Below are 72,089 nucleotides of genomic sequence, written 5' to 3'. Positions count from 1 at the left end.
TAGGGTGATTGTAAAGGAGGAAAGAGACGCTTAATTCTGCAGCCCTGCATGGAGCACGGCGCAGAATGCGCGTTTGATCTTCGCACTGCGTTCGCTCTCCGTGAAAGCGCGCATCCCTCGCGCCCTTTCACTTTTGCACCTACAGCATACGGCGCGGGGTGACGATTTCATCGCCGTTGACATCATACCTAACCTCACGGCAATGGCAACGCCGACGGCAGAAATTGGCTTTGGAGTGTCCATATAATTGCTATCGCAATAAAAGAACACCCAGGTACTTAACAACTGGTTTGTACCTTAAAACCAGGCATTTACACGTGGAACATGTTGAACCATGCAGATATAAGGGCAGCTGTACAGAAATACTCTTATGCGGCTTTCTGAAACATAATACCTTTGTTTTTTCAGCCCTTTAACTGGTAGCTCAACAATATTGTTGACTTAACAAAAGCATCTGCAAAAACTAGAAAAATCCAAATGTTAGTCTGTGCCTTTCAATTTACCTTTACTTAAAGTTAAGCCTGGATATAACGAAATTGACAAATTCCCGAAAAACTTCATTATAAAGAGGATTTTGTTATATACAGGTTTGGCACGAAAATTCGAAAAAGAAATGCCTACCGTATTTACTCGATTCTAACGCGGCCTCGATCGTAGTGCGCACCCGTTTTCCGTTTTCGTCGAAGCACTCATCCTTGGAATGTCACACCAGGTACTGGATGCGTGGACGCGTGTCGTTTCGCACAAGCGCGAGGCATCGGAAACCAAGAGCGAGCGTCACGATGGCGTCATATAGTGTTACAGTAGAACCCCGCTGTTACGTTCTCGGGTGCTGCGTTTTCCCAGCTGTTACGTCGTTTTCGGCCGGTCCCGGCACAGCTCCCATAGAACCCAATGCATTGGTAACCCCGCTGTTGCGTCGCAACTGTGGGACCGTTCCCGCATTGTACGTTGCGAACTGCCACCCCGCGCTGGCCCCAGTGGCAATTTTGACTTTTCATGTCGCTTGGCTTGGTGGCTTGACGGTGGCATTGGCCGCCCAAAATGCTGGAGGCGACAAAAATGACGTATTTTCGGTTTCCTCCAGCAAAAGTATGGCCCTTGAGATCCATATTTGCTATCTAAAGATGGCGTCTATGACGCGTGGTGGCCCTAAAATTGGTTTCGGCTCATAGATATTCTCTATACAGTCCAAGGGCGATAACGCAGTCGCCGCGCGCCGTATGCTGTATGTGCGAGTGAACACGTGCGAGGGGAGCCGACGACCGCGTTTAAATCTCGCGCGCGCACGTAAGAAAAGCAGGAAGGAAGCGCGCCTTCTTCCGTTGCGCTCGAGGCACCGGCGAGGGGGGGGGGGCGCCGGCGGTGTGCTGTACTCTGGCATCAACTGCGTACTGCGCGGTTGAGAGCGATCTGCATTGGGGCAGAGTCTAGGCAGTGTAGGTGCGTCAGCGGCTTGTAGCTTTGTGCGTGCTGTGTGTTCTTGGCGCTCAGTTTGCGTTGAAGCGATACAAAACAGCATGAAGGTCACTTCGCACGCTTCTGTAGCAGCGCTTCCACACGCCGCCAGCGTTCGGCAGCGCGTGTCCGTGCTCATCGAGTGTGATGTGTCACAGCGTCTGGCAGCACGTTGGCAACCTCAACTGGAAAAGGAGAGCGCTGGCTTGGGCAGGCTAGGCCAGCTGTAGCAAGCGGCAGGATCAGGTTTGAATGAAGGGAGGGGGAAAGGTCACTCCCGCGGCGGCAAGATCGCCAGGTCGAGGGATGCAGGCCCGCCTCGCACACGCACGCACGCACACGTGCGCTCGCTTCGCATTCCGTCGCGGCGGAGAAGGTGCTTCCGGTTGCTGCTCGCGCAAAAATGACAATGTGGGGCGAAATTTCTAGGTTGTCGGCGGGGAAAATTCATTATATCGAGGGGGTGTCCCGCTGCCACTTCGTTACGTAGAGGTCTCAAATACATGTGCTTCTTTGGAGTAATGGTGGGGAATAGAAAAACTTCGTTATATCCAGGAATTCGTTATATGGAGGTTCGTTATAAGCAGGTTTAACTGTATTTATGTACCTTCTCAGCAGTGGTATTCACTAAAATGTCGAGCGTGAGCAGGAGCAGATGTATGGGTCATTGTGACGATCATGTGACGTCACCCCCGCCATATTCTTCATTGGGCCACTAGGCTCAGTGGCCTGCCAAAGCTCGGGGGGCAACATTGTTTCACCGCATCGAATAAACACCGACGAGCACAGGTGCTCGCGGTCTGTCATCGTTCACCACCAGCACGCTGCGTGTCGTCTCTGGGACAGGGGTTGCCTCGATCCCCCTTCGTTCACGAGTCCGGGGCGGATCGTGACACTGGCGACGAGGGAAGGCCACGTGTCGACCCAAGCCACCGACAGCGCTGAAACACCGCCCCCCGTTCCTGCCGCCATGCCGCTGTACGACAGGCTCGAGCTGTTCGAGGGTGATGGGTGCGCCTGGCCAGTCTACGAGGAACAAGTTCACGTGTTTTTCCAGGCGAACGACACACCCGAGGCAAAACAGCGGGACATTTTCCTGGCCAGCTGCGGGACCCGCATCTTTAGTCTTCTGCTCAACCTCCTCAAGCCGACCACACCGCATGTCAAGACGCTGAGTGAGCTGCTGACCACACTGCGGTCCCATTTCAGCCCGGCACCGTCCACATTAATGGAGCATTTTCGCTTCAACAACTGGAGCCGCCGCAAAGGAGAGACCCTCGGGCAGTTCGTCGCTGCGTTACGAGGATTAGTGAGTGCCTGCGCCTTCGGGGACCAGCTCGACTCGCTACTCCGGGACCGTTTCGTCTGCAGGATAAACAACCCTGCTATGCAGACACGACTCCTGGAGCTTCCTGACCCCTCGCTGGATGACATCGGGAAGGCAGCGCAGGCGATGGACGCTGCTGCGGCCAAGGATGCCGGCGAGATTGCATGCGCGACCGGCTCACCGTCGACGAAAGCAACGGTCAACAAGATGGCGACTGAGGGTGGTACGTGCAGTCGCTGTGGTGGTGACCACTCTCCCTCACAGTGCCAGTTCTTCCAAGCACAATGCTTCACGTGCAGGAAAACTGGGCACCTTGCATGGGTTTGCCGAGGGGGGAGGATAAACAGCGGACAGCAGCAGCAGCCTGGATGAAGCCCAGGTTCCACACAAGCCCGCGGTCAGGGTAGCCATCGCAAGTGTTCGCGACGGGGACGTGCGGCAGCAGGCTCGGGTCCTTCTGCGGCCAGGCTCCACGTCGTGGCCGAGAACCCGCCAATCTTCATCATGTGGCACACAGGCCTTGTTCTGTCGTCTGTACCATCGTATATGCTGACCGTCGAAGTCTGCGGGCTCCCCATTTCCATGGAGCTGGACACGGGCCAGTGTGTCGGTCATGGCCGGGAAACTGTTCAAGCGTACCTTCCCCGGCGTGTCCGTCAAGGCTTCGAGCGTGATGCTGCGCAGCTACTCCGGACAGCTCTCCCAGGTCCAGGGGCAGGCCCAGGTCAGCATTCGCTTTGGTGACAGGCAGGCAACCCTTCCCCTTTATTTAACCAAGGGGTCGTCACCGACGCTGCTGGGCCGAAACTGGATTCACGCACTGGGTGTTCGGTTGCCGGAGTACCAGGAGGCCGTCCTACATGTAATTAAAGATGTCCCAAGTCTCCTGACCAATTTCAAGTCCCTGTTCCAACCGGGGGTGGGCACATTTGCTGGCACGATGGCTAGCATCTACGTTCCTCAGGGAGCCCGGCATTGTTTTTTCAAGCCTCACCCACTGCCGTTCGCCCTGAAGGATGGGGTACCCCCACCCAGGAGCTGCAGCGGTTACAGCGAGAGGGCACCCTGGTGCCCGTCAAGACGTCTTGAGTGGGCCGCTCCCATGGTTCCAGTCCTCAAGCGAGATAGCAGTGTCAGGATCTGCGGGGATTTCAAGGTTACCATCAACCCCGTTGTTACCGTCGAGAAGTACCCGCTGCCCCGGATTGAAGATCTTTGGTCAACATTGTCCAAGGGACAGAAGTTCACAAAGCTCGACCTCGGAGACACTTACCTGCAGCTGGTGCTCCAGGATGCCTCCTGGAAGTATGTCACGATATCGACAACCATGGGGCTCTTCCAGTACACACGCTTACCGTTTGGCGTGGCCTCGGCCCTGGCCATTTTACAGAGGGAGATGGACAACCTCTTCAGGCGCATGAGGCATGTGGCGGTGCACTTGGAAGACATCCTGTTTACTGGCACCGACGATGGGGAGCATCTGCAGAACCTGCACAATGTCCTGGCACAATTGCAGGATGCCGGTCTTAAGCTCAAGCTGGAAAAGTGCATTTTCCTGGCCCCCAGTGTTGAGTACCTGGGACACATCATTTCCCAGGCTGGCCTGTCCCCGGCCCCCCGCAAAGTTAATCCTGTGCTCAAGGCACCAAAGTCCCACAACAAGAAGGAGCTTCAGAGCTACCTCGGCCTCATCAACTTCTACAGGAGTTTCCTGCCGAACCTGTTGGTGCATCTACAGCCCCTCCATCTTCTGCATTGAGATGGTCAGCAGTGGTCCTGGAAGAAGGGAGCAGGACGTGGCATTCCAGCGCAGCGTGGAGCTAATCACCAAGGCTCCAGTGCTGGTACACTTTGAACCGGACAAGCCTGTCGTCCTTATAGTAGATGCGTCACTGTACGGCGTGGGAGCCGTCTTTGTGCACCAGGACAAGGATCGCCAGGAACACCCTGTGTCGTTTGCTTCCCATCGGCTTCTTGCTGCAGAGCAACGTTACAGCCAGCTGGATAAGGAAGGCTTGGCCCTCATGTTCGGGGTCGAGCGCTTTCACCAGTACCTGCGGGGCTGGAAATTTGAGGTAGTCACGGACCACAAGCCACTGCTGGGTCTGCTGGTGTCGGACAAGTCGATTCCCGTGCAGGCATCACCTCGAGTGGTACGCTGGGCCTTGAGGCTTGCGGCCTACAGCTACCGGCTGGTCTACCGTCCGGAAAAGGACCTAGGACCCGCTGATGCCCTGAGCTGCCTGCCCCTGCCGAAGGTGCCAGCTACTGTTCCAAAGCCTGCTGGACTGTTCATGCTGGAGCACGCGTACCTGGAGGTCCTCTCCAGATCTGCGGTGTCACAGGCGACCAGCTGGAACCCAGTCCTGTCCCAGGTGGTCAAGGCGGTTTCCCGAGGGGAGGAGTTGGTGCAGCAGGCTTACAGCCACAAGGCTGCCAAGCTGAGCCTGCAGCAGGGCTGCCTACTGTGGGGTTCCAGGGTGGTGATCCCACAAAGTCTCTGGTCCAGGGTCCTGCAGTTGCTGCATGTGGGTCATCCTGGTGGTGTGGAAAAGACGAAGATGGTGGCCCGGTCCACGGCTGCCTGGATCGGCGCATGCGGCAGGGTTGCTCCTGCCGTCCCATTCGGACGGAGAGGGTGTGATTGCGGAAAGGGGCGTGGCCGCTGCTTTCGCCGCACCGCGGCGCGCGCCTCCCACCCCTCAACTCCCTTGCTACGGCTGCGCGCGAGACGATTTGCGCTATAATTCGCGCTATAATGAAAATATCGCTTTATAAGAAACCGCGAGAAGTTGTGCCGAACAAAAAGGTACACAAAAGCACCTTTGTCTCTTGATGCTATTTTTTTTTCTTCTTTGCACTCCAGCCTCTGTCAGGATGATGCTGCCCGAAACGTGTACACTCGTAAGCCAAAGCTTTATGGGAAAATTATTTCTGCGCGCTCAGCGCAGCATGCCAATGGAAAGCCTGCACGTCAGAGAAGGCATTCGAACTCTATCTGTGTCACATGTAAGAGGTCACCCGTGGCGAGAGAAGAGGACGAAGAAGTTGGCGGAGCGTTCCGAACGACGCGAGCATGCGAGGCGCACGAACCGAGGCATAGTCGAGGGATGAACGGTGCTGTCCGTTGAGTTTCAACGTGGCATCGGGTCAGGAAGGTCGCATCTCCAGCTATGCTCTGGCGACGGGAGACTTGGGGGTCTGGTTGAGTCCGCGACGCTGGCCGTCCAAAGTGTGGCCGTCGACCTCGGCAAGTTCGGGCGAGGCTCCTGGACGGGCTGCAGCTTCTCACGGCAGGACCAGGCACCCCAGTGAGGATCCCCCTTCTGTGGCAGACCGGCACATTCTAATCTCCTCGGGACGACACGTCGGCACTCCTGAAGAAGTTGCGACGCATCCCGACACCAGGCCTAGGCAGGTGGGCCTAAGCTACGACGAACGCCATTGCTGACGAGCTCATCACCAACAAAGTACCGACGAGCTCACCACCGACAAAAGAGAATGCGAGTCGTCGGCATCTACGGCAGCATCGACACCCGAAGGAATACGACTTGGACCCGACGTAAGGAACTTCAAGTCAGCGGTCCGTAAGAGCCCATGTTTTTGTTTGCGACGCAGTTAGGCCGAATGTAGGGTGGCTAGACTCTGACGAATCCGCGCTAAGACTGACCGAGAGACTAAGGCGGAGCGGGGCTCCGAAACTGAGATAGTTTTGTTTAAGTAGTTTCTAGTTAATCTGAGTTTGCTGTTTGAGTTCCAGTGCAGACTTTTGTTGAATCAATTTTAGTTTCGCGTGCCTTTAGTTTTGAGTTACGGTTTTAGTGTTGTGTGCCGCGTGCTTCTACCTCTCCTGTATATATTAAATCTTCGTTTGCTGTGCCGCCAGTCGTGTCTCTTCCATCGAGAGTAGCGCATGCTCGCAACTCTCCGCACTCCCAAGTAAAGGTGACAAATATTGGCGAGCCTGCCAGGATTGATACGGCCCAGTCACCGATACTCGGGAGTTGTAAAGATGGAATGGGAACGTTTGGCGGCGGTAGCGAAGGATTTAAATATGTCGAAGGAGGAGACGATGGCGTTTTTTGAATACACGCAGCAAGAAAAAGAAAAAGAACACGAACGAGAGCGCGAGAAGCACGAACGAGCACGCGCAGAGCAGGAACAACAGCGCAAAAGTGAAAAAGAAATTTTAGAGTTGAAGATTAGACTGGCGGAGATGAACGCCAGGTCTCGCGAGGGGTCGATTTCCCCCAGGTCGGCGTCATCCGACTCTACTTCGCCCAGACCAAAGCAGATTTGCCCCAGGAAGTTAATGGCTCCATTTGACGAGCGTAGAGACGATTTAGATGCGTACTTGCATCGCTTTGAAAGAATAGCGGTCGGGCAAGGCTGGGCAAGGAACGAGTGGGCTAGCGCCTTAAGCCTGTGTCTAGTTGGTGAGGCTTTAAGTGTGTTTGGATGGATGCCCGCCGAAGAGAGCTTAGACTATGACAAGGTGAAAAACACTTTATTACAAAGATTCCGGCTAACTGCTGAGGGTTTCCGCGAAAAGTTCAGGTCATGCAAGCCGGAAGACGCGGAAACTGGAAAACAGTTTGCATGTAGACTGACAAACTACTTTGAAAGATGGATGGAGTTGTCAGAGGCCAACAAGACATATGAAGGGGTGCGAGACAAGGTCGTAGGAGAACAATTTCTCGCCAGGTGCAGCGACAGTCTGGCGATATTCCTCAAGGAGAGGAAATTAAAAACAGTAGAGGAAATGGCGGCGCATTCAGATCAGTTCGTAGAGGCACAGGGTCTAAGAAATTTAGGAAAGAGTGGCAAGGACGCGCCGATGGCAGCTGCAGGTGAGACGAGGAATCGGGGTCCAATGAACAGGCAAGGGACGCCCCAAAGATGTTTTCTTTGTAACCGGCTGGGACATATAGCAATGAACTGTCGGGCGAAGGATAGTAGACGTGGTCCACCAGTGGTTTGCCAGCTATGTCAAAAGAGAGGGCATGGAGCGCACGAATGCAGATCAGGATACGCAGACAAAGCTGCATGTATGATGAAAGGAAAAGAGGGTGAGCCGAGAGAAAAGAACATGCCCGTGGTGGAGGGAGAAGTTCAAGGACGCAGGGCCACAGTTTTGAGAGACACGGGGGCGAACACAGTATTGGTTAGGGAAAGTCTGGTGCCGTCAGAGAACATGACCGGCTATTTCAAACCAGTCATGTTGGCAGACAGGTCTGTTAAGTATTTACCAGAGGTGCGAGTTCAAGTATCAACACCATTTTTTACGGGATTGGTCACAGCTAGGTGTGTAAAAGATCCTCTGTTTGATTTGATTTTGGGGAATGTATCAGGGGTGAGAAGGGCGGATGACCCAGACCATAACTGGAAGAGGACAGAAGATTTAGAGAAGAGAGAAAAGCCAGAAACGCTAGAAGAGGGGTCGCCTGAGGTAGAGGTAGCAGCGGCAGTACAAACGCGAGCCAGGAGTAAGAGTACTAAGCCCTTAAAACCATTACCGGTCACGAACATTAAAGGGTTGAACATAACGGTCGCTGAGTTCAAGAATTACAGGAGAAAGACGAGTCGTTACAGAAGTGCATACAGAAGATAGGAGAAGTAGTACGAAGGAAAGGGAGTCGAAACCTGGTGGAGTTTTTCAAGAAGAACGATTTATTATACCGGAGGTGTGTGTTCAACTCGGGAAGAGAGGTTCAGCAGTTGATGGTCCCCAAAGAACTGAGAGAGAAAGTACTGAAGTTAGGGCACGATAACGTAACGGCAGGCCACCAGGGAATAAAAGACACTTTAGAAAAAATAACAGAAGATTTCTTTTGGATCGGGGTACAGAGCGATGTGAGGAGATATGTCAGGTCATGCGATGTATCTCAGAAGTCTATGGCTAAGGGGAAAAACGAGAGGAAGATTAGTGTTTGCATGATTGCTGAAGGGCAGGACGCAGACATACTAGATAGTGCCCATGATGCCGTAAAGAAGCTCACGACTGGAGAGCCCTTGATTCAGGCTAACCGGGATAAGAGTATGGACGACGTCCCGATCGAGGTCTGTATACCCGAAGAGCAGAAGAGAGTAAAGAAAGTAGTAGTTTCACCTCGGAAAGATAGGAGATCGATAAGAGACGTTGAGTCCAGGGAGTACCAGGCGCTAGACATGATGGGACATTTGGACTCTGAGAAAAAGGACGAAGGAGATATATACCCGAATGGCCCTAGACGTGTAACGCGTAAGCGTACAAAGAAGATTCGCAAGAGATGGAAAAAATTAGGGCAGACGCAATGGTCAGAATCAAAAGGAAAAACATTTAGGAATGGCACGCGGAAGATTGCAGGACTTAGAAATGTGTATAGAGAGGAAAGAATTGAAACAGTACCTATGTAGATATAGAGTAGATAGAGTATTGTAAAACATGCTTTGATGTAAAGTTTATTCATGTAGAGTGTTTCGAAACATTAACTAGTGAACGTTGCGAACAGTTGAGTGAAGTGCATTATTTGGTGAAAAGTGCAGAAAGTGAACTCTTAAACACGGTGAACAGGGCGTCTGGTGAATTGTGCGCAATAGTGTGGTGTTGTGTAGTGTATCGAGTCTTCACACGAACCAGCACCAATGTCACTACGAGGAGTCACAGTCATCACCTGAAGGCCAAGAGTGAGCAGTTTTTTGAGAAAAAACTCTTGAAGAGGGGGCCTGTGTCACATGTAAGAGGCCGCCTGTGGCGCGAAAAAGAAGAGGAGCACGCGATGCCCGGTGTTCGGAACGGCGCGAGCGCACGAGGCGCACGAACCGAGGCATAGTCGAGGGATGAACGGCGCTGTCCGTGGAGTTTCAACGTGGCACCGGGTCAGGAAGGTCGCATCTCCAGCTATGCTCTGGTGACGGGAGACTTGGGGGTCTGGTTGAGTCCGCGACGCTGGCCGTCCAAGGTTTGGCCGTCGACCTCGGCAAGTTCGGGCGAGGCTCCTGGACGGGCTGCAGCTTCTCACGGCAGGACCAGGCACCCCAGAGAGGATCCCCCTTCTGTGGCAGACCGGCACGTTCTAATCTCCTTGGGACGACACGTCGGCACTTCTGAAGAAGTTGCGACGCATCCCGACGCTAGGCCTAGGCAGGTGGGCCTAAGTAACGCCGAGCGCCATCGCTGACGAGCGCATCACCGACGGGATACCGACGAGCTCACCACCGACAAAGGAGGCAACGCGAGTCGTCGGCATCTACTGCAGTAACGACGCCCCGAATGAATGCGACTTGGACCCAACGAGAGGAGCTTCAAGTCGGCGGTCAGTAAGAGCCCACGTTTTGTTTGCGACGCAGTTAGACTGGGGCCAAGGTGGCCAGACTTTGGCGAGTAAAAGCTAAGACTGACCGAGAGACTTTAAGGCGGAACGAGGCTCCGAAACTGAGATAGTTTTGTTTAAGTAGTTTGTAGTTAATGTGAGTTTGCTGTTTGAGTTCCAGTGAAGACTTTTGTTGAATCAATTTTAGTTGGAAGTTCTCTCTGGAAGTTCTCTGGCTAGCAGACGACAAAAAGAGGCGATGCGCGCTCGCCGCCATCTTTGTGGGGACTTGACAGATTGCGGCGCGGGCGCTTGAGGACTTTTACCTTGCTCAGCCAACTGGCTTGCGTTGACGCTAGTGCACGCCTCCCCGGCTGTTGTGGTTTTGGACTTCGTCTCGCGTACTCGTTGGCGCAGTGCGTGGATCACTGATTACATTGCTTCTAGCGTTATCTTATTAGGGTTCTAACGCACCGTTCCGCCTTGCGAGGCGGTGCCATACGAATGGCGGCGAACCATTTGAAGCTTCCTTTCGTGTGTGTGTGTGTGTGTGTTTATGCCGTCACCGTGGGCGCTCTCGATTATGCTTGCATGGTATTTTCATCGTGTTCCGCGCAAGTTGTTAGCGAAGTTGTAGACGCTCGATTCCCCACATCGCGGTGCCTTTTCAGTCCATCTTTTTCGCGATTATTTACGTGCGACTTTCCGTCTTGGCATCGGACGCGTCGCAGGCCGTTTGTTACGCTGTGCCAGTCACGCAAAATCTCGTAAAAGTGATCGTTTTCCTGAATACAGCTGATTATTTTCAAGGTGGCAACGCAGAAATGGGCCGACTACGCCTCGCGCGCAACGCCCACGCTGGTAGCATGTTTACATTTATTCCACGGCCAGCGCTGTACCGGCGTTCGATTTTGCAAACTTCGGGCAGCTCCGGGTTGTCTTGGAATCCCAGCCCACGTGACTTCCTATCAGAACCGGAACTAGCTGGCTGCCGTCTGACTGCCAGCGGGCTGCAAGAACTCTCAAAATCGAAGAAGCCCAGTAGAGGCCGCCGGACCGTTACTCGCCTGGTTAACAGGCACTTTTATTGCGATAGCAATTATATGGACACGTAAAGCGGATTTCTGCCGTCGGCGTCGGCAAAGCCATATGACGGCAACGGCGATGAAATCGTCGCCGCGAGCTGTATCCTGTATGTGCGAGTGAAAGCGCACGAGGGACGCGCGCTTTCACAGGGAGTGAACGCATGGCGGAGAGCAAACGCATGTTCTGTACCGTGCTCCCTGAACGGCTGCAGAATTAAGTGTCTTTACAATCACTATATATATAGAGCAAATGCAACTTTTCCGTTGCGCGAAAGGCCTTGGGGGGACGGGACGGGACGGGACGGGACGGGACGGACGGACGGACGGACGGACGGACGGACGGAGGGAGGGGAGGCGACGTTTAGCTGCTGCACCAAATGCGTAATTATATAAAAATGCTGCAAGGCGAGAAGGTGGTAAAGACTTCTGACGCTGCTCGACAAGCATCCTCTTCTGATCTCGTCGAAAACCTCCGAGACGCCCCCAGAGGCACCGGCAACAGTCACCAACGCCGCGCGCATTCGTGGTGCGAACGCGGTCAAAGCGCCAACAGTCAGATGCAGATGGCACCGAGAAGCTGCCTCTTCTAGTAATTGGGAAGGCAAAAAACCCGCGTTGCTTTAAGGGCGCGAAGAACCTGTCTGTGTGGTAGATCAGCAATACAAAGGCCTGGATAACTGAAAGCTTGTTTGAGGATTATTTCCGCTGTCTGGACCGGATGTTCGAGTGCCAGAAGCGACAAGTCGTGATCTTTGTCAACAACTGCGGGGCGCACGGCGCCATTAACAACCAGCAAGCTGTTCGACTAGAGTTCCAACCACCGAATACTACTAGTGTGCTCCAGCCGATGGGCCAAGGGGTCATTAAAAATCTCAAGGTGCGCTACCGGGCCCGTTTACTTGGCCGCACACTCGTGTTTAGACAATGGGAAGAGCTACTCCATGAACCTGTTCTTGGCATGCTGGCAGATGCCTGGAAGGCTGTTCAGCCTTCCACTATTGCGAATTGTTTTAGGCATGCTGGATTTTGCAACTGTGAAGAGTCCGGGGCTGGGGACGCAATCGGCACTGCTGAAAAAAAATCGACAACTCAGTCGACAATGGTGAGCAGCTGATTGCAGATTTGCGCAGCTGTGGAATGAACCTTTCCGCTGCTGTTACTTTCCACGAGTTTGCCGCAATCGACAACAACATAGAGTTGGGTGCGGAGCTGGCGGACGACGAGATCGTGCAGCAAGTGACCGCGCCGCCGCAAAGCAACTCTGACTCCGACGATGAGGATGACACATCCGGCCGCCCGCAACCATCAATGCAAGACGTTGCCAACGCTCTAGCATTGTTGTCCAGTGTTTATGACGAGAACATGACGCTTGCTCAGATGCAAGCAGACGTCATTGCAAGCAGAAGGAATTTTAAGCAAGGGACCATCCGCGACTTCTTCAGTCCAGTTCAGCTGGAATAAAGTTCGGTTTTGCAACTCACTGATTTTTCGGACTGTTCTTTTATTCAGACTATTTTTTGGTCCCCTCCAGGTCCGAAAAATTGGTCGGCTACTGTATTCATACATGAAGCAAAAATACAATGTGTGGTGTGAAATTCGGGAAAAAAGCTGCGATATAAACGCAGCTTGACTGGCCCCACATCCCAGAAATACAAGGCAGAAAAGTGACAGCTTTCGTAAAGTCATGTAAACAAGTAAATAGGCACATACATACATAGTGAAATTGGCACAATAAGGAATATAATTATACAAAAAGAAAATGCAGGAAGATTTGCACTCCTCGAAAAAAAATAAAATAAAGTCGAAAGAATGCAGCATTTTAAGCCGCATTTTTTGCATCAAGGAAACACAACAAGAAATACATCATGTCAATAAAAAAAGATTGGACATATCCTATTGCGAAAGAAGGTGCAATCGCTCAAATGAAAAATTGAAATTGTTAAGTATGTGTGGGAGTGAATGTTTCAGCATTTGGAGAACATAGTTTGTTCGGCATTGAGGAACCTTCCAATAGTCACTCTGTTCAGTAGGTCGAGACAAGGTGCTGCGCTCTGAGCATGCTATGGAGGTAATAATACTATTTCCTTTGTTAAATTCAGTTGCAAGGACACTAATAACATGTATAACATAAATATACATGTTATCAAATCTTAACACTTCGAATTTATTGAATAAAGACGAGGTATCTGCGTCATATTCGGCATTTGCAATGCAACGTAATGCATTTTTTTGAAGTGCGAGTAATTTTTGCTTAGATTGCACGGTGCCCCACACCAAAAGACCATAGTGTAGCTGTGAACAAAAAGAATGTTATAGATAAATAACATCTGAGTAGTTTGTCGAAATGATTGACATCTCCTAGGCATGCCTTACTTAGCTTTTTTCTTACCACTTCACTATGGGAATCCCATAACATATTGCCACCGGTAGGTAGTGGGTCGAGGGCAAGAGTGGGTCGAGCCCAAGAGAAGAAAGAAGACCGCGCGCCCCCTTCTCTGCTCGAGCCAGCCCCGACGGTCGCGTCTTCCGAGAGCCAGCTGCTCTACGGGTTATTAAACCTTCAAGTCCACTTCTAGAGGCTCGTGACAAACTGGTGGAGGTGCGGGGTAAGCGTCCTCACGGATGTTGCAGACCCCTCCAAGGATCCGCGCTACGAATCCAGTGCCTGTCGACACTCCCGTGCATCGGGCCAGCCGCAGGATCAGGGGACTGTCCCCAGAAGTCGTCGACGCTACGGTTCCCACCACATCGACCGGTATGACCAGCGCCACCCTTCAAACCGCCCCAACCGGCACGGGAAGCACGATGTCGAACCGTTACACACTTGAGAGCCCACGGATCCCAAAGACGTTTCATGGCACAGTGTTCGAAGACGTCGAAGACTGGATGGTCGAATACGAGCGCGTGGCCTCCGTGAACGAATGGAACGACACGGAAAAACTCAGACACGTCTACTTCTACCTGGAGGATGGCGCGCGTACGTGGTTTCAGAACCGCGACGGGCAACTGCCGTCGTGGCGCGAGTTTTGTCGTCAGCTCCTGGAGACCTACACCAGTTCTGATCGCCACGAACGAGCGGAACGAGCGATTCAGGCCCGTGTCCAGTTGCCAAACGAAACTGTGACCACGTACGTCGAAGACATGACGCGCCTCTTCCGACGTGCGGATCCAAGAATGACGGAGGAGAAGAAGTTACGTCATCTGATGCGCAGGGGTCAAGGAGCAACTCTTCGCTGGCCTCATACGGAGCCCTCCGAAGACGGTCGCGGAGTTCTTGTCCGAGGCCGTAACCATGGAAAAGATGCTTCTGCATCGCTCGAACTTGTATGAGCGGCAAGCGAACAGCATGTCTGCTGCTGACGTTTTCACGGCCATAGGAAGCAACGGCGACTCACTGCGAGAACTCATCCGCTCTGTAGTGCGTGAAGAGTTGCAAAAGACCGCTGTAACACCGCAACCTACGGTAAGCTCCATAGCGAGCATTATCAAGGACGAACTGCACCAGGCGCTTCGTGATACCTTGCCTCCTGCTAACGCTGTGGCAGTACCTCCTGAATACCCTCGTGCGACCTACGCGGAAGCCCTGAAGCGCCCTGCTTCCTCTCCGCCGCTATTCGTTCGTGCTCCTCCTACGGTGTCAGTTCAGTCGGTGCAGCCGATACCGTACTACGACGCTGGGTACACGCCGCCGCCCGTTGTTCATGCCGCTCCATTTGCCCATCGTACGGAGCAAGCGGTTCACTACGTCGACGATAGACGCCCGCCCCCTCGGAAGTCGGATGTTTGGCGCACACCCGATTCGCGGCCTCTGTGCTTCCACTGCGGTGAAGCTGACCACTTGTACCGCCAGTGCCCATACCGGCGCCTTGGGATTCGCGGCTTTTCCGCATACTCGCCGCCGCCCCGATACGGCCAACGACCCCGGGACATTCAGGAATACCTGTCCCAGCAGCGCTTGCCACCGCCTGCCCGGCGGCAGTCGCGTTCGCCGTCTCCGAGACGATTTTCACCTCCGCCCCAGCGGTATTCTCCCGAGCGGTCGACCAGTCCCCGCCGGGAAAACTAACTGAAGCGATCTTTGGGGGCGAGGTCGCTGACGGTCGAAGCGCTGAAGACCTCCGACGGACGCAGTTACGGAAAGATACCGACCCGACACCACCTGCAACTGAACGAGACGACCGGCTTTCGCTCGATATACCAGTTACTGTTGACGGTTATGCCGTTAGTGCTTTAGTGGACACCGGCGCAGACTACACGATACTAAGCGGCAAAATAGCAACGCAGCTGAAGAAAGTGATCACGCCCTGGCATAACTCGCAGATTCGGACGGCTGGCGGCCACGTCGTTACTCCGCTGGGCGCCTGCACGACTAGAGTTGAGATTCAAGGATCTACATTCGTAGCGAGCTGCCTTGTCTTACGCGAATGCTCCCGCGACGTTATCCTTGGGGTTGACTTCCTGCAGGAGTACGGCGCGATTATCAATCTGCAAGAGCGTCGTATCACTTTCTCTGCCGAACGAGCAATCGACGTGCAAGACGGCCGACGGCGCGACGACGTACTTCGTGTGTCTGCTGACAGTGTAACGCTTCCTCCACGTGCCAGTGTCCTCGTCGACGTCACATGCTGTGGCTTACGCGATGGCGAAGCGGTGGCCGAAAGTAACTTGGAACACCTACTGAAACAAGGTGTTTGTGTGGCTCGCAGTGTTATACAGATTCGTGCTGGTCATTCGCAATTGCTTGTTACCAACTTTAGCTACGAGCACCGACACCTGTTCCGCGGCACTTCGTTAGCGTTTGCAGACGCAATAGCAGACGTTAACTGTTTCACGTCAGAAGTAGTGGAGACAGCAGACACGTCTCTAGGCCATCTTGACATCAATTCTGAACTGTCCACCGATAGCCAGACAGCACTGCGCAAGCTCTTGCTTGAATTCAGGACCTGCTTCGCACATTCTTCCAAGGTACGCCAGACTTCCATCACTAAACACAGGATCATCACGTACGACGACGCACGCCCGATACACCAGCAGCCTTACCGCGTGTCGGCAAGAGAACGCCAAGCCATACGTACGCAAGTCCAAGAGATGCTTGACGATGGCGTCATCGAACCTTCCAACAGCCCGTGGTCATCTCCGGTCGTTCTTGTCAAAAAGAAAGACGGAACGCTACGCTTCTGTGTCGACTACCGCAAGCTCAACAACGTGACTAAAAAGGACGTGTACCCGCTGCCGCGTATTGACGACTCGTTAGATCGACTACGGCGCGCCCAGTACTTTTCTTCTCTCGATTTAAAAAGCGGGTACTGGCAAATCGAGGTAGACGAACGCGACCGCGAGAAAACAGCCTTTGTGACTCCAGATGGGCTCTATGAATTTCGAGTGCTTCCTTTTGGCTTGTGTTCAGCCCCGGCTACTTTCCAGCGAATGATGGACACTGTCCTTACTGGACTGAAGTGGCAGGCCTGTCTTGTGTACCTGGATGATGTGGTCATCTTCTCTGAAACATTCGAGCAGCATCTTCACCGCCTACAGAGTGTGCTAGAAGCCATCCGATCGGCAGACCTCACACTTAAGCCCGAAAAGTGCCACTTTGGTTACAAAGAGCTCAAGTTCCTCGGTCATGTAGTAAGCGCCAAAGGGGTCCGACCCGATCCAGACAAGCTTGCCGCTGTGGCCGCGTTTCCAGCTCCTGCCGATAAGAAGGCCATCCGGCGCTTCCTGGGTTTGTGCGCCTACTATCGCCGGTTTATTAAAGGCTTTTCGAAGATAGCGGAACCCCTGACACGCCTTACAAGAGACGATACGCCATTTGTGTGGCATAATGAGCAACAGGCGGCTTTTGCTGAATTACGACAGCGCCTTCAGTCAGCACCCGTTCTTGCACATTTTGACGATGATGCTGATACTGAGGTGCATACCGACGCCAGTAGCATTGGCCTTGGCGCAGTGCTTGTCCAGCTTCAAGATGGAGTGGAAAGAGTTATAGCGTATGCCAGCCGCTCCCTGTCCCGTGCCGAGGCGAATTATTCGACTACGGAGAAGGAGTGCCTCGCGGTCGTGTGGGCGATCATCAAGTTTCGCCCCTATCTCTATGGTCGTCCCTTCAAAGTAGTGACGGACCACCATGCCCTCTGTTGGTTGGCAAGCATGCGCGACCCTTCAGGACGACTGGCACGGTGGAGCTTGCGGCTACAGGAATTTGACATCACCATCGTTTATAAGTCTGGCCGTAAGCATGAAGACGCTGACACGCTGTCCCGCGCACCCATTGATCCTGCCAGTCAGGAAACAGAGGATGATGACGGCTTCCTGGGCGCCTTTAGTTCGTCGGACTTGAGCAGACGGCAGCGTGACGACGGTGAGATTCGACCGATCATCGATCATTTAGAGGGTCGCGACACAACCATACCACGCCATCTGTCCCGCTCGCTGACGTCCTTCTGTCTGCGAGATAACGTGCTGTATAAGAAGAATGCTCGTTCGACCAGCCGTGCTTACCTCCTGGTGGTTCCAAGGGACATGCGCGACGACGTCCTCTTCGCTTGCCATGACGAACCGACATCTGGTCATTTAGGCTTTTCACGAACACTCGCTAGAGTAAGTGAAATGTACTATTGGCCCGGGCTTTCGGCAAGCGTCAAACAGTACGTTAAAGGCTGTCGTGAATGCCAGCGCCGCAAGACACCATCCGTTAAACCGGCTGGCTTACTTCAGCCAATTGAAGCACCTCACACGCCTTTCACCCAAGTCGGCATGGACATTCTCGGACCGTTTCCCCTTTCTGCCGACGGCAACAAATGGGTGATCGTCGCGACTGATTATTTAACACGCTATGCTGAGACCAGGCGCGGATCCAGGGGGGATGTCCGGATGTCCTGACCCCCCCCTCAGATTTCTGCATCGCCCCCCCCCCCCCCCCTGCTGACACGGGGACGGCCCTGTCGCAAAAAAATATGGCCACCAGCATTTTTCAAAAGTATTTTTCGCGAATACCAGTGGTAGCAGCCATGTAGAAGTAAAGCTAGCTCGCTCACAAGCTTAGTTATATTCCGTAGGGGTGTGGTGTCGCGAAGTTGCCGTAGTTATTGTTTCTCATGAACACCTTGGACCTCCTGGCGCCGGCCGTGCCTTACTCGTCCCGTCGGTGGCGTCGAATGAACGAGGGGACGTCCCTTTTGCCAAGCACGCCGATGTCCGCGCGAGCGCCTTCGCGCCTGATCAACTTAGTTCCCCATTGGGGTGTCATCGGTTGCCTCATTTGCTGTCATCGGTTCCGCGACCAACCTGCTTAATGAAAGAGATCTCTCGCTGAAGTGTTCATATATATATATATAACAACTAACAGCCTAACTAAGAACTACGCATAGACAACTTTTTTTTTAACTGTAGCACTCATTGTGATCACAGTTACACGTTGACAATATCCAGTACGAGCACAGTACCGTTCGTACGCTACAAGTTTTTCATTGTAACTTCGCAGTTTTATTGTCGTACATTAAGCATAGGAGGCTCAAGCCCACCGGATCCGTTTATCTGAGTGGGCGTTCTCGCGGAGCGGGGCGAAGCCTCGAGCATGGGCTGCGAAATGGGGGAGCGTGACGTCAGCGGCCAACGCCAGCGCGCGGGCCTAGGATGGCGTCGCGTGGTTAGAGAAATGGGAGCAGATGCGCGCCTTGTGTAAAAGGATGACGTCGCGTGGGAAACAAAACATGAAGACGCTGGCTCGCGCTCACGGCTACTACGCTACATCGTTCTTCTTGTAGGTGGCGTCGTGAGTCTTCACACGCGGTGATTCGCATATCGTAAACAACTAGCGTAGTGGTTGCCGCGTTGAAACGAAGGTGTCTCAGCCGAACACAAAGAATCTTCTTAAGGAAATCAAGGTGTCCCAACAGAACTCCAAAGCCGGACCCGTGCTTACGCATTTATAACGAACCTGCGACAGACCATCCCAAATTTTATTTTAAGAAACAATACAGGCTGATATACCGGGTGTTCAAAATTAAGCTTTATGGTTTTCTTAAAATTAGGCACTGGGAGGCACGTGAAGACCACCTGCGCAAATAAGTTGTGTGGCCAGGGGGACACAAAGTGAGATAATTATCGCTGTCAGCAACCGAATTAACTAAAATTGAATAATTAACTTTTTATTGACTGCAGTAAGTGTGTATGTTTGTATTCAAAAGTTAGAGGCAGTCGTGTTTCTGCACAGTTTCACTTGGAAGAATTCGTCTAGCATGTCTATGCTCCGATATATCCAACTCCAAATTTTAATTGTCGTTCGCATGATTACGCATGCAAGAGAGTGAGGATCAGCGCAAAGCTCCTCCCTGATGTGACGCGGCTGTTGGGTGCAGCGTTTAGTCTGACAACGCGGCGGAGGCATTGGCAAAGATAATAACTGCCCCCCTTCCCCTCACGGCTGGCGAAAAAAAAAAAAATCGAAGAACCCGTAACCGCTGTCGTAACACGCGACCGCGCAGCCTGTAAAGATGGCGGCAGCTGCCATGCCGAGATAATGGCGCGAGCGGAGAAGCCGGAGGCCAGTGCGCGTGCGTAATGGTGACTAGACGACCGGGCATGGTCCTTGTTTGGGCTACGCAAATAAAGTGACTGCTGATTTACAAGTATTGTAAGCTTTATTGAAATCAAAAGCAACAACTGCACCATCAACAGCAGAAACCTTTTTAGCTATGCTAACGAATATTTCATACTGCCGCTTTAACTTTGGTGTTGTCATGCACAAATCTCATGACAACACTTCACCCATCAAGATGTCAATGCCCTAAAAATGTCCAAAATGCCTCCCTTCCACAGCAACGCAAAGCATAAACTGCTCTCGCGTCGAGTCGATAACTCTGCGCAGTGCAATTGAAATTTGGAGTCGGATATCTCGGAGCACGAACACGCTAGAATAATTCTTCCGACTGATACTGTGTAGAAACACGACAGCCTCTAGGTTTTCAATACTGTGAGCGCATTTTGCGCATATCGTCGTCGTCATCTGTACAAACGACTCATCATCTTGTGTGAGCGCTATTTGTGCATATCGTCGTCGTCATCTGTACATACGACACATCATCATCTTTTGTCTCGTGCGGTGCTTCGTCTCTGACTCGGGCGACTGCTCGGAAATAAAGGCATCGCATCGGTCAACGTCTCACAAGTGGTGGAGGTGCTGGGTAGGTGAAGGAGAGCGACCAGAGGAGGTTGTGTACGGTCCGGGAACGGAGGAATCTGGTCCAGGTGTCCTGTCTCGCTCAAAGTTGGCGTAGCCGCGCCTGTCACCTGGGTGACGCCCGGGAACGTAGTAATCCAACCTAGGTGCGCTGTCTCGCTCAAAGGTAGCATAGCCCCGTCGTTCATCCTGCTGACGCCGACGGCAGTAGCGAGAAATGTGGCCGCGAATACCGCAGTAGAAACAAACCGGGCGCGACGACCGCCACGGAGAGTAGTACGGCTGCGCCGGTATGTGTCGTCAGTGTTTCGCCTGCCACATCTTCCGCGTATTGTACGCCCGCAGAAGGCCACACTGGTGCTATTAAGGCCACCTTGAGTGCAGATCTCAATCCGGCCCAGACCAATGCACTCCTCACCATTTTAATGAAGCATGAAGCTTGTTTTGACGTTTCTTCGCGAGGCCTGGGTCAGACCACTGTAACTACTCATCGAATTGAAACAGACGGCTCTCGCATCATTCGCCGTCGCCCGTACCGTGTGTCACCTTCGGAGCGAAAAGTTATAGAAGAACAAGTGAACGACATGCTGACACGCAACATTATAAGGCCTTCAGCAAGCCCTTGGTCTTCTCCTGTTGTGCTTGTTAAAAAAAAAAGGATGGTTCTGTGCGCTTTTGCATCGATTATAGGGCGCTCAACAAAATTACCCGTAAGGATGTTTATCCAATGCCTCGTATTGACGATGCTTTGGATACCTTACAAGGTGCCGAGTATTTCTCGAGCCTCGACTTGCGCTCCGGATATTGGCAGATTCCCATGCATGAGCCAGATAAAGAAAAGACTGCGTTTGCTACACCTGATGGCCTTTTTGAATTTAACGTGATGCCTTTTGGATTGTGCAATGCACCAGCTACGTTTGAACGTATGATAGATACAGTACTCCGTGGCTTAAAATGGAAGACCTGCCTTTGTTACTTGGACGACATTGTCATCTTTTCGTCGAGTTTCTCCCAGCACCTACAACGTCTAGACCAAGTTCTCGCGTGTCTAGCAAAAGCTGGTCTCCAACTCAATACTAAAAAGTGTCGCTTTGCAAGCCGAAGCATTAAAGTATTGGGCCACGTCGTCAGTAAGCATGGCATCCAGCCTGATCCCGATAAAATCGCTGCAGTACCGCAATTTCCGCCACCAACCGCTCTTAAAGAACTCCGCAGCTTTCTAGGACTGGCGTCCTACTTCCGCCGCTTTGTCCGTGACTTCGCCACCATCGCCGCTCCTCTACACAAACTTCTGACTTCGAGCGCGTCCTTTGTGTGGTCGAACGACTGTGAAGCCGCCTTCCAGACCCTCAAACGAGTTCTCACGTCAGGGCCCGTGCTCCGTCATTTCGATGCAACGGCCCCGACTATTCTACACACTGATGCCAGTGGGCATGGAATTGGTGCTGTCCTGCTGCAGCGGAATCAGAAGTCCGAAGAGCAAGTCGTGGCTTATGCAAGTCGTGCTCTTTCTCCTGCTGAGCGCAACTACACGATTACAGAACAGGAATGCCTCGCCATCGTGTGGTCAATACAAAAATTTCGTCCCTATCTCTACGGCCGCCATTTCACAGTTGTGACCGACCATCATGCTCTCTGTTGGTTGTCGTCCCTGAAAAACTTGTCTGGACGCCTCGGCCGTTGGGTACTGCGCTTACAGGAATATGACTTCACTGTCACGTATAAGTCCGGCAAACAACATCAAGATGCGGACGCTTTGTCGCGCTGCCCGCTGTCCCCAAACGCCCATGCTTCACCTTCGGTATGCACGTCACCATCTAGCCACACGTCTCAGCGCACGCCCAGTAGCCCGGGACAGTCAGTTGCCTCAGTTGACTTTCTCCCGTCTACTGACCTCGTCTCACTCCAACGTACTGACCCATACTGCCGTACGCTGATCGACCGACTTACTGGCTTGGCACGACCCCCCAACAGTCGCTTAAGACGACAACTTTCGCGTTTTAAGCTTCAAGGTGGAGCGTTATTTCGATCAATCTACCATCCTTCCGGTAACCGGTGGGTGCCAGTAATACCTCGCTCACTTCGACTTCAAGTATTGGAAGCATTTCGCGACGACGCGACGGCTGGCCACTTGGGCTTTCATAAGACCTACGACCGCATCAAAACGCGTTGTTTCTGGCCGGGCCTTTCCACCTCAGTCGACAAATACGTTGGCTCCTGCGCATCATGCCAACACAGAAAACGCTCGACATCCCTTCCAGCCGGTCCTCTGCAGCCTCTACCATGCCCGTACACCCCCTTCGAAATTGTGGGCATAGACTTGTATAGACCCCTCCCACTCACGCCCGCTGGTCACCGCTGGATCGTTACCGCAGTGGATCATCTAACGCGCTACGCTGAGACAGCGGCTCTTCGCTCTGGTACTGCCTCCGAAGTCACCGAGTTTTTCGTGCACGGAATCGTTTTGCGCCACGGCGCACCTCGTGTCATCCTGAGTGACCGTGGCAAGACGTTCCTATCGCATGTCCTCCGTGAAGTCCTTCAGGCCTCGGACACCATCCATAAGACCACATCATCGTACCATCCGCAAACAAATGGTCTTACGGAGCGTTTTCATCGAACTTTGTCTGACATGATGTCAATGTATGTTCGACCCGATCACACCAACTGGAACACCATCCTACCTTTTGTGACGTTTGCGTATAATACTGCCGTCCAACGTACAACCAATTACAGTCCCTTCTTCCTGGTGTACGGTCGTGCGCCGTCTTTCGTCTTGGACACTACACTCCTTTCAGCACCTGCTGCTCCATCCGCGTCTCTTCCTGAGGAATTTGCCGCTCGCCTCTCCCGGTGCCGTGAACTTGCCCGCGCCAACACCGCTATACCATTCAGGACAAAAGGAAAATTCGCTATGATGCGACGCGTCGCGTTGCTTCGTTCCGCCCAGGCGACGAAGTTCTTTTGTGGAGACCTGTTCGCGCACCGGGGCTCTGTGAAAAATTTCTCCACAGATATCTCGGCCCCTACACCGTTTTGCAACGAACTTCGGCCGTTAACTACAGCGTCACTCCTGTCAGCTCAGCTACTGACCGCCGCCACCGCACTACGGAAATCGTTCACGTATCTCGCCTGAAACCCTACATTCGCCGTACCTACCCTTTCTAGTTTGCGGTCTTGCTGACCGCTTTCCTGAAGGGGGGAAGTTAGTGTGAGCGCATTTTGCGCATATCGTCGTCGTCATCTCCACAAACGACTCATCATCTTGTGTGAGCGCTATTTGTGCAAATCGTCGTCGTCATCTGTACATACGACTCATCATCATCTTTTGTCTCGTGCGGTGCTTCGTCTCTGACTCGGGCGACTGCTCGGAAATAAAGGCATCGCATTGGTCAACGTCTCACAATACAAACATACCCACTTACTGCAGTCGACAAAAATAATTGTTCAATTTTAGTTAATTGGGCTGCTCACAGCGATAATTATCATCTCACTTTGTGCCCCCCTGGCCACATAACTTATTTGCACAGGTGATCTTCGCGTGCCTCCCAGTGCCTAATTTTAAGAAAACCATAAAGCTTAGTTTTGAACAACCTGCATGATCAGGCACAGCCGCCAAGCACATGGCTGTATTGGGTAACGTCCTTTTCCTATAAGCACGGAGAAACCGTACCTGGCTTCGCTACAGGTCTTCTTCCTCTTTCTGGGGTTTTACGTGCCAAAACCAGTTCTGATTATGAGACACGCCGTAGTGGAGGGCCCCGGATTAATTTTGACCACCTGGGGTTCTTTAACGCGCACTACAACGCAAGCACACGGGCGTTTTTGCATTTCGCCTACATAGAAATGCGGCCGCCGCGGCCAGGATGCGATCGCGCGATCTCGTGCTCAGCAGCGCAATGCCTGAACTGACTGAGCCACCACGGCGGGCTAGATGGCGCGAGGTAACACTCGTTTTCATGATGACAGTGGCGGCCGGGGAATAAAAACAGCGCGAACTTCTTGGCAATAAATACAAAAAAAGAAGAAAAAAAAAGTGATTTGCCCTCTCAAGCCTTGTAGGTTACAGGTGCTGCTCTAGCCGTATAAAACGCGGGTTTATCGTGAGCAGAAACGGTGAATTTCGGTAAATGATAAAGGCTACTATCATCATCATCATCATCATCATCGACAGAAGCTGACCCCCCCCTCAGAAAAAACCTGGATCCGCCCCTGGCTGAGACGCAGGCGATCCCACGAGCCACGGCCTCAGAGGTAGCGCACTTCTTCATGCGCCACATCGTCTTGCGTCACGGTGCTCCCTCCACTGTAATAACTGACAGAGGGACAGCATTCACAGCGCAGCTTATGGACGAGGTTTTTGAATTGAGCAACACCAGGCATCGCAAGACCAACGGACTTACCGAGCGACTGAATAAGACGGTCACAGATATGCTCGCAATGTACATAGACGTTCAACACAAAACATGGGATCGGATCTTGCCTTACGTGACCTTCGCGTATAACACCGCCGTGCAAGAGACGACGCGCTTCACGCCCTTTCGCCTTCTCTACGGTCGCGAAGTCCAGACGATGCTGGACGCTATGCTGCCGTGTCAAGACGCTGACCTATTGACACCTGACGCCGAGGAATTTGCAGAGCGTGCTGAGGAAGCCCGGCAGCTCGCGCGGCTGCATATCGGCCAGCAGCAGCAGGCAGACGCACGACGCTACAACATCCGCCACAGGGACGTGTCCTACAACCCCGGGGACCAAGTTTGGGTGTGGACCCCCGTTCGCCGTCGTGGTCTCTGTGAAAAACTGCCGAGCCGGTATTTCGGTCCGTATAAAGTGCTCCGCCGCGTCAGTGACGTAAACTACGAAGTTGTTCCGGACACATCATCGCAGACACGGAGTAGGACACAAAGACAACCGAGCTCAGACATAGTTCATGTTGTGCGCATGAAGCCGTACATTGCGCGTCCGTAACTTTTTTTGTTTTCGTTTTTTTTGTTCTCTCATTACCTTCTTTGTTTCTACTTTTCATTTATCTTTGGGAGATTGCTTCTTCGTTCATTGACTGTGCCGGCGTGACGGCTACTTTTTTTTTGTGTACTTTCGCTTTGCCTGCCTTCTTCGTCGTTGTCTTCTACGCCTATTTTTTTTAGCATCGAGGCGATGCTTTTGTTCGGAAGGGGGGATATTGCCACCTGTAGGTAGTGGGTCGAGGGCAAGAGTGGGTCGAGCCCAAGAGAAGAAAGAAGACCGCGCGCCCCCTTCTCTGCTCGAGCCAGCCCCGACGGTCGCGTCTTCCGAGAGCCAGCTGCTCTACGGGTTATTAAACCTTCAAGTCCACTTCTAGAGGCTCGTGACAATATGCTCGTCAAAAACCATTCTCAATACTTTCGCTGTTGAATAAAAATCAATTGCAGAATCGTTCAGGTATACAGTCGAGTCCCGCTACAACGAAATTTAAGGGACATGCGAAAAATTTCGTTGTGGCGGAACTTCGTTGATGCGAAATTGGTATGTATTGTGGGGATGCGCAACTCTCGCGCGTCTCCTGTAATCTGGCTTCTCCGCGTGGCTAAGCGCCAGCGGCAGTCGTGGTGGTTGCGGCGCATTGCGAGAGATGGCGCGAGTGTCGCAATGCAAACGCTACCAAACGACGGGGGGAGAAAAAGGTCAAAGGCTCTTTGGGTTGGGTTGGGATTCGGGTTGGGATCTGTGGGCGATTCGGACGTCCCGCGCGTGCGCCGATCCATGCTTCGCGAGACCTTCTCGCGTGGCTAGGAGCAGAGCACCGGTATGGTCCAATACTGATCGTTCGAACGCGCCACCGTTCGCGTGACCGTACACGTGAACGACTAGGCGATGTTGTCATAGCATGGGGCGAACATATTCACTCGCTATCCGGTCGCGGTGAATCGGACTTCCTTGATTTGTCGCGCGCCCATGTGAATGTTCTATTGGTAGTAATTCGGCTAGCGTGTATTAGTGTATGAAAGGTGCAATTAATGCCCTTTCGATTGTTTACACTACTGTGTAGTCGTTCCTTTGTCCCAAGAGCCCGGGTGAGTTCGCGAAAACCCTGTCAAGCGGACATAACACAGCTTTGGAAGGGCCTTCTAATTTGACTACTCGGCAGTTCCAATTTCAATTCAGTCCCAGTTTCATTCTCGAAAGGTTTGTTGAAGCAGAAATACCGAATAAAACGCCTTCATTAGGAAGGGACTTTTTTTTGTATTTTTTATGGGCAGCTGACGGGGAATTGGAAAATCTTCGTTGTGGCGGAAATTTCGTTGTAGCGGCATTCGTTGTAGGGGGATTCGACTGTAGCTTTGAAGTAGCTGTGCATGTTGTTCCCTTTGATCGAAACAGAACGGCTTTGGTTTTTAAGCAGTTGCCTTGTAGGGAGTTTACGGTGGACCATGCATACAAGTCACCTAGTGTCGCGTTTGCTGCTGAAATAAGGTCATTTACGTCCACATCTGTGAAAAACAAGGAAGTGTCATCCACATATATGGAATATTGGATTGTCTGTTTTATCTTAATAATGTCGTTGATATAAGTAATGTAGTGACAAATACGGGCACCAGCAGATGACGAAGACGCTTCTTGTTGTTGGTGCTCGCACTCGCTCCGCTTGGCCGTTGCCTGTTTCTGGCATTCATAAAAACGCCAAGCGCATCTAACCTTGAACGCGTCCTATCAATTGGTGGAGTGTGCTGGTTCCCGTTTCATCCTGGAACTCCGTACCCGGACTCTACCCCCAGCCTTGGCAATGCCTGACGACTCGCCACAGCAAGGTGCTCCCGCACCACCGGTGGTCGCCTGCTCCAGCGTACCATGACAGTGAGACCCTGTCATTTTCAATGGCACCGACGAGCATGACGTCTAGGACTGGCTCGCTTCGTATTAGTGGGTAAGCGCCCACAATAAATGGGATGACGGCGACAAGCTCAGCAACAACTTCTACCTGGCAGGCGTATCACAGCTGTGGTTTCACAACCATGAAGATGATATTGCCAACTGGTCCTCCTTTAAAACGAGCTTCGCGGAAGTCTTTGGCCGACCCGCTGTCGCAAGCTCCGCGCAGAACAGCGCTTACGTGGTCACGCCCAGCAATCCGGCGAGAACTTCACGTCCTACATCGAGGATATTGTAGACCTCTGCCGTCACATCAATCCTGCTATGTCCGAAGCCGATAAAATCAGACACATCATGAAGGGGATCGAGGACGACGCCTTCCACATGCTCATTGCCAAAAATCTCCAAACTGTCATGTGGTCCAGTACTGTCAGAGCTACGACGAGTTGCGGAAACAGCGCATTTCTACATGCCTCCCAAGTTCTGACACAGCCAAGATGTCAGCGTTAAGTGTAGGCTCAGTTTCTACTGACACCACAATGCTCATGCGGCAGATACAGTAGTTTGTCCAAAAAGAAGTGGCACGACTATTGTCCCTTGTTTCCTGCGTCCCGGACTCCGCGCAGCAGGCGCTTGCTCCGATGCTACGACAGGCCATAGAGCAGCAAATTTCTGAGGCTCTACCAACCACCTACCAGCATCCGCTCGCGTTTCCGCTTCTCTGACCTATGCTGAGGTCGCACGCCGCCAGTCACCAGCAATGCTATTCAGCACGGATCCTGTTCGACCAGCAAATACCTTCTACGCTGCGCGTGCGCCTGTCAAACCGAACCCGCCTCCTTTTCGCCGTCCTGCACCGCCGTCCACTAATCCTTGGCGCACCCAGGACAACAGGCCTATTTGCTACTTCTGTTGTCTACCTGCCCATGTTGCACGTTTCTGTCGTCGTCGTGACATCCGTACTAGTGCGGGCGAAGTAAATCGAGGCTACTTTCCTTTTGAGCCACCCCACCCCTTCTCCTCCCACTCAACGATGAACAGCTGCTCACCAAATCGACGTGACTACGGCCCACATCGGTCGCCCTCACTGTGTCGCCTTTCACTTTCCCCTATTGTTTGTCACCTCCTAGCCGTCCAAGCGGAAAACTAGCCATCGCAGTTCCAGAGGCAAGAACTGCACTCGAGTCGACAACTTCAAGGCCTCGATATCTACCTGCGAACGAAATAACCATGAATATTCAAGGTGTTTCTGTGCAAGCACTTGTCGATACTGAAGCCGCTGTGTCTCTACTTAGTGGAGAACTGTGCCGCAAGCTAAAAAAAATAACAATTCCGCTTTCCGATGTCTCCCTGCGTACCGCAACCGCGCACCACATTCAACCTTCAGTGGCATGCACAGCTCGCCTTTTCATTCAGGACATTTTGTATGTAGTTGAATTTGTAGTTTTTTCACCGTGTTCACACAATGTTATTTTGGGTTGGGACTTTCTTGCTACTAACCATGCCGTTGTGGACTGTGCGCGTGCCGAACTTGAGTTGTCGCCGACGTGTGGTGCTGCATCTGACAAGCCACCTCCTCGAGTGGTCGTCGCCGCGGACACCGATATACCTCCTTTGTCTTGTGTTCTTGTGCCACTTTCTTGCGACTATGCTCCCTCTTCCACCGCCCTGTTTGTGCCCTCCGAAGCCTTCACCTCTCGCAAAGACTTCCTCCTCCCTTGTGCAGTTCTCACAGTCAAAGTCTTGCAGCTCCATTTAAGTCACGAATTGGTCCTCTTCCCCAACCACCTTATTCCGTGGTGAATGTACAGGTCGGCTTGACGATGTTGATTTCGCCTACTCTACTCAACTGACTGACGACATGATAAGTCTTCTCGTCGACAGCATTACTCCTGTTACCACTGCCAATTCGTCCTCCTTAGAAGCCTTCCTTCCGTCAATTGATTCTGAACTCCCACCTGCCCAGCGTACTCCACTCTTGGAACTGCTCGACCGCTTTCGGATGTCGTTCGATCGTAAGCAATCTTCCTTGGGCCGCACATCCGTCATCGTTCACCACATTGACACCGGCACCCATGCACCCCTACGCCAGCGTCCATACCGAGTTTCTCACGCTGAACGCCGTGTGATTGACGAACAGGTCAACGACATGCTTCATCGTGGCGTAATACAACCCTCACCCAGCCCTTGGGCCTCCCCAGTTGTGCTGGTGAAGAAAAAGGACAGTAGCATCAGATTTTGTGTTGATTATAGGTGCCTTAACAAGATAACACGAAAAGATGTTTATCTGCTGCCCCGAATCGACGACACTCTCGACTGCTTGCAAGCAGCAGAGTTCATTTCCTCTTTGGCTCTTCAATCTGGGTATTGGCAGTTCCCTATGAATGACACTGACCGTTCGAAGACTGCGTTTGCAACCCCAACCCCAGTGATTGTAACAGAACTTGCTTTGGGCGAGAGAAAGAGAAAATGAAAGCGAGAGAGACGTATAAAAAAGAGAGATGGAAAAAAAGTAAAAAAAAGAAAAAGAGAGAGGCAGAAAGAAATGCAAAATGAAACGCTTCAAATGAAAAAATCAATGTCTTATACTTAATAGCGCATGAAAAGGGACGAGGCACAGATGGACGACGCGGACACATAGGGTGGTGTGATGAAGATAGCATCCTGATCTGTCGCTACAAGAAAAACTTTTAAAATCTTTTTTTCTCACCTTTTTCATCTTCGATGTCATCTTTTCCATTGCACATGTCACGTTGCCGTAATGTGTTCAAAAACCAGTACTTATGCGCTTGCGTGCGCTGCTATCTGTTGACTATATATGTGTGAAGTGCTTCGTAGAATAAAAATTGTTGGAAGTTAGCGCTGTGTCCGCGTCGTCCATCTGTGCCTCGTCCCTTTTCATGCGCTATTAAGTATAAGACATGGAATACCAACTCGCCCAATCTACGCTCTTTCAAAAAATTAACGCGTTAGAAATGATGTCGAAGAGATGCTACGCTTTAAAAACAAGCCGACTGAAGCCGTGGCTCTGTAGCCAGCTTTAAGCCAACAGTAATAAAAGGTCCCAACAGATGGCGCGAGAGCAGGGCGAACGCGGGAAACTTGAATTGAGCAAAACCTCCATTGCATCCATCATGGGAGGAGTGAGAGGGGAGGGGAAGAGCGTGAGGGGTGGGAGAGGAAGAAAAGAGGGTGTTAGTTATCAGGGGCAGCAGAAGACTATCGTCTTTTGACGTCATTTGCAGCGAAGCAAGCTGATATGCGGCCAATTTTTAATTTTCATTATTTGATCTAATACATATTAAAGCTGCAGTAGCAAGCCAAACCTTTTGCTCGTCTAAATTCCCCACCCATTTCTCTTACTAGCGTGCATGTGTTTTCACTACTGGTTTATATTACGGTTTCTTCATACATTCTTTGAATATGCAAATTATGGTTATGCGATGTGAATAAAGGACGGTGGCAGTGTGTGTCCAAGATTCTGTGGCCTTAGGTTAGTGGTCTGGAACAATGCAGCACCAACCTACTGAGCTTGCAAGACGCAAATTCAAAATCTATTTTTTTGTCCACTACTGATTGTTGTAGTGGTGTATATGTTGTGTGAGTAGGGTGTTGAGAAGTTTGTACACAAGATGTGCATGTTCTTTTTTTTTCTCGCAGGCTGTGATGCAGTTTAGGCTGTGATGAGTCTGCAGGAAAGCAAGCACAAGAACTGGAGCTTTGCTGCTGCTTAATGCTCAGGAAGCCACCAGATAAATCAACCATGTTCTTACGTTGGTTATTGAAATTGCCGAAAGTGTGCTATTTTTCAGCCAACGTGTTATTTGAGTGGTCTTTTTTGCATTGTCTGCATTGGCGGTAATGCCTTTGGTCTCTCGTCAAATCGCATGGGGCTCTTTGTTCACGAAGCGCGTACATTTTTTGACCAACAGTTTTGTCCAGGATGAGCGGCTGCACCCTGTGTCTTAGTGCCACGTTACACATACTTGGGGCCAGCTCCGATTTTCCAATACATGTGGATGAATGAAATGATGTTTATAATTCTCACAAAACCAGTGCAGTACGGTGTTGTGGCGGGAAAGTAGCTCCTCATGGCAGCTTGACTGGCCCAAGAACCCAGAAATTCGAGCAGCATGGTGGAGCTACAGATTTCAAAATGACGAAAAAAATTAGAGATTATATAAATTTATATTTTATTTATTTATTTACCAGAGAGTACCCAAAGCACCTTCAATAGGCATTACAGGAGGGGGGATAACAGAAAAAAAAAGAAACATTATATCGGCAACATAGGATAAAACACCAAAATGTTCATTACTATACTATTACATCATGAAGTGACTGTACACTTGAGATTATTTTTACAATATCGCGTGGTAAAAGATTTCAGTCTCGGGTTGTATTGGGGAAAAAGGACTTGCTAAACACGGTAGTTTACATAAAGTTTCTTTCACTTTGAGTTCATGTTCCACTCTCGTAGACACGTAGTCGGGCAAATGTAAATAGTTAATGCGATCGATACCTGTTCTTGAATGAAAAATATTGTGGAACAGTTTTCTATGAATCTATGAATTAAACGTCTTTTTGCAGCGTGTACCACCCAATTTTCTTTTTGGCCTTTGTTACACTAAAATTCCTTGTGTAATTTTTAAATACAAAGTGCACAGCCCTACTCTGAACTCTTTCCAGTTTGTCTATGTTTGTTTGTGTCCAAAGCTGCCAAACCATGCTGGCATATTCAAGTATTGATTGGACACTCGAAAAATGGAGTATAGCCTTTGCTTTGATTGGAAATTGTTTTGTGTTTCTTTTCATAAAACCTAGAACGCGAGTTGTTTTGGCAGTAATGTGATCAATGTGACGTGTCCAGAATAAACCAGTGGTGAAATACACTCCCAAATATTTAAATTTTGACACAGTCAACAGTTGCGTCCTATTAATACTATAATTGAACTGAAATTGTTTCTTTTTCTTTTTAGAGAAGCACATGTGCACTGTTTTTTTTTTACGTTAAGGTTCTTGTGCCATGTTGAACACCACCGTGTAATCCTGTCGATGTCACCTTGTAATGTTGCACAATCATTTAAATTAATAACAACCCTGTACCATACGCAGTCATCTGCGAACATGCACACAGTACAGTTAATATTGTCAACAATGTCATTAAGATACATCAAAAAGAGCAGTGGGCCAAGCACCGACCCTTGTGGTACTCCTGACGTCACGTCAGCCTCACCAGATTTCTCTCCGTTAATAAAAACTCTTAAACGTGTAAGCTGCAGATAATTTTTTATGCAATTAATTACAATAGTGCCATAACAACAATAATTTATGGTGTCATTAACAAATTATGCTGTACAACATAAAAAGCTTTCTTGAAATCAAGAAATATACAATCAAATCGTTACACCTTTATCCAGTACACTTGCTAGGTCATGAGCTAATGCTGTGAGCTGCGTGACATAGGAAAATCCACTGCGGAAACCATGCTGGCAATTGTTTAGCAGAGTTTTCTCATAACAATTGCCAGCATGGTTTTCTCATTTAAATGTTTAATTAGGTTAGAGAAAAGAACATCTTCTAGCACCTTGTACACTGTAATAATTAACGACACGGGACAGTAGTTAAACACCAAATTTCGTGGTCCAGATTTGTACACATTTGCCCTTTTCCAATCAGAGGGCAGGCTGTCCTCTTCGATCGATTTTGTAAACAGATATAAATATTTTCAAACTGAACATGCACATGATAATAAAGCATTCGGTATTTCGTCTGGACCACTGGCTTTTGTAGGATTTCATTTCTTTAAAATAGCTTCAATTCTGCACAGACTAAACACATAACCTTTTCCATAGTAACATCAGATCTTCTAGGAAAATTTGTGAGCCTGTGTGCATGATATACCGATGTAAAAAACGACGATATAAGGCATTCAGCTTTCTGGCGATTGTTATACACAAACGTGCCGTCGTTATCAATAGTCGGTATTGTTTGATCATCCTTTCCATTTTTTTTGTGAAGATTTGCCGCATTTTTTTGGGGCGGTCTATTAATCGCAAGTCTAGGGTTTCAACGTAATTGGCCTTTGCTTTTTTTATGGTGTCATTTAATGTAGTTGCAAGATTTCTCTTGCCCCTCCCTCTTTGAATTTACTGTAGGCATTCTGCCTCTTGCGGACTAATCGTTGCACATCACCCATAAACCAAGGCCTACTTTTGCTGCGTCTAGCTGGCATCAGCCATGAGGGACCATGTCGCTCACCTAATTCAAACAATTTACTTTTGAACCTTACCCAGATATCTTCTGTATGAGACGTATCTCACAGCGTCTCAAGAACATTGTAGTAACGGTAAAGTGCCTCTGTTTTATCGCAGTATTCGCTTTCTTATAGCTATATATTCGCCTTGCCCCGCTATTTACAACTTTAACATGGCGCAAGTTCAGCTCGCAAAGGACAGCGCTATGGTCACTTATACCAGGCACGGCTAGTGTATTCTGATCCTCGGAAGGCAAATCAGTAAGTAATAAATCCAGGACATTATTTGCTCTTGTAGGTTGCAAAACAAGTTGATGCAGCGAAAAAAAGCTACACATCCTTAGTAATTAATTTCCCGAGCCACTATTAATGCAAGGGTTCATATTTTCTTGAGACCAATCAATTTCAGGCAGGTTGAAATTCCCTCCGATTATTCTACATTCATAATTTCCTCTTTCAAGTCATTGATTACTTTAATTTGGCTTCCTGGTGGCTTATAAAAAGAACAAACAAACAGACACAGTCTTTCCTTTTTGCAATCGTAGCTTCACCCAGATTGATTCAGCTGTTTGTGGCTGAATACTATATAACACTTTGGAATAAACCTCCCATTTAACTAGTACAAACACACCCGTGTCGATTTCTGTCTCTCCGATAAGCTGCATAATGTGCGGCAAAGATTTCATTGTCACTAATTTCACTGTTAGCCACGACTTGGATTCAAGGACAAGTGGGATTAGTCATGTGAAGAAGGTTAGCGAAATGATGGACTTTATTTGTCATGCTTCTGCAATTCACAAGCACTACTTTCAGCTTGGTATTGTTGCTTTGCTGTCACCCTGATTGTATAACTGAACCAAGTGTCTCATCATAAGTGTACTTGATGTTCAAAAACAAGGAAGAGGCTTACTTTGTCTCCATCTTTACGGTGCAAAACTTTATTTCGGTTCACACTGCAGACCGAGGAAGATTGGGCTAAAGGTGCTTTGCAACACCTGACAAAGGCCCAGCCTCCCTTTGGTTGTTCAAGCACATGCGGTAGCAGCACAAGTTTCACAAATTTTTACACAACTAAGTTGAAGTGAAACATGTAATAATAACAACAAATACAAAACTAACATGCACGGAAGTAACATACACTTCTGCAATGTAAGTCATTATGTAGCATCCAAAACAGTAGTTTATAAAATCAGTCATTGGTAGTTACAAAGCATTCATTGTAGATATAGAAATCATAAGGTCAGTAAAGAAAACAAGACAAAGGTTATGATATTGGTTTACATCTCTCCTAATAGCAAACTGATTAAAATATTCGAAGGAAGGTTACTGTTTGAATGTTCCCTAATCAGAAGATCGATTTCTGGATGACCATTTAAGGTACGAGGTATAACAACCGAAAGTTTTTGAAGGCCATAATTTGTTCGTGTCGTATCAAACTTGTAGTGTTAATGTAGAAAATTGTAGGATGTGTTAACATTTAAATACTTTTGCTCAAAATTTTCTTTATCATTTCTGACTTGTTTGTGTATATGAATTGATAATTTCTTTAGATATGGTTGCGGAATATTCTGCAGGCTGTGTTTAAGAAATTAACTTCTGGTGCTTTCACGAAGTGATAGATTTTCAATAGCACTTATAGCTCTTTTTTGGAGTATGGCAAGTTTCATTACATTAGTTTCTGTAGTCGTACCCCGTATTAGTATGCAATAATAAAAATGAGAGTAGACAAGCGAGTAACACAATAGGAGCTTTACTCGAACGGGTAATGCATAACGAAATTTATTTATTATGCCTTTAGAACGAGCTACTTTGGTGGATAAGTAATTGACGTGTTCTGACCACAGCATATTCTCCTGAAATACAACACCAAGAAATTTTATTTTTGATTCGCGCGCCAGGTAGCAGGTGTGATACTTCAAGTAGAAATCATTGTGAATGGTTTCATTCTTTGGTCTGAACACTACATACTTTGTTTTGTTAACATTTAATTGCAGGTGATTTGCTTTTAGCCGTATTGCGAGTTCAGATAACCACGCATTTGCTATATACTGTAATTCTTGACAATCTTGTCCAGCAAAAAAAAAACATTCGTATCGTCAGCATAAATCACAATATCCTTAGTATCTTGTATGTAAATTATGTCGTTAATGTATAGTAAAAATAGGATGGGACCTAATATAGACCCTTGAGGTACGCCTGTTGAGATTACTCCTGTGTTCAATTAGATATGATTTACAGTAGTGAATTGTTGGCGATTATTCAGATAGTTACTGAGCAAGTCTACCGCTACTCCTCTTATATCATAATAACTCAACTTTCTTTTTTCTTATGTCGTGTGGTACAGAGTCAAAAGCCTTGCGCACGTCTAGGAAGATCCCTACTGTTATTAATTTCCGCTCAAAGTTGTCGAGCATTTCTTCCTTTATACGTAGCAAGGCCGATTCCGAGCTCTTGTTTTTTCTAAACCCAAATTGTTGATCTACAAAAATGTTATCAGAAATATAAAACTATATAGACAATTGTTAATTACATGTTTAGCAACTTTTGCGAATACTGACAGCACAGAGATTATTATTACATAGTTATTTAGATAATTTCTGTTACCTCCCTTGTAGATCACTCGGACTCGGGCCAATTTCATGTTATCAGGAAAAGAACCAGAGGTCAGCATGGCGTTACAAATATGCGCCAGGGGACAGGCGATAATATCGGCGATTTGTTTAACTGGCCTTGTCATTATGTTGTCTACGCCAGGGGCGCATTTGAGTTTGAGAGAATGTATAATGGGGGGGGGGGGTTAAATATTTCATGTTGACTGCATCGTAATAAAAATAATGATTTAGAATACATTCCCGTCATAAAACTCACGGGATCTAAGGAGTCGTCATAAGGTTCATTAGGTGTACCTGCAGTTAAACAGTGTACATTCATTCGATTAGCTAAATTGAAACCGTCTAAAAGTTTCTCCTTCATAGGTTAGAGGTGTGTCGATGCGATTCTGATTAATTGGTTTAACATAGCCCCAGTTTGCTTCGGGGAATGGCATGCATCGAACTTATTTAAGTAATACTCGTTCCGTGCTTTCTTAATGTTGGCTCACAATTTATTTCAAATTTTTTTATATTCAAGAAATAAATTAGAGTCGTTAGTCTATATGAAACGCGCAAAGAAGCGGTTTTTCTCGACAATTCTTTCATACAGTCTCTGGGAAATCCATGGTTTCCTACTTTTCCTGTGTCTCCTAAATGGTTGCACAGGAAAGGCCTCATTACTGTGAAAATATCCATGAACAATTTAAATGAGATGTCTCTTGAGTCGCATGGCTCCAGTCGGTGCTGCATGCGAGTTCTCAAAAGTAAGTGAGGTTTTCCTCGTCCATCTTCCTGAATGAAGTAGGCGGATTACGTTTTGCATGAGAAGGAAATGCGCAGAAAATTGGCATGTGATCGCTCAAACCCTAGTAAGGTGTCTGCGAAAATATTGTCACTTCTATCATTCGTCAGACAAACATCTGAAAGACTTTCTGTATTATTTCTTATTCTTGTCGGAGAGGTTATGCAATTTTCAAAGCCATGACTCTGCATCATGTTAAGAAAATCGACAGATAACTTTTGATTAGATAGTAAATTAATGTTTATATCGCCAGTGTAAATAGCCTTTAGGTTATTTATGAATGCACAGTCGAATGTCTCTTCAAGGAATCTACAAAATTTACTAATGGAACCACATGGCGGACAGTACACAATAATTATAACACTATTATTAACTAGCAATGCCAGGGATTCGATGTCCGAACTAGTCACACAAAATTCAGATATGATAGAATGAGCAATACCTTTTTTGATATACGCACATAGCCCACCTCCATGTTTCTGTGTTCGAGACAAGGAAATGTTTGTATAGTTATCAATGCTTGGGACAACACAATCATCAGCATACCATGTTTCCGTAAAAGCTATAACATCAAACGCTTCATGAAGGTCCTTAAGGTATTGGGTTAGTTCATCGAATTTGTTTCTCAGACTGCGGGTATTCAAGTGAAATAGAGAGAATGAACTTTTAATGGTTTCTCGATTAACTTTGACAACTGTATTGAACGAGTGCACTTCAAAGGCAGCCATGATTTATGGAAAGTGTGGAAAAATAGCAATGTAGGCAAGCTATTTAATTTTTCTAAGATCTATCTCGCATTTAATAATGGTAGCCCACTTGTTTTCTAGTGAACACCTTGCCGTTAGACTGCCAAATGTACTGATGACTAATTCAGCAGCTTTCGTGCGCGTCAGCCAGAGCAGCCGTTTGTTGCAAGCTGTTAGGTTATCGTTGAAACAGACGCCTCCCAGCTTTTGTCTCGGTTCCTTAGATTTAACTTTTGCGCAATCCCATAACCTCATTCTTTTCTTTCGCACAGTCTCTGAAAAGTCTACCCAGACGCTAATGCTTGTGCCCTTACACTTCTTTGCCATAACGAGGATACTCTGCTTGTCTTTATAACTGGCAAATTTGGCCATTAGTGCGCGTTTTTTCTGTGAACTAAAGCTGCCTAGTCGGCACGCCCTTTCAACGCTAACTTGCTCTATACCTAAATGAGAATGGCACAGTTCTGACACTGCTTTCAGACTTAATTACCCTCTCATGTTCATCATTATCTTCAACGCCAAAGAAGACCAGATTATTACGTCGGCTCCTGTTTTCAGTGTCATCAACTTTAGCCATCAGAGAGTCAATTCCGGCCTCATTCTGCTCCACTGTTATCCGGCTGTCTGAAACTGCCGCGTGTAGTTCGTCAAATTTATTTATCTTCGCTTCAAGGTTACCGATGCGGCTTCTTAAGTCTGCCATAGCAACCTGTTGTTCAGCTTGAAAGTTTTCTATGGATTATAACTTTTCTTTGATTACCTTTTGGCCACATAAAAGTTCCTTTAGAAGGGCAGTATCTGGGCCAGGATTCAGCTCAACATCACAGCACACAAGCAACAACAAAAAATAAAATGCAAAATGACGCAAGAACACAAAGTGACAATGCCTACGACAATCGCGCGATCTATTATTTGAGTGAGAGCATACAGATGTGAAAACACTGGGTGTGGAACCGGCAAAGCAACAATGCCATAAAAGTCTTAGGTTTTGTGAAAACTAACCTGCATGAGATACAACAAAGTCGTGAACAGCCCCGCCTTCGCAGAGCCGGTTTCACGCCCCAGAGAGCGACTGATGTTCCACGACGCTCGAAGTGATGTACGTGGATCGCCCAAGGTTTGTTGTCCAGAAGATCACACCTTCCGAATTTGGTGGCCTGACATATTCCACTTTCAGCTTGATCATCAAATCGGTTATGCTGGATTGATCCCGGTGATGAATCTGCGCAGTCATCAAACTCGATGTTGTGACAGAGCTGTCGAGAATCGCTTCCTGCAAACACCTGGATGAAATCGGCAAAGTCGTGTATATACAAAATACAGTGATCATCTAGTCAATAAAGACATATTTGAATTGGACACAGTGGAGACATGAAGAAAGACATAATTGGAGGCGTGAAAAAAAGATCAGCAGGGGAACATGAGTACATCAGTTTTGTTACTCATCAGTTCATTGAGTAGCCTAGGCAATCTAGAGCATAGCATTTACATGCTGTAATTGGTACTTGAGTGAGGTGTATACCAGTATTCCGGACATTGGGTTGAGTAGGGAGCTTTGTGTTTGTTGAGTTGGACTATTGATTGTATAATGTTTATATTTCTTTTGTGCTCGTTTTTATTAGCTATTGCCAGACGGTATCCCACAAGATTTGTCATTTTCAAAGTTTTAAGCTCTTGAAATAAGCAGGCTGATAGGAAGTTGTACGGCTTGTTACATATATAGCATGAACAGTTTTCTTTTGTAGTACGTACAACTTGATAATGTTTGTCGCAGAAGTCGTACCCCATACAAGGCAACAGTACTTTAAGTGGCTCATGAATAGGGAACTGTGTGATAATTTTTTAATGAAACGGGGTAGAAAGTTCCGTAAATGATCAGACTAGTGATTTGGGAAAGTTTGCCTGCAAGGAAATCTGTATGATTATTCCAGGCCATGTGTTGGTCAAATTGTACACTTAAAGACGTTACAAATTCTTTCAGAAATCTTTCAGCAATTAATCCTAAGGTCTTCTTTCAAAGTGACTTGCCTTTTTTTACTACAAAAAGAACACCTTCAGTTTTTGAGGAGTTAAGACTATGGCCATTTTCGACTGACCACTTATATTTTTCCAAAACGATATTATCATTGCAGGCTAAATCAAATTTATATGAAAGAAATAACGTGGTGTCATCAGCATAGATTACATAATGTAAGTCTCGATCAATGTTAACTAAATCATTAGCGTAAATATTAAAATGACGGGGCCCTAAAATGCTGCTCTGTGGAACACCAATATTAACTGAATGAGTTTGAGATACCTGATCGTTCATAGGGCTGCGCGCTAAAGAGTGACGCTGGCCATGATGATGAATGAAGAAGGTGAAGGTAATGCTCACACTATAAACTGTTTTCTGTGATTTAAGTAGAACTTAATCAGGTCTAGGGCAATGCCACGAATCTCATAATATTTCATTTTAGAAAACAGGAGCTCATGGTTGATAGAATCAAACGCTTTCGAGAAAACGACGAAAGCCCTCGGTGTAAGCAGACCTTTTTCAATATTGTTTAAGACAAGTTCTTTCTGTTCCAGAGACTGAGCTGAGTGGACCTATATTTGTGAACAACAGATTCCTTTCACAGATTATGTTTATCGAAAAAGTTAATTATCCTGCAAGATATAATCATTTCTAGGCCTAGGTAAAATAGACTCCACTCAGTGAAGTTTGCTGCGATTGCTGCTCCATCTGTCGCAGCGCTGCGAACAATAATGAGACGGCCAAAGCGCTCGGGCGTATTCGTAGGCGCGGTGTCAATGGTGCTGTTCGGTCTTTTCTGCCATTGAGGCAATGTCATCCTTCAGCTCGACTAATTCTAATCCATCCACTGAAAGTGTATGGAAGAGGAAGAGGAACAAGTGCCAGTACTGCTGCGTAAAAAACTGCCACAGCCACAAAGGCCAGCCTGGCGTGAAATTGTACCGATTTCCTGGCCGCCCGTGGGAGCAAGAACGACGGAAAAGATGGATTGTTGCTGTTCGAAGAGTCAAGTAAGTAATTGTGAAAACAGCGTTTTCCTAGTGTCAAAGTCAAAGTAACTATATGTTTTAAGGTCTAGCCAGGTCTAGCTGCTTGAGGTTCTGCAACTGTATTTGTGTGCTTAGCATGGTTGGAAGTGTATGGAGCATGTTTTGCACAAGAAGCTTGCATTGCACGAAACTTTACGCGCGAATTTGCGCCTCAAATGCTCTTGTAGGCTGCATGCAAATCTTTGTTGGTTTGCTTGCATGCGTGTAGTCCGATAATTAACTGTTAAATTGCGTTTTTCTGTGATACTTTCAGTGAAGTAAGTAAACTCGGTTTGCGTTGATTTTGGGAGTAGTGGTGGTGCATGTAAATCTAAACTTCAAATGTCTTCACCAAGTGGCGCCCAGTCGTGAGACTGTTCTCTCTCATCAGCGCTTTGTGACGTGTTTGCCTCGTTTACCGTCTCGTGAAGAAGTCATTCAGTTACTGCATGTGCGCTCTTGCTTGCGGGCGCATGCATAGGGCACTGCATCATCAGTATGAACTGCGTAGTATTTGCAATCATGCTCCTCTTAGTTTCTTCAGCGAGAACGACAGCTCGCCGTGGATGCTGAAGCAGACGAGTAGGATCTGCTCCAAACACTTCGTGAACGGTGCAAAAAGCATGATAGCGACACACCCTGGCTATCACCTAGCTATCGTCCCGGATGTTTACAAAGTTCGTCCTATAAAATCAACTGACCAGTTGTCGAGGTATGGAAGGTAAGTGGCCAACCATTTTGTTATCCGCCTGCTGTGCCTTGTAGTGCATTTGAAGATTCAATGCAGATGCTGTTAATACTGTGTACTTCAATTATAGTGGCTCATTTACTTGTTCTAGTTAACCTGCAAATCCAACTGTTGAAGCCCAGCCTAAGAGCGGACATTGTTTAACTCCGCGGAAAAAAAAACGACCACAGAGACAGCATGGAACAAGGACGGGCGCAGTTAGTTCAGCCTAAGGAACTGAATAGTGCGAGAAGTGAAAGCTGTTTCGACACTTTTTTTTTTCTGTGTACTTTCAGGTGGAAGAAAAGAGACGAGGTAAAGTCAGTGGCAACCGGAGAAGGTTGTTGCACCATTGCTAGTACGGATACCACACGGGGCAGCCAAGGTACAGATGCAGACACTGCAGGTCACAATTACTCTCTGCGTCCGCCTGGCTTGGAGCTCCTCTGCGCTGCTGCTGCATCACTACAGGTGGCACAAGAAGATAAGGCAAGTCTCACAGGAAGCATCAAGTATTGACATAAAATTGATACATTGTAATCTAAATAGTATGTCAAGGGCACTTTTATTTGCTTGCGACTGCCTCAATGCACTTCTGCACGGGTATGGCTCACAGTGGAGCGAAAGATTGTGAAATAATTTTGCCTGTCTTTCAGGCCCAGTGAGAATATTTATTTATTTATTTGTTTGTTTATTTATTTATTTATTTGTACATACTGCAGCCCTATAGCAGGGCTATTGCAGGAGTGGGTTAATACAGGGGTGAACAAAAAATAAGTGAAACTGAACAAAGAATCTTACATTAGCAAATTCAAATATTAGTACAGGTAAAGCACTGGAAAATCATTTTATTCAATACAGAAAGCAGCGAAACACTGAAATACATACACAAAGCATAAATCAAACGCAACTCAAACAGTTACGCTGGTTTTCATAAAGAGCACTTTCGAACTTGCTTATCGTGAGTGAACGAAGACAGCTAGGTAGGGAATTCCATACCTCTATATATAGTGCGAGGAAAGAAGCTGTACTTGAAAGTATTTGTATGGGCGTAAAAAGGGACAAGATTCAGCTCGTGGAAGTTACGTGTAGAAGAAGGCTTGGCGAAAGATAAGCAAACTGTGTTCGAAGTACGATAGAACGTGGTAATTATGTTGTGCAAAAATTTTAAAGATTCCACGTCACGACGCACGGAAAGTAATGTTGGGTTTCAGAGAAGGGAGGGCAGATGATAGTGAAAAATGGCGGTCATACCGGCGAAAAATGAAGCAGATGGCTTTCTTTTGAACTGCTTCTAGTTTGATTATGTTGCTTTGGTTATGGGGTGACCATACTGTGGCGCCATAATCGATAATGGGGCGGACAAGTGTTTTATACATTAAGAGTTTAGTATCCTTTGGAGCCTTCTGCATAGTACGACGTAGATATCCAAGTTGTTTTAATGCCTTAGAACACGTTTGATCAATGTGTGCAGACCATGAGAGATTGTGAGTAAATGTTACGTCAAGGTGTTTATATTGTCGAACTCTGGTTCGTTAAAGATGATCCATTCAAGGAATATGTCGCAATTACTGGCGCTGCTCTTTTTGTGAAAGTCCTTATTAAACAACTTTTAAAAGAAAATTATTGTTCATTTTTCATTTTTGGCACCAAGCACCGAAGGAGGCAAAGGAATCGTTCAGTTGCGTATGATTAGTCGCAGAATCGATCACATCGTATAAAACGCAGTCGTCGGAATAAAGACGAATGCTGGAAGAAACATTTTTTGGTAGGTCATTGACATAAATTAAAAACAATAAAGGACCCAGGACTGACCCTTGAGAAACTCCAGAACCTACTCAAGAATTTATGACCTTGCGGAACTGAAGTTGACGTATTGGGACCGGTCAGAAAGGAAACTAGCAATCCAGTCGACCAGACGGGAATTCTTTAGTACGGCATTTAATTTTTGCAAGAGGTGAGAATGAAGTACTGAATCGAACGCTTTAGAAAAATCAATAAAGATAGCGTCAATCTGTTTACCGAGATCTAATTGGATAAGCAATGTCATGGGTGAATTCGGTTAATTGCGGGAAAATGCTGAAACCACGTCTAAAGCCATGCTGAACATTAGTTAGAATATTATTCGACTCAAGGAAATCGATGACGTGTTTGTAAATAATATGTTCCAGCATTTTGCACGAGTGAGAAGTTAAAGAAATTGGTCTGTAATTTGTTAGGTCTGTCTTGTGGCCGGTTTTATATAAGGGTATTACTCTTGCAAGCTTCCAGGATGAAGGAACGATTCCGATTTCAAGAGACTTATTGAATATAATTTCAAGATAGCGTGATGTCCATTGTGAATAACGAAGTAAAAACGAGTTCGGAATGCCATCAGAGCCATCAGATTTTTTTGTGTCTAACGTTAAAATGAAATTGAGGATGCTATTAACATTATCTGAAATATCTGGAATGGAATAAACTGAATGATTATCGAAAGCCGGGCAGATGGGAGCATCGTTTGCGTAGACAGAATGGAAATATGCATTGAATGCATTGGAGATGCGCACAGGATCATTTACACTTTCATCATTAATAGTAAATGAAGATGAAGAATCTGTAACAGGCATGACGGAACGCCAGAATTTCCGAGGATTATTTCTTAGTAATCCTGGCAGCTCGACATGAAAGGAAAAGTCTTTGGCTAGATTCATTTTCAGATTTAGTTCCTCTTTGGCAGATGCAAATCTAGTAATGGCATCGGGGTTGTTACTGCGTTTTGAACGTCTCAGCCGTCTAACGTGGCGTGATAATTGCAAAATTTCTCTCGTCGTCCAAGGGATGGCATGATTCTTTTTCATACTTTTTAACGGAACAAATCGGTTAATGCAGAGCTTTGTAATGCTTTCAAATTCTCGAACTAGTGTATTCACGTCACAATCTTTACTGAGTGTGCAAAATGATTCGAAGCCTTCTGATAAAACTTCAAGAATAGAAGTATCGTCAGAGCGATTAAAGTCCAAAAAAGTTTGAATTTCGGTGCGCGGTTTACAGATTGTGCAACTGAGCGATATAAAACACGACTTTGTAATCTGAAATTCCATCAATAATTTCACACTCGGACAATTTATGAACAAGGTCTGAACTAATAAACACCAGGTCAAGGAGTGCGTTCTGTCTTGTTGTGCCATCAACTACTTGTGTGAGCCCAAATGATAAAGAAAAGTTAATCAGCTTGCTACCTAAAGAACTGCGGTGCGAAAGTGAGGGCCAATGAATATCCGGTGTATTAAAATGTCCCATTAGAATTAAACTACAGTAAAACCTCGATTATTCGAACTCGGTTAATTCGAAGAATTTGAGCGGTCCCGTCATTCTCAATGCAAATTCAACCGGATAATTTGAATGACCCGCGTGGCTCTATTTGGATAATTCGAAGTTTCCAGCTGGTAGCAATGTGCGGCGGCTAGGTTAGGGCGCTCCGTAGAGTCGCCAACCGATTTTCCGAGCTCGTGGGGACTGAAAAATAGTCCGAAAACTCGTTAGGCAAAGAAAATTATTAGTGCGGCTTAAAAAAAAAAAACTCTAATAATGCCCTGCCTCATACTACGCTTGGAGGGGATCGACTTCCTTGGATTTGCGCAGCAGAGACGTTGTCTCCGTGTACAGTCGACACGAACGTCACCGCGTTGGCGATCTGCGCCAACGGAGTTCGCCATGGAGATCCAAGAAACAAGCTTCGCACCGCTTAGCTCTAACGAAGGCACAGGAGGTGGCGCCGATCACTGAGACATGGGTCTCCGAGACACCTGCTCAATGTACACGCCGCATTCAAAATAGTAACCGAAACTTTAGAGATAAAAAAAAAAAAAACGCTGAATTAACAAGCGTGGAGTCAGCGCACACGAGTGCGGCCGCCGCAGCAGTGAGCGAAGGTTCGTGCGGTCTATTGCTTCAACGAAAACTGAGCGGCGAAAGCACAGCGCATAGGTCAGGGCCGTCTAGAGATCGCTTTCAAGATACGGTGCGCGCGAGAACCCGCTCCGGCGCTAAGTACGCAGTTGTTAGTAGAGTAAAAGTCGTCGCCCCCCCCCCCCCCCAACGGCCTTTCGCGCGAGGGAGCAAGTCGCGTTTACGCTCCGCCGTGCGTTCGCTCTCCATGAAAGCGCGCGTCCCCCGCGCGCTGTCACTCGCACATACGGCGGGTTTGCGGCAATAAAAAAACATACCACAATAAATGGTTAAAAGGATAGTGCAGAGCGCATATACTAGAAAGTTTTATCAGCCAAGGAAGAGCGGCCATGACCTTCGAGACGAAAGGATGGCCTTCCAATCTTGGAGGCTATACAGCAAGCCACTGGAATCCAAGCCACTGCAAAATCCAACATGGCGGCCTCCAAGATTGAGTAGTGTGGCTCGGAAAGAGTGATTTTTAGTCCGGGAAATTGACCTTTGGGGTCTCAATTCGTCCGAAAAATTGGGTGCGAAAAATGCATGAACTCAATGGGAACCCCGACGGTGCATTTTTGAAGTCCGGTATATCCATCAAGCCCAAAATTTTGAAGTCAAACACCCCCACGCCCGCTTTCGCGGCAGTTATTGATTCCGTGAACATCGTTCGCAACTTTGTTGAGTGCAGTGCGGGTGATATTTGTATGCTACGTGCTGTGAGCCAGCTGGAGAGCATGGCACTAGGGGCGGCGAACTACCACGCCAAGTAATCCCGCATCAGTGATTACTTCGAGTAATCTTTCTTGGACATGGAAAATAAAGATGGTTTCTTTTTGCGGCAAGTTCTTGCTTGTTTTCTTTTTTTTTATTCATTTCGGTTAATTCGAAAATCCGCTTAATTCGAAGAATTTTCATGGTCCGGCGACCTTCGAATTATCGAGGTTTTACTGTATTTGCGTGAACATTGTGCGTGTTGATATAATCAGTTAGAAGAAAAAGGTTATCGAGGGAGGAAGCAGGTGGATGATAGAAAATGGAGACTATGATTGTTTTTTTGCCCAGGTACAATTTACACCAGACAGATTCGAGATTTGCTGGAGGAGAGATAACCGAAACTTCAGGTCAGACTTCAAAAAAAGGGCGACTCCACCTCCCTTGCCAGTTTTGCGGTCTGATCGGACAGCTACATTCCCGGGTGGAGTGATTTCAGAGTCATAGATGTGATTGTGACGCCAGGTTTCAGTGACGCCGATGAAATGAGGAGAATAGGATGTTACCAGAGAGAGAAACAATGGAAACTTATTCACTAGACTTCTTGCATTCAAATTCAAGAAAGTGAGGTTGTGAGAGTCGCGGGTCTGTCAATGTGAAGACGAAATAGCTGGGGGAGTGTTTGACAAGCCCGCAGAGAGACTGGAATTGTTCACTGGGGTGTTTGCAGCGAGACCTGAATCGTCGAATAGGGCGTTTTCTGTGTCATTCCACCAATAGCGGACATTATTTATGAAAACGTGGTCATAGCGTAACCTCACCACAGAACCACGGTTACGAAAAGAAGAGGTTGCTGTCCATAGCTTCTTGCGAATGGCACGCACGTTAGCTGAGAAATCCTCAGTAACATAAAATTTTGTTCCTTTAAGCTTTGAGACAATTTTAATTATCTCTGTCTCATTCCTGAAGTCTAGTACTCGTAATATAACGGGGGCGCTATCTACCTTCACATTTGGTGCCAATTCTATGACAGCGTTCAATTGGTGGGCATTCAATGATAAGTTTCTCTGTGAAAAATTGGCGCACATTAGAAAAAAGCATGTTGTTGTTTTCACCATCACTTTCATCAAGTCCATGCAAAATTATATTGTTGCGTCTGGAACGATTTTCAAGGTCATCATTCTTTTTCAATAATTCTGAAACGGCCCGAGATAAAGAGTGTACATCAGAACCACACTGATGAAACGAGGCACTAGGATCGGCGGTGTTGTTTTCAAGGGCGGCCACACGAAATTCCAGTGCGTCAAAACGCTTGTTGACAGTTTGCTGAAAAAGCTTGATGTCAGCGATATCACGAGCCATCAGTTTCTGCCCAGCTAATAGTTCGGTCAGCATTCCGGAAATATTGTTTGAGTCATTATCGGTCTTATCAGTTTCAGATGAGCATGAAACATCATCTGAGTTACTGGTATTACGAGTCCCCTTTCTCATAGGGCCACGATTTAATTCTACATCACCGCTAAGTGCCAGCCTATTGACGCAGTACAGTGCATGTATAAAACAAGACAGAAAGCTCTGTGGGCAAGAGAGCAGCAGCAAAAAACGATCATCTGATCTAAAACAATGGGCGTGTTCAAAATAACGTACCTGCACGAGAAATAAGACGTGATTAAGCATCGTGTCGGCGCGCTGCTGCTGTCTTGCCCACTGACGAGCGATGCCGGGTCCAGGCCCTTTAAGCGTGTAGCGCCTCAGCATGTGGCGCCCGTCAAGGAAGAAGAAGTTGGCATTCGACCGCGCGTCAGGTGCAGAGCGATAATAAAAAAATCAGAAAACTCAACGCTGTCAGGGCTAAATCTTTCTCGTGTTAGCTCCGACAGTAAATGGTGACCCAATAATGAACACGCAACCCCAACCATCCCACATGGATCCCGCCGGCGCGTCCACCCAGCCTACCGGTCCTGATGCCCAAGAAGCCGCCAGACCTAGCAGTGCTGCGGTGGCTGCAATCCAACACGTCAACCTGCCACCATTTTGGCCAAACAGCCCCTGCACATGGTTACTGCAGGTCGAGGCTGCACTTCCGTTTATGGCAAATCACCAGCCAACAGATCAGGTACTGGCATCTGGTGTCCTCCTTACCTCCGGACATAGCGGAAGACTTCGCAGATATTTTAGCTTCGCCACACCTGAGCCATCCCTTCGACACGCTGAAGGAAGCTATCATTTCCCGCAAGTCCGAGTCTGAACATAGCAGACTCCAACAGCTGATAACGGCCACAGAGCTTGGTGATCGTCGCCCATCCCAGCTCCTGCGACGCATGCGCCAGCTCATTGGCGGGACCTCCGCCACTCAAGAGGAGAAGCTGTTGCGTGAGTTGTTCCTCCAGGCTTACCGCAGAGCATGGTCCCAGTCCTCGTCGCTGCAGGAGATGTCCCAGTAGACATGCTCGCTGAAATGGCTGATCGAGTGGCAGACTACTCGCGGGCACATAGCCTCAACGCCGTGACCACTTCGCCACCGGCCACCACTGCAGACCCCGCGCTTGCGAGCATCGACAACCGTTTGGACGCCCTTGTCAGACGTCTTGATGACTTCGTACCTGCGCATCACCGATCGGCATCCAGGTTCCAGTTCCACAGTCGCTCCTCGACGTCTCCACGCTCTCCGGGATTTCAGACAACCGACGCGCCACGAGATGGCTCGTCCTCGACCATGTGCTCGTACCACCGCCGATTTGGGGCCTCTGCTGGCAAGTGCACTCGCCCGTGCTCCTGGTCGGGAAATGCGACGACCGGCCACTGACGGCACAAGTGGTACTGGTCGAAAGTCATGCCGCCTTTTCTACGTTTCCGATAAGATCACTGGCGCTTGCTTCCTCGTCGACACAGGAGCCTAGGTTAGCGTCATACCGGCCTCCTGTGCAGATCGCCGTCGCAACGAACAGACCTGCCCACTCCAAGCGATCAACAACTCCGCCATTCCCACATACGGCCAACGCTCTCTTACACTTGACCTTGGACTGCGCCATACGTTCCGCTGGATTTTCATCCTCGCTGATGTCTCGCAAGCTGTTCTTGGAGCTGACTTCCTCAGATTTTTCAACCTTGCTGTCGACATGCGTGCCCATCGCCTCATCGATCTCAACACGCGCCTATCCATCAATGGTATACCCTGCACTTCCTCATCAATGAGCCTTCGAGCTCTCACGCCCGCTTCGCCGTATGCAAAAATACTCGCGGACTTCCCCAACATCACGAAGCCGCACACCAGAGAGTCACCGGTGAAGCATTCCGTAACTCACCACATTGTGACCACTAGACCTCCCGTTTTTACACGGCCTCGTCGACTATCTGGAGAACGCCTCACCATCGCCCGTCGTGAGTTTGAGCACATGCTTGAACTTGGCATTGTGCGGCCTTCCTCCAGCAACTGGGCATCGCCACTCCACATTGTGCCAAAGAAAGATCCTGGCGACTGGAGACCATGTGGGGATTACCGCGCTCTCAATGCCCACACCTTACCAGACCGCTACCCACTTCCTCAAATACAGGATTTCACATCAAATTTGGCTAGGTGCACTATCTTCTCTAAGATTGACTTAGTGAAGGCTTACCATCAGATTCCTGTAGAATCCTCTGACATTCCAAAGACGGCCATCACCACCTCTTTTGGTCTGTTCGAATATGTAAGGATGCCTTTTGGACTGCGCAACGCAGCACAGACTTTTCAGCGCACTATCAACGAGGTCACGCGAGGTCTCGATTTTGTATTTGCCTACCTTGATGACCTCCTGGTCGCAAGCTCATTGGGCCCTGAGCATGAAGACCACCTGCGCACCCTGTTTCACCGTCTGGATGATTACGGCCTCGTCATTAATCCCAATAAGTGTGTCTTCGACGTCGCTACAATCGAGTTCTTAGGCCACCTTGTCACTCCACAGGGTATCCAACCGCTCGCCAGTAAAGTGAAGGCTATCCAAGACTTTCCACCCCCGACATCAATGAAACGACTCCGAGAATTCCTGGGCCTACTAAACTTCCATCGCCGCTTTCTTCCTAAGTGTGCCACTTTCCTAAAGCCATTGACCGACCTATTAGCCATAAAAAAAGACCCGGCTGCGCCACTGGAATGGACCGATGCCGCCGCATCTGCCTTCGCCACTGCCAAAAAGGCTCTGGCAGACGCCACCATGCTCATACATCCCGTTCCTGATGCCCCAATTCGTCTCATCACCGATGCATCGACTGTGGCAGTTGGCGCTGTTCTCGAGCAGCACGCGTCAGGTTGGCAGCCCCTTGGTTTTTTCTCCCAAAAACTCAAACCACCGGAAGTAAAATACAGTACATTTGCCCGAGAACTCCTTGCGGTGTACTTCGCCATCAAACATTTCCGCCATTTACTGGAGGGCCAGGACTTTTACGTCGTTACAGACCACAAGCCCCTGACGTTTTCCTTCCATCGCAATCACGGCAATTACACTGCAAGGGAGATCCGTCAACTATGCTTTATCTCCGAGTTCACTGTGGATCTCAGACATGTCCACGGGCCGGAGAATGCCGCCGCTGATGCACTCTCACGCATCGATGCCTTGTCGACCCAGCCACCACTAGACATGGAAGAGCTAGCAGCTGCCCAGAGCAACGATCCTGAGCTGCATAGTCTTCGCTCTTTATCCACGTCTCTATCTTTCACGGAGTGCCTGCTTCCATTTTCTACCTCATTAATAACGTGCGAAACGTCTACTGGTGTTCCTCGGCCCTTCGTGCCTACAGCTTTTCGTCGTGCAATTTTTGATCAATTGCACAACATGAGCCATCCGGGTATTCGTGCGACCCAGAAGCTAGTCACATCTCGTTTCCTTTGGCCAAGCATCAATGCTGACATCCGACGCTGGGCGCGAACCTGCCTTCAGTGCCAGCGTGTTAAAATTCGCCATCACACGGTCACGGCACCATCTTCCTTTCGGCCTCCCGACGCAAGGTTTTCCCACGTCCATCTCGACATCGTAGGCCCTCTTCCACCATCACAAGGGGCCTGTTACCTACTGACATGTGTGGATCGCTTCACCAGATGGTCGGAAGCGTTTCCCATTTGCGACATCACAGCACCGACAGTGGCTAAGGCTTTCACAAACGGCTGGGTATCACGCTTTGGATGCCCTTCTGTCGTCACCACCGATCACGGTCGTCAATTTCAATTGGCCCTTTTCGCCGCACTTGCCAATATCTTGGGCATTTGACACATCCACACGACTGCCTACCATCCTTCAGCCAATGGCATGGTCGAACGGCTTCATCGACAACTGAAAGCTGCCCTCACTGCTCACCAGCCAAGAGAATGTTGGCTTGATCACCTCCCCTTCGTACTTCTGGGCATCCGATCAGCATTGAAGATGGATCTCGGCTGCTCATCAGCCGAACTAGTCTATGGCGTGTCCCTGCATCTTCCAGGGGAATTCTTTGAGTCGTCGTCGCCCCCTTCCACTCATGATGCCTCCACGTACATTCGAGAGTTGCGCACCACGTTTCACGACCTTGCTCCTGCAATTCCTGCCAACCGACACCCCCAGTCTGTCTTCGTCAGCCAGGATCTGCATGACTGCAGTCACGTCTTCATCGGCGCGACCAAATACAGCCACCGCTCACACCTGCCTATGATGGCCAATTTCGCGTACTCCGTCGTACCCCTAAGATGTTCACGCTGGACATCAACGGCCGTGAAGACGTCGTGGCTGCCGATCGACTAAAACCTGCATACATTGCCGCTCTTGGGTCCGCGGAGCTTCCATATCCAGTCTGGATGCCTACATCCAAGCACGCTCTACGGGGGGGAGCCCTGTAGTGCCTCAGCATGCGGCGCCCGTCAAGGAAGAAGAAGTTGGCATTCGACCGCGCGGCAGGTGCAGAGCGAGAATAAAAAAATCAGTTCGAAAACTCAATGCTGTCAGGGCTGGATCTTTCTCGTGTTAGCTCCAACAGGCGTTGTGTCGATGACGTCATTGTCCAAGAGCATGCTTTGATTGGGCCATCCGATGACAGTCACGTATAAGTCGGAAGCAAGTGGCGCGAGGATAGGACTACTATCGCACTTGCCAAAGCTGTCACACGGGGAGGTGACAGGGCAGTTCGGACGCAGACCATCATACGCGGGCACAGGCTGTAGCTTCAAATGCAGCGCCTGGTCAACGGATGGTTCCATTTCGCAGCATCTCGAGGAAAATAATGCAGCTATATAAATATCATTTATATAGCTGCATTACCTTTAATGTGTGCATCGTTTTCTAAGCTAACATTTAAATATAAAACCTTGCTTTTCTTGAAGACATGCAATCCTTGTCCTAAAACTTCCAACGTGCGCATATTCTCCGAGTGTAGTACCCGTGTGTAGTTTTTTACCTGATTTTCCATTGAGTGCATGTCTTTTTTTTTTTTCTGCTTTCAGGCATGCCAAACTGACGGTGATTTTGTGGCCTCCAGCAGTTTCAGTGTTCTGTTGTGTTCTGTGCAGGGTAACAAATCATGCACCCAGGTGGAGCACAAAAGTGTTTGTAGCGCAGCGGTTCAGTGCAAACCGCCCACGACTTCATGCCATAGTGGATTTGACCACCAAACTATCTGCTTTACTGGCTATCAAAGTGTCAAAAAGTGTGCACCTGCTGTCAGGGACCTGTGTGGAGTGACACTAGATGTGGTTGCTCTACTAATGAGCATAATGCCAGCCTGTGCAGAGTGTAGGTGTGATATTCCAGTAGCAGACAGGGTTTTGATGTTTCTGATGAAGCTGGGCATCAGCTATTCATCTCTCGCAGTACTCTTTTCAGTGAGTCGAACTACAGTGTCGCACCATAGTGTCCTGAGAACTCTGAGAACTGCCACCCAGAAGTGGACTTTTCGTCCCCCAGCTCATGTAATAATGAAAACTATGCCCGAGTGCTTCAAAGCAAACTACCCAGGCTGTTCAATGATCATAGACTGTACCGAGGTGCGTACAGAACAGCCTAGCACTGTGCAGCAGCAACGAGTACTTTACTCCCACTACAAAGGAGGATATACTCTAATGTTTCTTGTGGTGCAGTCTGCTTCTGCTCAAAGGCCTACGGTGGAAGATGTTCTGATGCATACATCACTGTAGATTCTGGATTTTTAGACTTAGTGCAGCCAGGGGATGTGGTCATGGCTGACAAAGGATTTCCAGGGATAAAGTCTGGGTTGAAACAGGTACAAGCTGTGTTGGTGATGCCTCCCTTTCTACAAAACAGTGACCAGTTCAGTGAGGGGGAGGTAACAGAGACGTACAGTATAGCACAGGTTCGTATTCATGTTGAAAGAGTGATCCAGAGAATTAAGTGTTACAATATCCTGAATACTAGAGTGCCTACAGAGCTGATCTCGGCAATGAGTGACGTGTTTCATGTAGTATGTTGTGTTCTTGCTAACTTGCAGCCTCCAATCATTCGTGAAAGGGCGTCTGCAAGTGAAAGCGTGTAATATTATATTTTGATGTGTTAAATTCATGACTCCGATTTCAGACTGTTATGCTTACTAGGTTTCGAGCTTATTAAAGTCTTATATAAACCAAACATAGTGATGAAAGTGCATGTGTGAGGTTCCATTGAATGTATACAAGTGTTTGTGTTTAAGCTAGTGCTGTATAGTTATGGCAAGGACAGTTCTGTGAAGTTATTTGCAAGAATGCATTCTTTCTAAAAAGAATGTTAAGCTATCAATCTTGTAAGTTGTGTCTTGCAATGTAAATAAAATTTCCTATGTGTTCTTTTAAATCTGCAGTGTTCTGCCATTTAATTATTTTATGTGGGTGTAGTAAATACAAATGACTGGCTCCATACATACCAACTAATGATTCCTACAAGCTATATTTTTCGAAATTTTTGTAAAACAAGAGTTCGGAGTTTTGAAGTGTGCCTCTAAGAACAGCTGTGTATAAGCTTACTAGGTTTGGCAACTGCCAATTTCTGATTTACAAACTCAGCTGCAAGTGCATGCATTTGATGCTACTGTGCGAGACAACAAACTTATGCAGAGGAGTGATTGATTACATTTATTCCATGAATTTTATTTTAATTTTATTTTACATACTTTCAAGGCCCGTAGGCGCTACAGAAAGGAGTGGTACATACAGAGAAAAGGAATGCAGAACAATGAGTAGAATAATTTGTTAGATGGCACGGAAAACAGCAGTCTTGAACCTCGATGCGTCTGTAATAGTGGCGACCGATGCGGGAAGGGGTGGTTCCAGTCGTTGCAGGTGCGAGGTAAAAAAGAGTAATAGTACGCATTCGTACGACAAGACAGCACGAAAACTTTATGAAGCTGCGAGATGAAATGTAAGAAGGAGGAGTTTTCTCTTTTAATACCGGGTTGTGGTAAATCTTGTGGAAAAGGCAGAGGCGACTGTATGCACGACGTACTGAAAGATCCGGTATGTTAAGGGTTTGCTTCATGAGTGTAACGCTAGCATGACGAGAGTGATTAGATAGAATAAAGCGAGACGCGCGGTTCTGAATGTCTTCGAGGGAGAGGGTAGTGATACTTGAGAGGGATCCCAGATGGCTGAGGTATATTCTCATTTTGATCGAACAAGTGTTTTGTAGAGCGTCAGTTTTAAAGATGCAGGAACGGCGTAGAAGTTTCTGCGCAGGTAGGCTAGCGTGCGATTAGCGTTAGAAGTTATATATTCAACATGCTTGTGCCATGATAGATCGTGAGTGATATAAAGGCCGAGATACTTGGAAAAGTTAACTTGACAGAGAGGAGCGCTATTGAGAAAATACATGCGTGTGTCTGTATTGTTAGTGCGGCGTGATATGCGCATATATTTACATTTATTTACATTTAGTTTCATGTTCCATGTATTGCACCCATATGGATAAATTGTTAAGGTCTTCTTGCAGTTTAGTGGAATCGGCGGGGTCACTAATCTTATGATATAGTATTACGCAGTCATCAGCAAATAGGTTAATTGAAGACGATTTGACGCACTCAGGGAGGTCGTTAATATAAATTAAAAAGAGCAGATGCCCGAGGACAGATCCCTGCGGGACCCCTGATGTAACTGATAAAAAAGAAGATGAAGCGTTATTGGCAGTTACGTACTGGGTTCGATTGGAAAGAAAGTCTTTAATCCAAGCTAATACTAAAGGATCAATCTTAAGCTTGTCGAGTTTAAGGTTCAGTAGATCGTGCGTTACGGTATCAAAGGCCTTAGCATAGTCCAAGAAAATTTTATTTCATTTTATTTCCTTAAAGACCCCACGTGGGGGTATTACATAAGGGGTGGGGTCAGCAAAACATGAATAACAATGCCATATGTGTTTATGTACAGAAAAGGTTATTTAAATTTTCAGCGAATGCTGATGCACAGGTGATGTCGACGATATGTTTGGGAAGGCCATTCCAACCTTTAGCTGCACGTGGAAAGAAGGAAGCTGAAAAAGTAACAGTTCGGACCCGTGGACGAAAAACTTGAAGGGTGTGGCTGGTGCGGTGAGACATGTACGATGCTGGCATGATGTAAGGTGCACGATTAAGTGATGAGTAATAGAACTTGTGGTACAGTAATAGAGTGGCTTTGCGACGGCGAACTGAGAGAGGCGATATCGAAGATTTAGTTTTCAAAGCTGAAACACTGACGTCATACGAATAAGAAGAATGGATGAACCTTGTAGCGCGATTTTGGACTGCTTCTAGATCGTTTATGTGGTTGACATGATGCGGGTTCCATGTGGCAGATGCGTATTCTAGTTTAGGTCGAACGAGTGACTTGTAAGCGAGCAATCTTACGTGATGTCGGGCGAGGCGAAGATGACGTTTAAGAAATCCCAGTGTTTTGTTTGCTGATGATATCACGTTAGCGACATGTGCGTTCCATGTTAGGTCTTTAGATAATGTAATGCCTAAGTATTTGAAAGACGATACGGATTCTATGGATTTGTTAGCGATTTTGTACTGAAATTCATGAATCTTGTGTCGACGGGTAATGGGGGAGGAGCTTGCATTTGCTAGGGTTAAGAGTCATGAGCCAATTTTCACACCATTGTTGGATGTGGTTAAGATCCTGTTGGAGGGCTTCTTGATCAGTAGTGTTAGTTACTCGGCGGTAGATAACGCAGTCGTCAGCAAACATTTGAATTTGGCAATGTACATGCAGTGGGAGGTCGTTAATATAAATCAAGAACAAAAGAGGGGCGAGAACGGAGCCTTGTGGGACACCTGATGTTACAGGAAGAGGATTAGACGACTGGTTATTTATGATGACTGATTGAGAGTGATTTGTTAAGAAGGCTTTGATCCACTGTAGTACGTTATGATGTAGATTTAAGTGAGATAGTTTTTGTAATAACCGTTGATGTGGAAAGACATTCCCAGTTTGCCAGTCATTCGGAATGAGACCTGTAAAAAGTGACTGAAAATAACAGTTTCAAATACACTGCAGCATTACACTTCATATTTCTTAGTACTTTCGAGTTGATTTCGTCGATGACGGCTGACAAGGACAGTTTCATTTTCTCAATTAAGGACGAGATACCGTTTGAAGAAAAGGTTATCGCGTCCATCAGTGACGTGGTATTAGTAGGTGGCATCTATGAAGGCGGGTTGCGTTCTTGTGTGAAAACTGTTGAAAATGCGGTATTGAAGATGTTAGCGCAGTCTGTGTCGGAGATTGGTTCACCCGACGCATGAGCGAGTGCAATTGAGGGCGTTGGTGCAGGGTTGATGACTCACCAAAATTTCTTAGAGTTATCGCATAGCATGCGCGGTAGGTCGTTATTAAAGAATGAGTGTTTTGCGTCGGTCATCGCGGTTAAGTATTCTTTTTCTGCTGAGTAGTATTTTTCCCACGCTTCGAGGTTTCCTTTAAACTTTGCTGTGCGAAAAAGCCACTTCTTTTTATTTTCGAGTTTTTTTAGTGACTTAGAAAACCAAGGTGGCGACCGATTTTGACGAAATGTTATTCTGGGCATAAATCTTGGTGTTAGGTCCTGTAGTTCATTCTTAAATATCGACCAATTGTCGTTAACCGACCTCTGGTTAAAATTGGCTTCGAAGATTGGGAAAAAGTTGCTGAGTTCATGATTAATGGCGTTGTAATTACCTTTGTCATACAAGGTGATTGCTTTCTTTCGTGTTTCATGGTGCTCGGTGCGGAGGGGAAAATTTCCTTGAATAACTTTATGGTCGCTAATGGGCTCTAGATACGTAATGGATGAAAAACTGTCAGGATGAGTGCTCAGTATTAAGTCTAAAATGTTGCTGGAGTTGCCTGCGATGCGTGTTGCGCTGGTAACTAGTTGATTAAGGTTAAAGTTCAAACATCGAGAAAATTCCTTGATTCTGCGGTGATTGTTTGTGAATGAGGTTGGTTATGCCAACCTATTCCTGGGTAGTTAAAATCACTGAGGAGAAGAATATGTGCGGTCGGGTATGATGTCGTAAGTTGATTTAGCATGTTGTTAAGCTCATGGGAAAACGTTGGGATCTACTCCGTTCTAATCGGCGTGTGTTATCGGCCTCCGCATGCTAATGCGGAGGCCGATAACACACGCCGATTAGAATGGAGTGTGGTGAAGTACGGCACAGAAGCCACAGTATCTCCAAGTCAGATGTGATACTGATGGTTGAACATGAAAGCTCCGGACTAGCAGCAATCAATACACCGCCCCCTCGAGAACATGTGCGATCATTTCGATAAACAGAAAAATTTGGCAAGTCAACAATAACTTCAGAGTCGGTGATATTGTTGGTAAGCCAGGTTTCGGCCAGTATCAGCATATTGCTGTTAGACGACGTGACTATGTTAGACACAAGTTCTCGTTTCGGCATAAAACTGCGAATGTTAGTGTAGATTATAGAGAACCAAAGAGGGTTGCTTGCTGAGGTACCGGGACGGGTATTAGCTAATTTTGGGAAAGGTGACCACTCTATTTCTCTAACCGTCTGTGATAAGGTATCGTACACGAAGTGTTTTGTACTGATGTGCAGTGTCTTGTAGTGCAGTGAAAATTTAACACCTTTGGATTTGGCAAATGCTACAAGATGACTGCGCGCGGTTTGGACAGGACGAGAGACATCTTCACCGATGCTATAAGATGTGTTCTTTAGTTTCCGGGCATTTGAAAGAATAGTGTCTTTGGTTTTGTAGAACGTGAATTTGGCTATTATTGGTGGTGATAGTTATCAGAATGGCGCCCGAGTTGATGTGCGCGTTCGATTTCTTTAGGGTCGATTGATATGTTAAGGCGATTCTGGCAATGACGAATGATAATATCTTCAGTTTCGGCATATGTTTCGGTCGTATTAGTGTCTTCAAGGCCATAAAATATTAGCTTGTTCCGTCGCGATCGATTTTTGGCGTCATCTAAACGTGCTTCTAGTGTAGAGACTAAGCAGGCTGTCTTGGTTGCGTTAGTTTGAATGGAATCAAGTTCTGTTTTGAGGGTTATAAGGGTTTGGTAGTGATTCTCGGGAACGGTCATCCTCTCATTCAGATCGCGAATGGTTTTGTCTGTTGTTAGTAGCTGGCTTTTTAGTTCGCCAACCTCGGTGATGAGCAAGAGATTGACTGGCGGAAATTTTCTGCAGTTCGGCGAGAATGGCGTTAGAATCGGGATCGGGGTTAGATTCAATGTCACTGGATAACAAAAGAAGGAGGGAGGAGGTGGTGTGAAAACAATCAGTAGCGATAGCATTCAGACGCTGTGGGCTTCGTAGCTGCACTAAGAGGTAATTACTAGTTTTCTTTGAAAACAGGCTATACTGTTTACTAACCTGCATTGTCAGGAAGAGCGGATTAGTGGTCTTTTCTATGGCACAGCCACCAAGCCCACGAAGTATCGTTGACGGTTGTTGTGGTTTTATACCTGATTAAAATGGTGATGTCGACTGTGATGGGGGCAATCCAGGTGGCGGCGAGGGTTCTGTAGGTCAGTGGTGGTGCGTTGAAGGCAGCGGTGACGTTGGTGATGACGTAGCCAGTCCCAATTTCACCGCAGCTGAGGTTAATCAGCAGGAGCGGCAGCGGACCCGACGGCGCAGCCGTCAGGCTAGGCAACATTGCGACGATGATTGTGACAAGTACCTGCATTGTCAGGAAGAGTGGATTAGTGGTCTTTTCTGTGGCACAGCCGCCAAACCCAATGCAGTCAATGTCAAAGTTATTGTCAGATGCAGCAAAAAGATCATTAGTAAAGTAAGCTAGTTGGGTTTCGCACAAGTAAATTTTTCTGAAGCCATGTTGACAGGAATAAAAGAATGAATTGGTCTCCAAAAAGTCAACAAGGTGAGAGTAAATGACGTGTTCCAAAAGTTTGCATGGGATGCTTGTCAGTGAAATGGGACGGTAGTTCTCAGGAGCATGCGCATTGCCTGACTTTGGGACTTGTCACAGCTGTCCCCGATAGACTTCAGACTCTGCCCAGGCGGCACTGCGGAAAAACCCGCCACCAGCGCCCCCATCGCAGCCTTGGCGCTAACTGAGTAGGGCAAAGAGAGCTGTCCGCAAGCGAGGCTGCATAGGCCACAATGGAGGCCCCTCTTTCGGTTGAGTTGAGGCACGGTTTCCTAAATATCAAGGACCTGGAAAGCTTCTTCCGCCCATCCACGCTTCGGAAAGGGAGCAGAGCGAAGTACGTGTACAATGTAAAAGAAGTTTCAGGTGTAATTTCGGCGCGCTGCAACTCACAAATACAGCGAGCATCGTACGACGTCGAGTTCGAGGCAAGCATTCCGACGTCCGTTCTCTAGCGCCTAAATGTGTTAAATTTGGGTACGTACATAATGTGAAAGCGATGAAGTACATATATGGTTAAGTCAGTTAGCTCAACGCCTCCTGTCTTTATAGGAGGTGTTGGTTAGCTATGTAGCTTACGGTGAGTGGTACAAAGCTCGCTTTATCAGGGGCGAATGGCCCTAGCGACCTTCGCCTTTTCAGTTGCGTTCTCGCTTCAGCTCTCGCTTCCTGGGCGTTCGAGTGTTATCGTGCATCTTCGAATGTTTTCTTCTTGGTTGTCGTCCGTTTGTATTTACTGCAAATGGAGATACGTGCGTGTCCGCTTTCGCGGGGTACAACCGAAGGCAAAACAAACGTAAAGGTTGTCGCGAACGATATTTTGGGATTTATTTGTTTGAACACGTGTTAGCATTCGGTAGTTGTTGCACGTGCTAAACTGATGGCTATCTGGTTTCAAATCTCTCAAAGGGTGACCGCTTGTTATTCGATTGTTTATCGCTCACTGCGGCGCGATTACATCTGTTCCCGGGCAGGCGCGTATATACACAAACGATGCTGCCGTTTTTGCGTTTCCTTTTTTGGAGACCATAAAAGCTCTATCACACCTTGTTGGCGATAAGACGAAGGCTTCTCACTTGTTTCGGTTTTCGGACGTGCACACAACCATTTGTCAGTGCGCACATCTTCTTATTCATGAATAAACATTCTGTATATTACAACACAAACGATTTTCTCGTCACTTTACCCTCAAAGGGTTAAGCATTTTATCGTAATGTATAATGTCGTAATTATTTACAGAGAATAAATTCTTCCAAAGCCTTTTTCGGGCAGCAAACAGAAAACGTTTTCCAAGGCAGCAAACAGTCTGCGAACATAACGAAAGTAAGCTTCCCACAGTGCTTGCGCGAAGCATCTTTTTGTCTCGATCGCGGTAGCTACAACACCGCTCAGTACCCTTGAATATTTAGCAGACGCTTAAAACAACACACGCGCACAAATGAATGTAAATAAACGTGACAGTTTTTTTTCTGCACACGTGCATTACTTCACAATTACTCATCCAGTGCTCGCACAGCAACTTTATTGCTCAGATTACAAAAAAAGAAAAGAAACGCTGTCAAGAGGACTCAGTGCATTGCGAAACGTGCTCGTTGTATCGGAAAAGCCGAAACTAGAAATGAGCTCGCGATACCACAATGCCCTAGAACACGATTTTGAATCCATAAAGGAACCAAAATGTTTGGTTAAACTGACCTGCCAAATCTCTCCATTCCACTTGCTGAGTAAAGTGGAGGCGGACGTCTGTAAACAGGTAGAAACATCGATGGCACATACGCAGGATGGTTCACAACTTTGTTTATTCTGTTGCCAACGAAGAGGCGGCTGCAGATTCTTCAGTTTTCGCTTGGTTGCCATATTCCCCTGTCAGGGCTACGCAACACAATTACAGCAGAACAACATTATCACACTTTCTCATGTGAGCGGCTGTGTTGTGGAGAATGCGAGTAATTCGCTTACCCAACACGCGAACGGCCCGTATCCAGCGCTCTCTCCTTTCTCCTTCATACGACCGCGATGGAAATCGGTAAAACTGAACGCTGTTATTCAGTCCTTCACGTTCATGGCAATTTACAACGCAACAGTAACGTCGATTGCGGCGTTTCTTCGTAGCGCGCGTAGCTGTCGCGGTTGCCGTCATGCTCGCCATCGCCATAGAAGGAGTCAGCCAACAAGAACTTTACGGCAGTTCGGCGGCACGTCCGACTAGCGGAGAAATTCATAGATCTCATTCTGGTTGTTAAATGCGCAAAACATTCGCAATATGAACCAAAATTAAGTTAAATCGTTGTTTCGCACTCGCTAGCTGCTTAGGCAACTTAGCAAGGGAGTCGGACTTTGCACTACTCAATTATTACCTCTTCGCACCGACAGGGGGCGCTACGCATCTTGCAAAACTAGGGTGCCTCGATGCCCAGCGCCGCCGTCCAGGGTGGAGACAACCCGGCTGGCGCCGCCATATTGAGTCACACGAGCTGAGACTCAGCTACGCTTGCGTTCATAAATAGTGTTACTCGCGGCGCACTTCCAAGTGCTTTGCCTTGATGAGGATTTTTTTATCGGTATCGCATCTGCACATCTTTATAACCAATAGCCGTTAACTCGTCGAAGGTCCAAGACGTATATGTATGGCGCCGGGAACATGCCCCAAGTTGCCTAATTCAATTTCATTTAACATGCCATGTGTATGTTTGAAATACGCACAATTTTCTTTTGCGCTTCGATGCTTGGTATATAAGGTTTGCGACCCCCTGTGTGTGGAAGTGTTTCTTTTTCGCTCTTGTATTTTGGTTTACACGTCACGCCTGCTTTACCGTAGCCAGCCACTCGCGCACGGCGGTTAGTTTTCCTTGCGTTGCGCGTGCTCTTCGCGTTCGTTGCAATTATTTGACGATATCTACGCGCAATTTTGCTTTTTTTTTCCCACAAAACTGCGTGCTGACAGGATTAAGCTGGTGTAAAAATAACTGCGATGTGAAAATAAGGTTTAGTTAGTGCTGTAGAGAAACGTAATGTAACTTGTATGTGTCAATCTTGCGTAGTACACACAAGAAACCAAACGATGCACAAAATACGTTTACTTATAATGTCTAGTACAATCAATCATGAAAGAGATATGTACATGAAAAATTATATGTACTGTGTGGCACCTGAAGGTTATGTTGAAAGACGAGATAAAAAAAATTCGCAAGGTAGGCTCGACACACAATTCGGGATAGTGAGAGTTTTTTTAAATTTATTCATTACATGGGGGGGGGGGGGGAGGTTCAAGTGAGTACATCAACGTTATTACACACAATATAAATCGAAAACAAGAATGCAAACAAGAAAACGCAACCACGGGTAATATTAATCAAGATATCTAGCCAGAATACATCAGCTACCATCGAATACGTTGCATCAGCCAAACACATTGATGGCGAGTACAGAACATTTTATAAATAACCATTAGAACACTGATAACTACATTGAAAAAATAAACAACACTGCATACATATCGCGTACAAAAACCGTAAATGAAACTAAGACAGTCAAATACAGATTAGCAATGTTTTTCACTTCGAAAACATAGTGCATGATGATGTAGGGCTGTTGACTTTAACAGACGGCGCCCATCCTGTTGATTTCGCTCGTACTGGTCCTCTTCAAAGTGTTTCTAAGTACAAGTAAAACAACAAAAGTGATTATTGATATGAAAAGTTGCCTTGTAAATACAGAGAACCCATTATAGTGCTTAAAAATAAATTTTCGCAGAAGTAATGCTGTATTACCTCGCTTCACACGTTTCGAAGAAATGCACAGGCTACAACAGACACCATGCCAGAAAGCGCCGAAACATTTTGGTCCCATGATGCCCCTTAACTCTACTACACCTGGGCATACCGTGCACATGCATTTAAAGACCGTCACAGTACCCACTACGATCGGGAACAAGCACGAATAACCATCGGCTTACGAGCACCACGCTACAAATATATTCGTCTAAAAAATCAGCTATATAACGTAACAACCTGAGATCCGCAAGATATCTGCTGAGAATAGAGAAAATCACAATGCTTCGCTTGCCACGTACACAACAGCCGCTCTCCCCAGAAGAAGCACTGCGGTCTTTAGTCCCAAATAACCAGTAGCGAAAAAAGAAACTGAGAAAAAACAAAGAAACAAGAGACACACGATGTGTGCTTTCCGTGAAAAAGTAAAATAGGTGGTTTACATGACGATTTGTAGCTAATGTAAGGCTATTTCACGGCGAAGCATTTTCGTCAGTTCTTAAAATAACGGTACTACTCGCATAGACTGCGCTGATCAAAACGGCAAAAGCCTATGCGACGCGCGCTCGCAAACCATCGGCTACTCAGCATCGGTGCAGTGCTTGGTTCGTGAGCGAACGTAGGTACGTGAGCGAGGATCAGAGAATACTTTCTTATTTATGAAAAACACGATGCGATAGACTAAACTTTCTTGACACTTACCTCGCAAATGTAGGAGTTATCCGTTGCCTTCCAGTGATACCGCTTTACTTGGGCTTCCCATCTCTTCCTTCGCTCTGGGTCCCGGGGGAAGTGTAAACAACGAAGCCCTTTACGCGTCGATCTGGTGCACTTGGGAACATAACAACCCGTCATGTCGACTCGATGCACTTGACAAGCTTGTCATTCATGCGGCTGAACACTGTCCAGCAAGCAGAAGCGTCAGCGAAGCACCCGCGCGCACTGTGTCTCGGACTAAGCACCGGCACCAAGCACTCGCAACCGCTCGCTGTGACTCAAGATGGCGTCGCAGCGAGAAAGCGGTGGCGCGGGTGCGATCAAAGGATGGCACCACCTAAAGCCCCTCCATCCACGTTACATAAAAAAAAAACTTGGCAATGGAAACAAAATTCAGAGTAGTACTCCAAATACATTGCCTCTTCTTTAGGACTAGATGAATGCAATTAATTGTAATAATCAATGGAAAATCGAATGCCAACCACAAAAATAAAAATATAAATGTTTTAGCCCCTTCCTGAGAGCCATGATTGTGAACAAAGCTCCAGTTGAACCATCTCTAATTTTTCATTTTTATGGTTTGTGTTTAAACCACTTACCATGCCTCTTTCGACCAGACCAGACGAGCTTCCGTCAAAGTCTTCACTACTTCAATGCAAATAATTAGAGGTTGGCAAATGTAATTTTTTTCTAATGGGAATAGTAAGTGTCGAATAGTCGAATACAGATGAATACATTTACAGCAGGCATATTTATCTTGATATAATTAAGCACCGTGCTTGTACTGACTACACAAAAAACAGAAAAATACTTCTAACTATCAAGGAAGATTAGGATTACTTTTAAACACAAGCTCACTAATTGTGATTTTAAAAACTGCACAAACACCTCTCAAAATCTTTAGAGCCTGGTGGCAAACAAGAGTTCTAAGAATAAATAGCTGCTGTATGACTAGCTGTACAAAAGTACTAAATAAATGGTTGCCGAAAAAAAAAAAAACGGAAGACAAAAGCTGCAGAAGGACTATTTTGCTGTAAAGACATGTAAAAGGACAGGTTGCAAGAAAAAAATCACTGGTTATAAAAAATTTACATGCTTAGACTGTCAATAAAATTAAATGATAGACTATAATCAAAAATCAGGATTTGTCATGTAGCCTTCCATCATGAAACCAGTTTGCATTACCAATTTTGTTTCTGCATTGCTTCAAAAACTTTTGTTATTTCACTTGTGATAATTTGTGCTACTTTGTTTGCAGATGGTGAACAGTAACAACTTTAACAGTCGGTTTCTACGGAGTATTTGGCTAGTTTTACTTAAGCAAAAATGCTGAATAGTTCATTATTTTAGAATACGAAGTTAGCATGTAATGTTCGATTCATATCTAAAACTTCAAATATTCTTCCACCCCTACAAATAATACTTCCTTTACCAGTGTTCATGCCAAGGGCCCCCCCCCCCCCCCCCTCTCACCTCCTTAATATGTACTCGGCATCCACCTCTACAATCCTGAGGCATACTGACATTTATGCCGTGTGGCAACCCAAGCAAATAAAAAAAAATCCTGAGGCATGATTAGATTTGCATTGTGTGGTAAGTACCAGTCTGCAATAGTTTGGATCTGTCTGCTGTGCTGAGTAATTGTACATCACATACTTGTAACAGTCAAGTAGTGCTTCTCAAGAATCGTGTTCGAACTGCACACACTAAAACATAAGCTGGGATATTCAAAAGACAAGTACGTGTTTTGCTTGCCAATCAACGTTTCGTGTGCTCATTTATGTTTGGTGTGCTGTTAAACAAATATTGCAATTTGCTAATGCAAAGAAAAACAAGCCAGTATCTCTTGCTTTATAAATATATGCACTGAACCAAGAAAGTAATTGACGAAGAAGAACATCAGAAATAAACACAAATATGTGTGCACTTACCATCATAAAATAATTCTCAATGCAATATTTCATTGAGGCATGCAACTTGAATTAAAGCCAGGTCACAGGCTTTCCAAAGCATTCCCTAACTTGTATGTGTTGCTCAGCAACATTCAAGAAGCTTTCACCAGGTTGATTTTTCCTTTGAATAACTTAGACAATTCTGTCTCGTAATAGGTCATGCAGATGACTTCATTTGTTGAAGTCACATGTCAAGAAATCAGTGCTACAAGAGAGTATAGCATTATGCACAGCTGCATATTTAAGGCACTTTCTAAAAACACCGATTCATGATCATTCACTGTGTTAGTAACTATACTCCTACCGAAGCAGACTGAGAACACATCTGAGCTCAGTGGCGCACCCAGAATCTCTGCCAGGGGGGGGGGGGGGGGTTGAATTTTTAGGGTGGGGGGAGAGCAGGCACTTTGCATAATAGGCAATTGCCTTGCTTTAGCCAAAGGAATCCAACAGCGAATGAAATGCCTAATAATTATAATTATAATTACACCAAGGATGATGACGATCTTTGTTCCATCAGCATTTTACTCAATGTAAATTAAGTGTGAATGAACAAAGACAAGACAATGATAGAGTGTTTTTGTTAATCAGTAAAATTCGACGTCAAGCCACCTCCTGAATTGTAATAACAATGTGATCAGAGCACTAAAGGTACACGTTGGACCGGTGGGGCTGGACGCAGCGGGGGGGGGGGGGGGGGGGTAACTTGGCCTTAGGGGGGCGTTACAACTACCGGACACCCCCCCGTCGGTGCGCCACAGTGGGCATTCCATTCAATAGCTGATGTAAAATGCGAAAATTACTGCTTGTAGGTATGAATGAACCAAATGAGTAAGAAATATAGGTTCTCAAACTTCTAGTATTGAGTGTGGCAACATTTACGAAAAACACATTGCAACTGAAAGTTGCAAAACATGTGCTGAAATAACTGAACTAGCTAGATTTAATAGACCAATAAACAGAAACTGCAAATTTCCAACATTTCTAAATACTGTTCCTCACACTACCCTCATACAGGTGGTGGCTTCCCTTAATTGCTCACACCTCTGCCTTAATTCTATAATTCTCTGCTCTCGCTGCTTTGCCCATGCTGACTGGCACCTTGCACAAAGGTTAGGTCAAAAGCAGCATGTGTTGTAAGGCAAGCTGTCCACGTCTGGTAGGCACATGTCAGTTTATCAGAGTAAATGAAAGGGAAGCCATGAGGGTAAGTCATAGAGAAGACGGATACCTAGGTTCAATGATAAAAGAAAACGCCAAAATGGAACTATTGGACAGTCCAGAGAATCAGCAAAACTGACATAGATTGGAAAAACTGGAAAGATGCATCATGGTGTATATTTATGTTTTACAGGTCCCAGTCAAGTTGAAAGATTTTTACTTTCTAATAAACTTATAAGACAATACATGACCAGCAATACTGTATATGGAACTGAAACAATTTTAATAAAGTCATCTAGAAGTCAGGACAGAGAAGTGACTGAAGTGAGGATGCTAAAATGGATGAAGTGGAAGCAGAATGTGAAGATACGTCTTAAAAAATGACATCCAACACACGCGTAAAAGCGGCAAAGATTGGACTCAATGTTCAAGAAGAAGTTGAATATGATAATTTATTAGAATACATACATGAGAGGGCAGCAGCAATACAGCCGAGATAACTGTCGTGCAAGAGGAAAGGATGCTAGTCTAAACATTAATTGTTGAACAGAAAATGATTAAGCATGGGTGCAGGCTTATGTAGAATTCCGTATGGCAGGGGTTCTCAGGTACGTTCATCCCAGGGAACCCTGCTAAGCTCCATAAAGTGCTAAGGAACCCCCCCCCCCCCCTCCCCGATTTAACCGAATTATCGAGGGTATCAAGAAAACAAACAAATGCTGCACTACGTAAACACGCTTTTATTTACTCAATGAATCGTCAAATCTTGTTTCTATTTAGCACAAGACCAGGGCGGAAGCTGAAATTCTCTTCATCTCATGACTGATTAGCGCTAGCAGCGGCGAAGGCCTCGCGACATCCTTCGCGGCGCGCATTTTCATCTGAGACGCGCTTTGCACCAACGGGCGCACATCCCGATTATTTTTTCGCCACTCAGCTGATCGCCAACAAATTGGCCGTCCATCGCGATGTAGCCGGTGCTTTTTATCTTCGACAGCTTTGCACTGAGTAAAAGCGAAACTACTGCTTGCAGCAACCGCGGTCGACGAAACCGCGGCCGCTATCGACGCGATCATGGATGGCGACCTTGCGGTTCAGAAGGCAGGCGGCTGACGCACGCACCAAGTCAAAACGAAACTACCGTTCCCTGCAAGAAGTGCGGACGAAACTGCGGTCGCTATCGACGCTGCCATGGGAGGCGACTACGCAGTTGTGAAGGCACGTAGCCGATGCGCGCATCGAGTGAAAATGAAACTACTATTTGCCGCAACCGCTGCGGACGAAACTGCGGTGGTTATCGAAGCGATCAGAGATAGCGACTACGCACGGCTAGCCGCCAACGCGGTGTTACGCGCGGCGATAAACGCAAGAATAAAGGCTTTAAAGGCACAATTAGGCATGAAGCGCTTCGGCGTTGCTGTCAGTCACGTGCCGCGTACGATTGCCGCTGAGGACCACGGTGCAAGCTGAGGACCACGGCGATGCGGACTGCGCCGCTTCGTTTCGGTTGGACGCTACGCCGTTCTTGCTCTTCTGCGGCGCGCATTTGCGGTGCTCCGCGTTTTTTTTTTTTTTTTCTCCAACGTATAGGTCAGTGCGCACGCTATCGGCACCTACCCTATCTACAAATAGGAGAAAGGCGCATGGTGGTAAGTTACGGCCTCCGAGATTCAAGTGCGAAAGCTTAGGCGCGCTGCCCGTTCTCAGAGGTTGGGTGGCTACAAGCTGCTTGCGTATTTATTGCACAGTTCGCGCGTTGCTGTTACACACTGTGATGTGCTTTTTGACACTCGGGCATGGGTAATGGAGGTTCTTTGGATCAAGCGCACCTCGTGTTCGCCGTTTTAGACACCTGTCGAGAGCGGGACGAGGGAAAATTTATCAGTGGCTCGCGGAACCCCGAGCAGGGGCCTGCGGAACCCGTAGGTTCCGCGGAACCCACTTTGAGAACCCATGCCGTATGGTATGCACGATGTGAGAGTTGAATCTCATAAAGAACCATGGCCTTACACGCCTCAAATATAAAATGATGTGGGCTAAGTGAGTGTATAATCAAGGATAGCATCAAGAGGAGGCCTCCTCCAAAAAAGAGAACAAGAGGGAGAGATATTTTTGACGTAACAGATACAAGTCATACGTATCACAATTAACTCCAACATGTCTCGGGGAAGACACAAACTGAATCTGCCAATGGTGTAGGCAAAATCAACCTGGTGAAAGCTTCTTGAATGTTGCTGAGCAACACATACAAGTTAGGGAATGCTTTGGAAAGCCTGTGACCTGGCTTTAATTCAAGTTGCATGCCTCAATGAAATATTGCATTGAGAATTATTTTATGACGGTAAGTGTACACATATTTGTGTTTATTTCTGATGTTCTTCTTCGTCAATTACTTTCTTGGTTCAGTGCATATATTTATAAAGCAAGAGATACTGGCTTGTTTTTTCTTTGCATTAGCAAATTGCAATATTTGTTTAACAGCACACCAAACATAAATGAGCACACCAAACGTTGATTGGCAAGCAAAACACATACTTGTCTTTTGAATATCCCAGCTTATGTTTTAGTGTGTGCAGTTCGAACACGATTCTTGAGAAGCACTACTTGACTGTTACAAGTATGTGATGTACAATTACTCAGCACAGCAGACAGATCCAAACTTTTGCAGACTCGTACTTACCACACAATGCAAATCTAATCATGCCTCAGGATCATAATGTCAGTATGCCTCAGGATTGTAGAGGTGGATGCTGAGTACATATTAAGGAGGTGGGAGGGGGGGGGGGGGGGCTTGGCATGAACACTGGTAAAGGAAGTATTATTTGTAGGGGTGGAAAAATATTTGAAGTTTTGGATATGAATCGAACATTACATGCTAACTATTCGTATTCTAAAATAATGAACTATTCAGCATTTTTGCTTAAGTAAAACTAGCCAAATACTTCGCAGTAACCGACTGTTACAGTTGTTACTGTTCACCATCTGCTAACAAAGTATCACAAATTATCACAAGTGAAACAACAAAAGTTTTCGAAGCAATGCAGAAACAAAATTGGTAATGCAAACTGGTTTCATGATGGAAGGCTACATGACAACTCCTGATTTTTTATTATAGTCTGTGATTTAATTTTATTGACAGTCTAAGCATGTAAATTTTTTATAACCAGTGATATTTTTCTTGCAACCTGTCCTTTTACATGTCTTTACAGCAAAATAGTCCTTCTCCAGCTTTTGTCTTCCGTTTTTTTTTCGGCAACCATTTATTTAGTACTTTTGTACAGCTAGTCATACAGCAGGTATTTATTCTTAGAACTCTTGTTTGCCACCAGGCTCTAAAGATTTTGAGAGGTGTTTGTGCAGTTTTTAAAATCACAATTAGTGAACTTGTGTTTAAAAGTAATCCTAATCTTCCTTGATAGTTAGAAGTATTTTTCTTTTTTTTTGTGTAGTCAGTACAAGCACGGTGCTTAATTATATCAAGATAAATATGCCTGCTGTAAATGTATTCATCTGTATTCGACTATTCGACACTTACTATTCCCATTAGAAAAAAATTACATTTGCCAACCTCTAATTATTTGCATTGAAGTAGTGAAGACTTTGATGGAAGCTCGTCTGGTCTGGTCGAAAGAGGCATGGTAAGTGGTTTAAACACAAACCATAAAAATGAAAAATTAGAGATGGTTCAACTGGAACTTTGTTCACAATCATGGCTCTCAGGAAGGAGCTAAAACATTTATATTTTTATTTTTGTGGTTGGCATTCGATTTTCAATTGATTATTACAATTAATTGCATTCATCTAGTCCTAAAGAAGAGGCAATGTATTTGGAGTACTACTCTGAATTTTGTTTCCATTGCCAAGTTTTCTTTTTTTATGTAACTTTATTCACCACACAGGTACAACCGATACATATTCATTCTTTCAAGGATGTCACCACTAGTGGAGGGTGTTATTCTGCACTTGCACAATTATTTTCAGAGATTTCCAGCAAATATGTAGTCCTCATAAACAGTACCTAAATAATTTTAGCCTATGTGGTTATTCATTAACCATGTTAATGGATAGTTACCTTCCGGTTAACCTCCCTGCCTTTCGCATCTCATTTATCTCTCTCTCTCTCTCTCTCTCTCTCATGTAGGCTTCATCAACTACTGACACGACGCAGCCTTGGCAAACTTGTGAGCTCACAAATTTGAGCATGCAGTAACCCCCCTCCATATTTGTTTGGATAAAGGCTTCTCCTTTGGTGCTACGCCGGATCCGCCCTGTTTCCTGTGATTTCCACCATGGGCTTCAAGGCAGACAACCTCAGGAAAACGTTTCATGCACAAATGTGGTTCTTTCACACTTTTGCTGATAAAGACGGATATTGAAAGCAAGGGTGCCATACCAGGCACGTTGGTCACAGACAGAACTGCGGGGGGGGGGGGGGGGGGTTCTGAAAGTGTTCATCTAGTGGACACGTCCATTTCATCTGTCGCTGAAGTGTTGATTGACTGGGGCACCTGTCTCCCTCTCACGTGTGCCCCGCCCAGCCAATCAGAACTTAAGCAGCAGTTGAAATGGTTATGTCCGTTTGGTTGACACTTGCAGAATACACCCCCTGAGCTCTATCCTACCTTTCTGCCCTTCCCCATGTAATTTACTCAGTAAACTACTTGTTCATATGTTGGTTACCTTAATCAATGTTCAAATAGCTCAACACTTAAATACAAGTAAGGCACTAAAAACCCAAGCAGTTAGGTTGGTGATTGCCACCATACAGACTCAACCAATGGCCTCACTGTAGCTTTCCATGGTAACTTTACTGCACTTTGAATGTAGAGAAGGTGGAATATAAAAATAGACTAGCATTTCTCTAATGTGCATCACCCCCTCCACTTTGTGTTAGAATCAGTATATTCAACCCAAACGAAGTACTAACAAAAAGGAATTGTGACACTAATTTCATTTCACTGCCTCATTTTTAGAGGTGTAGCAAGATTCTTTAATTGCATTACCAGTTGTTACTCAGGTTTCAGCTATCAAGGCCTTATGGCACGTTTGGACATTACCTGAACTGAGTAAACGGCACAGATTGCATAATTTCTCAATACATTTTCACAGCTTCCTTCACCTTTAGTTTTGAATTAAAGCCAGCATTTCTCTTGTGACCATCTTTAAAGAGCTTGTAGTAA

At 47.0% G+C, this 72,089-nt stretch overlaps 1 protein-coding gene and 1 pseudogene across 1 annotated transcript; one reads left to right on the top strand and one right to left on the bottom strand.

The window, feature by feature from the left end:
- The first annotated feature begins 32,351 nt into the window (after positions 1-32,351).
- LOC119441312 (uncharacterized) lies at positions 32,352-53,790 on the top strand. Its single transcript, XM_049661146.1, has 3 exons — positions 32,352-41,353; positions 41,656-41,848; positions 52,446-53,790. Exons 1-3 carry the CDS (start codon positions 41,082-41,084, stop codon positions 53,133-53,135), a joined length of 1,155 nt encoding a protein of 384 aa, XP_049517103.1. The 5' UTR covers positions 32,352-41,081; the 3' UTR covers positions 53,136-53,790.
- Positions 46,397-47,496, bottom strand: LOC125942898 (uncharacterized; annotated as a pseudogene).
- Positions 53,791-72,089: the final 18,299 nt, after the last annotated feature.

This window comes from Dermacentor silvarum, chromosome 2, assembly GCF_013339745.2.
Source record: "Dermacentor silvarum isolate Dsil-2018 chromosome 2, BIME_Dsil_1.4, whole genome shotgun sequence".
Classification (NCBI taxonomy): Eukaryota; Metazoa; Arthropoda; class Arachnida; order Ixodida; family Ixodidae; genus Dermacentor; species Dermacentor silvarum.
The sequence above is the reverse complement of the archived record's forward strand: the minus strand, read 5'-3'. Positions and strand labels throughout refer to the sequence as shown.

Bases quoted from the DNA above. Each gene is read 5' to 3' on its own strand.
- LOC119441312 (XM_049661146.1), top strand. From the start codon at position 41,082: ATGTGCGCTCTTGCTTGCGGGCGCATGCATAGGGCACTGCATCATCAG. The intron at 41,354-41,655 runs GTAAGTGGCCAA...GTGTACTTTCAG, and splicing joins CAGTTGTCGAGGTATGGAAG to GTGGAAGAAAAGAGACGAGG. The intron at 41,849-52,445 runs GCAAGTCTCACA...TTCTGCTTTCAG, and splicing joins AGGTGGCACAAGAAGATAAG to GCATGCCAAACTGACGGTGA.